Below are 72,089 nucleotides of genomic sequence, written 5' to 3'. Positions count from 1 at the left end.
TAAGTGCCACAATTTCTTTTTCTTGCTATTTTCCCTTCTGATCCTCTGTCTCCTTTGCCCATACAGACTGCCTGGAATATAGTAACTGCTCAATAAATGGTCACTATTACTACTTCCCAGGTTCTGGGGCTCCTCTCTGAAGGGATTTTTAATAATAACAATAAAAAGCACAGCTAATACTTGTTGCACACTATGTGCCAGGATCTCTTCCAAGTACGTTAATTGTATGTGCTCTGTTATTATATATTTTTATCAAGCCAGGGAAAGGTGACATTAACTCAGAAATCAATGGCATTTTTATGCACCAATAATGATCTCTCAGACAGAGAAACTAAAACAATACCATTTACCATTGCAACCAAAAATTAAGATACTTAGGAATAAACTTGACCAAGGAGGTACAAGAACTGTACCCAGAAAGCTACAGGACATTGAAAAAAGAGATAGAAAAAGACATAAACAAGAGGAAGAATATACCATGTTCATGGATTCATAGAATCAACACCATTAAAATGTCCATACTACCCAAAGCAATCTATAGATTCAATGTAATCCCTATTAAAATACCTATGGTATATTTCACAAATCTAGAACAAACATTCCAAAAATCTGTATGAAATAAAAAAGACCTTGAATAGCCACAGCAATTTAGAGAAAGAAGAACAAAGTTGAAGGAATCACAGTACCAGATATCAAGTTATACTACAAAACCACTGTGCTCAAAACAGCCTGTTACTGGCACAACAACAGGCATATAGATCATTGGAACAAAAAGAGAACCCAGAAATTGACCCCAAGCCATTATGCTCAATTAATATTTGACAATGGAGGCAAGAAGATACAAGGGAATAAAGACAGTCTCTTCAATAAATGGTGTTAGAAAAATTGGACAGGTACATGCAGAAAAATGAAACTAGACCACCAATTTACACCATGCAAAAGAATAAACTCAAAGTGGATAAAAGACTTAATGTAAGTCATGAAACCGTAAATATCCTAGAAGAAACCATAGGCCGCAAAATATCAGATATCTCGCATAGCAGAATTTTCACAGATACTAGTATGTCACCTAGGACAAGAGAAACAAAGGAAAAAATAAACAAGTGGGACTACATCTAACTTAAAAGCTTCTGCACAGCAAAGGAAACCTGCATCAAAATGAAAAGGAAATGCACTGTATGGGTGAACACATTTGCCAATGATACATCTAATAAGAGGTTCATTTCCAAATATATAAAGTACTCATACAACTCAACAAAAGGAATACAAACAATCCAATTTAAAAATGGACAGAAGAGATGGAGAAACCAAGATGGCGGCATAGGTAAGCACCTAAACTGCTGCCTCGCACAACAATTTCAAAACTACAAATAAAAGACAGAACGTCTATCACCCAGAACCATGGGAAAGCTGGCTGAGTGGAAGTTCTACAACTAGAAGGAAAGAGCAAACAGCATTGAGGGGTGCACAAGCACTGAAAAGCTGAGGTACGGAGACACGCGAATCGGGCTGTCGACGGGTGACTGAAAGCGCTGCTGTTTTCAACCCAAAGGGAGATAAGCTCCCGATTACTCCGCACTCGTTTCTGGGGAGACACGGGGGACCCAAACTCCTACGGGGAGAAGCTGGACTGTCTGCCGTGGGGTCGGAAAGTGAGGGAGGCTTGCTTGCAGGGCTGCGTGCAGGAACAATTGTTTATTGTGCTGGGGCGCGGGACGCGGGGACATGGTCGGAGACACAGAGGCGCAGAGCCAGCTCACTGGCAGCCATTGCTGTTTGCCACGCCCTAGCCTAGTCACGCCCTGAGACCCCGCCCTGCACAATCTATGAACCCACCCAAGCTCTAAGCAGAGGCTTTAGCATATGAATGGTCTGCCCTATTGCAGCTTAACCTAGCAAACTTGCAGCACGGGTCAGACAGCTCCAAAACCTCCAAACCCCAAGCAAAGAGGAGAAAACTGTATTTCTTGCTGTAGCTCCTGCTGGGTGGCCTCAGACAGTAGCTGACCTGCACCCCATTGGAGATCCAGAAACCAGTGTACCTAGTGGTCAGTGTGAGACACCAGATTTCAACTCCTCACATCCATAAGTGATACATTCAAGAGGCAGACTCAGTGAGCACCAAAGCCCCACTGAAACAAGTCCTGCACCATAAGCGTGTCTCCAGCGCAGCAGTTCTTCCATTATAGACACAGCGGGTCCTCACAGCAAATTGGCCTGGAGGTCAATTCCTCCCAGTGTACCAACAGCAATCAAGGTCTAACTACACCAAGACTTTGCACTCAGCTCACAAAGGGGTGCACCAAAGGCGTCCACATCAGGTGATTGGGGAGGCTGAGCTACTGGCCCCTATAGGTCACCTACCACACAAAGCCACTCCATCAACATAAGGAAGCAACAAAATGCGGAGACAAAGAAACATGTCACAAATGAGAGAAATGGAGGAAAGCAAACTAATGGACGACATAGAGTTCAGAACCACATTTATAAGGTTACTCAAGAATCTTCTAAAAACCACCGAGAAACTTGATGAGACCTCCGAGGAGCTTAGTGAGACCTTCAAGGACCTTAATGAGAATGCCAAAAAAATGGAAAAGGACCAGTCAGAAATTAAGCATACACTGTCTGAAATAAAGAATATACAGAAACTCAACTGTAGATCAACGTACCCCAAGAATCAAACCAAAGATCTGAAATATGAGGAAACAAAAAACACCCAACCAGAAAAACAAAAAGAAAAAATCCAAAAATATGAAGATAGTGTAAGGAGCCTCTGGGACAACTTTAAGCATACCAACATCCGAATTTTTGGGGTGCCAGAAGAAGAGAAAGAGCAAAATATTGAAAACCTATTAGAAGAAATAATGACAGAAAACTTTCCCTACCTGGTGAAAGAAATAGACTTACAAGTTCAGGAAGCACACAGAACCCCATACAAGAGGAATCCAAAGAGGACCACACCAAGACACATCATAATTAAAATGCCAAGGGCAAAAGACAAAGAGAGAATCTTGAAAGCAGCAAGAGAAAAACGGTTAGTTACCTACAAGGGAGCACCCATACGACTGTCAGCTGATTTCTTGGCAGAAACTATGCAGGCCAGAAGGGAGTGGCAAGAAATATTCAAAGTGATGAACAGCAAGAACCTACAACCAAGATTACTCTACCCAGCAAAGCTATCATTCAGAGTTGAAGGTCAGATAAAGAGCTTCACAGACAAGAAAAAGCTAAAGGAGTTCATCACCACGAAACCAGGATTACATGAAATGCTGAAGGGTGTTCTTTAAGAAGAGGAAGAAGAAGAAAAAGGTAAAGATAAAAATTATGAACAACAAAATGACATCAAATACATACCTACCAACAAGTGAATCTAAAAATCAAGTGAATAAAAAATCTGAAGAACAGAATGGACTGGTGAATATAATAGAATCAGGGACATAGAAAGGGAGTGGACTGACAATTCTCAGGGGGGAGGGGGTGTGAGGAGTGCGGGAAGAGACTGGACAAAAAGCTTACACCTATGGATGAAGACAGTGGCAGGGGGTAAGGGCATGGGGTGGGGTGGGAATCAGGTGGAGGGGAACTAGGGGGAAAAAAAGAGGAACACCTGTAGTAATCTGAACAATAAAGATTTATTTAAAAAAAAAAGTGGACAGAAGACCTGAAAAGTTACTTCTCCAACGAGGACATACAAATGGCCAAGAGACATATGAAAACATGCTCAATGTCACAGGTCATCAGAGAGATGCAAATTAAAGTGACAATTAGGTACCTCACACTTGCCAGAATGGCTATCATCAATAAATCAACAAATAACAAATGCTGGCGAGAATGTGGAGAAAAAGGAACCCTAGTACACTGTTGGTAGGAATGCAGACTGGTACAAGAACTATGGAAAACAATGTGGAGTTTCCTCAAAAAATTAAAAATGGAACTGCCATTTGACCCAGTGATCCCATTTCTAGGAATATATCCTAAGAAGCCTGAAACAACAATCAGAAAGAGTATATGCACCCTTATGTTCATAGCAGCATCATTTACAACTAGAGGCCCGGTGTACTAAAAATTAGAAATTGCATATATATAATTTCATTACCCACCCTTTTCTTTCTTCCTCCCTCTCTTCCTCTCCTTACCTTCCCCCCTCCTTCTTCCCCTCCTTTTTTCACTACCTAAAGTAAATAGCACCTTGTCTAGTGTCTGAAAAAAAACAAACACCACACAAGTTCATTTTTAAGAAGGGAAGTTGAACCTTTCTGGACTCTAAACACATATTTATGATATTTATTCCCAGGTAAGACAGCTTGGAAAACAAAAAACATTACTTATATGAGCTAGGGCTAGGGCTCATATAAGTAACTTTTGATAGAAAGTCCTCACCCAACACTAAAATGATGAATGGCTAACTTTAGTTATCCTTTGGCCATCATGCAGAAATGTTTTCTTCTGTCAACAAATGATCTACAAACATTTGCAATAGTGATTAGAATGAGGCTCTAGACCCAGATTGCCTGGATTTGAATTTCTGACCCCACTTAAAGTTGTGTGCCTTTGGGAAAGTTCTATACCTCAGTTTCCTCATGTATAAAATAGAGAAATAATTCTTTATACCTCACATGTTGTTGGAATTAAATCATCTGATTGGATTAACCATTATATGTAAAAGCACTTAGAATACTGCCTGCCACATAGCAAATGTTTAATAAATATGAGTTATCATTATTAGTAGGTGTCATCTAGGCTTCCACAAAATTCTTTGATGCTGGCTAATAGAGGGGGTTCAGCAGTATCCTAATTCTAACCTGCTCCTCCTCTACGTGATTCTCCAAAGTCTCCTCTCCTGTGTCTTACCCACAGTCCTCCTCTCAGGCTTCAGTCCTTTTTTTACTTCCTCAGGAAGATGGAGAAACTCAGGCTCATCATACACTTACTGCCCAGGTACATCTTTCTGACATCAGTTGAAAGACATAAATTTCTGACATAAACTCTGTATCTTCACTCTTTCCCTTTTTACTCTTTACTAGCATTTTATTTATGCTATAAAATTTTTATTTCTCAAGACAACCTGGATGCTGTGATCAAGAAAAATATTTCATACAAGGATATTGGATGGGGGAAAGCACAAAGATCAGTATTTTAAGATATTTTCTTCCTATTCTTAAGCATCAATACTAAGATCCCCATCTTCTTTGACGTTCCTGCTCTGAATCCCATCTCTTCTCACTCTCTCAAGAATTTAGTTCCTTCAGTAATCCCTTCTTTCTTCTGATCAATCAACTTCTCCTCCCTGCATGATTCCTCCATGCAAAAACCTGCTATTACTATTCAACTGTAAAAACAAAACCAAATAAAACACCCCTCACCCAAGAATCCCCTCCAACAATTACACCAATATTATTTTCTCCTTCACAGCAAAACAGATTATAAATACTTTCTACACATATCATTTCTACTTCTTCACCTTTTATTACCTTCTCAATCTACTTTAGTCTCAACAATAGCCTCAAACTTTCATGCTAAAATCACCAGTACATCCACTTCTTCAACATCTTTTTTTTTAAGTAAATCTTTATTCAGATTATTACAATTATTTCTCCTTTTTCCCCCCATAGCTCCCCTCCACCCCTTTCCCACCCCACCTTCTGCCCTTACCTCCCCCACACTGTCCTCATCCATAGGTGTATGATTTTTGTCCATTCTCTTCATGAACCCCCCATACTCCTTTCCCCCTGAGAATTATCAGTCCACTCCCTTTCTATGCCCCTGATTCTATTATATTCACCAGATTATTCTGCTCCTCAGGTTTTTAATTCACTTGATTTTTAGGTTCGCTTGTTGATAGATATGTATTTGTTGTTCATAATTTTTCTCTTTACTTTTTTCTTCTTCCTCTTCTTTAAGAATACCTTTCAGCATTTCATATAATACTGGTTTGGTGGTGATGAACTCCTTCAGCTTTTTCTTATCTGTGAAGCTCTTTATCTTCCCTTCAATTCTGAATGATAGCTTTGCTGGGTAGAGTAATCTTGGTTGTACATTCTTGCTATTCATCACATTGAAAATTTCTTGCCACTCCCGTCTGGCCTGCATAGTTTCTGTTGAGAAGTCAGCTGACAGTCGTATGGGTGCTCCCTTGTAGGTAATTAACTGTTTTTCTCTTGCTGCTTTTAATATTCTCTTTGTCTTTTGCTCTTGGCATTTTAATTATGATGTGTCTTGGTGTGGTCCTCTTTGGATTCCTTTTGTTTGGGGTTCTGTGGGCTTCCTGGACTTGTAAGTCTATTTCTTTCACCAGGTGGGGGAAGTTTTCGGTCATTATTTCTTCAAATAGGTTTTCAGTATCTTGCTCTCTCTCTTCTTCTGGCACCCCCATAATTCTGATGTTGGTACGCTTGAAGTTGTCCCAGAGTCTTCTTACATTATCTTCAACTTTTTGGATTTTTTTTTTTTTTTGCTTTTTGCTTTTTCGGTTGAGTGTTTTTTGCTTCTTTGTATTTCAATTCTTTGACTTGATTCTTGTGTTCCTCTATTCTGTTTCTGGGTCTCTGTATAATATTTTTTATTTCAGTCAGTGTATGTTTAATTTCTAGTTGGTCCTTTTTCATATCTTCGAGGGTCTCGTTATATTTATCGGCCTTTTCTAGGATATTCTTAAAAAGTCTTATAACGGTGGTTTTTAATTCTATATCCAGTCGTTTGTTTTCCTCCATTTCTTTCGTTTGTGATCTGATTCTTTGACCCCGCATTTTCACTGATTCCCTGAGTTGGTAAGGTAGATATTTGTGCTAGGTTTCCAATATGGCCCAGTGGGTCTGCTTCCCCAGTTAACCTGAGGTGGACACTCTTGATGCACCCCTTTGTGGACTGTGTGTACAGCCTTGTTGTAATTAAGTCTTTATTGTTGTTGGTATCACTGGGAAGAATTGACCTCCGGGTCAGCTGGCTGTAAGGATCAGCTGTGTCTATGCTGGGAGAAGCCCGGTGCTGGAGACAGCCCTATAGGATTAGACTTGCCAAATTGCAATAGCCTCTTTGCTCAGCTTGGATGGGGTGGAGCCTCAGTCTTGGCTTCCTGTCAGCCCCGCCCCTGCGCGCATGTGCGCTTTCAGTCCTCCGCCTTCCCCAGCTCAAGTCTCCGCCTGAGAGTCCAGACTCCCCCCACAAGAGCGTGGGTCCCCAGGGGCTCTCCTGGAACCGGGGTTCACTGCAGTCAGATCTGGGGCACAGTGCCGTCAGGAGCCTCTGACTACCCTCCACCAGGGAAAGCCTGTGGCAACCTCCGCAGCCCTTGTGCGCACCGGCGCGGGTGCGCTTTCAGTCCTCTGTTTTCCCCGGCTCCCGAGTCTCTGCCCGAGAGTCCAGACTCCCCCCACAAGAGCGTGGGTCCCCAGGGGCTCGCCTGGAACTGGGGTTCACTGCAGTCAGAACTGGGGCTCAGTGCAGTCAGAATCCTCTGACTCCCCTCCACTAGGGAAAGCCTGTGGCAACCCCCGCAGCCTTTGTGCGCACCGGCGCTCGCGCGCGTGTGCACTTTCAGTCCTCCGCCTTCTCCGGCTCCCGAGTCTCCGCCCGAGAGTCCAGACTCCCCCCACAAGAGCGTGGGTCCCCAGGGGTTCGCCCGGAACTGGGGTTCAGTGCAGTCAGAACTGGGGTTCAGTGCGGTCGGAGGCTTCCTTCCCCCTTCTGCCAGAGGAAGTCAGCCAGGCTCTCAGCCGCCCTTCCTCTCTGCGCGCACAAAGCCCCTTTGCCGTACCTCCAATTCTCTGTAAGCTTTTCTCCTTCCTTCTAGTTGTAGAATTTTCACTCAGCCAGCTTTCCTGTGGTTCTGGATGGTGTCCGTTCTGTCTTTTAGTTGTAGTTTTGAAATTGTTGTGCGAGGCAGCAGTTTAGATGTTTACCTATGCCGCCATCTTGGTTTCTCCCACTTCTTCAACATCTTACTCGACCACTCAGAAGCACTGAAAAACTGTATACTGTCTCATTCCTGAATTACTCTCCTCTTAGCTTCCCTGACATTATCTGACCCCAGTCTGGCCCCTCCATTTCAGTCTCCTTTGTCTGCTTCTCATCTGAATGTTAATAATTCACCTGGATCTCTTTTCCTCTCTCAACACATTTTCTTTTGGTGATCTCATCTATTTATGTAGCTTTTAAAACCATCTATTTGCTGACAACTCCCAAATTTATGCAACTATTTCACCCTCTAAGCCTCCACAGTTGTATATCCAACTACCTATTTGATATCTCTTAGCAGTTCTACATGCATCTCAACATTCCAAAATAAAACTCCAGATTTTTTCCAGGGCTTGGTAATTGAATGAGAAAACTAAACTAATGGATAAAGCACCAACAAATCAGGAGAACCGCCCCCTCACCAAAAAAAAAACACATTTTTAAGGAAAGAATTTAATATTTTAAAATAAAACTATAAGTAGTCATCAGGATTAGGACTTGATTAGACATCTTTTCATTTGTTCTTAGTGTTGTTTTTATTTTCTATTATGTTTAGAGAGAGAAAGCAATGCAATATATTTTTTTTAAAATGTATTTTATTGATATTTTACAGAGAGGAAGGGAGAGGGATAGAGAGCTAGAAACATCAATGAGAGAGAAACATCGATCAGCTGCCTCCTGCACACCCCCCACTGGGGATGTCCCCGCAACCAAGGTACATGCCCTTGACCGGAATCGAACCCGGGACCCTTCAGTCCACAGGCCGACGCTCTATCCACTGAGCCAAACCGGTTTCGGCGCAATGCAATATTTTTATTGTATCAGACCTCTAAAGACTTTAATCAGCCCGTCTTCCCTAATTTTCTAGTAAATGCATCAGCATTGTCATCCATTTATTTTCAAAGCCAGAAACCTGGATATCAACCTTGATAACCTCCCTCATTTCCCACAATCAATCCAGAAGCAAGTCCTCATGTATGGCTCCCAAAAATATCTCAACCTATGCACTGTTCTTCACCACTGCCATTGTCCGTTCACTTCAATCTCTCACCTGGACTATTGCATAGAACCTCCTCACTGCATCTTGTACTCCTATTCATTCTCCACTCAACAGGCAGGGTGTCCTTTTAAAAATACAAAGTGTGTCTCCCATTACTAAGCACCTCCTGGTGGTTTCTCATTGGTCTCCAAATGTAATTTTGACTCCATGGCTTGGATTTCTAGGCCCTGCCTGCCCTGGTCAGTATACTTTTCTTTGCCACAGCCTGGACAGCAGATCACATGCTAGTCCTGGTTTGATACTTCTCATCATTTGGACTCAGCTTTCTTCAATGACATCTCAGGGAAACCATCTAATTAGAGACTGCTCTCTAGTTTTCAATCATGTCATCTTGTTTATTTTCACAAATTGTAATTTTTCATTTGTCTTTTTGCTTCTTTTGACTCTCTCTTCAATTCAACTATAAGCTGAATTGAGGGCAGAGGCCTGACATTTTTTTTTGTGTGTGTGTGTGTGTGTGTTTTGTTGTTGTTTTTGTTTTACCCTGTATTCTCCTATTCCTGACACATAGTAGGGGCTCAAAAAATTAATGGTGAATTGTGGCTTCTACCCCTAAATAGAATTGGGCTATATCCAATCCAATGACAACATATTCATGCTGCTTCTACTCCCTCCCCAACTAAAGGAAATAATTCTTAAATTCTGGACACTAGGCTGAGCCATGACTTATTTGCTTTTTATCACAGGAGCTAATAGATAATCAAGCCTGTAGATAGTTTATCGTGACTGACAAAGGAATGGATGAATAAATGAATCATTTGCTCTGATCTTCTGTTTCCTCATTAATAAAATGAGGACAATATTATTTAAGTTCCTTCCTACTATAAGTTTCAAGACCCCTGAAAATCTCATCAGACAAATATTTTCATTAAATTTATTGGAGAGACATTGGTTAATAAAATTATGTAGGTTTCCAGTGTACAATTCTATAATATATTATCTGTGTATTGCATGGTGCGCCTACGACCCAAAGTCAATCTTTTTCCAACACCATATATTTGACCCCCTCTACTGTGCCCCACTCCCCTTTCCTCTGGTAAGCATACTCTTGTCTGTGTCTATGACTTTTTGTTTGTCTTGTTTGCTCATTTGTTGCTTTCAGTTTTATATCCCACAAAGTAATATGGTTCTTAACTTTTTCTATCTGACTTATTTTGCTTTGCATGATATGTCACAAACGGCAGTATTTCATCTCATGGCTTCATCAAACAAATACTTAAATGAGAGACAGGAGGTTTAGCCACACACACATCTGGACTCGGCTTCTGGAAGTTTTCTGGCAAGTTTAGCCCATGAAGTGCTGTAGAGGAATTATCAGGAATTCATCATAACAATGTCAACTTCTTGTAACTATCCTGTTTGAAAACTAATATTTCATTGCTTATTTTTATATGAAAATATAAAAATTATATGAGATTCACCAGAACTCTATAATCTATAAGCACTGATGAGATTAAGAGGTGCTTATAGTTTGCAATATTATCCACATGAACTCTTAGTAAGGTGTCTACTGCAAAGTAAGTTTTCAATAAATGGTAATATACATAATTTTTCTATATTATTGATATGTACAACAAATTCAGCTGTTCTAAGACACGGGAGATATATTCAACATGGAAATAGGAAAAGCTGGTGTTTTAAATATTCTATCCCAATTCTGTCTGAAGAAGAAACATCACAGAAAACTTGGAAAATAATTTAGCAGCACAGACTTGGCTGTCAGCTATGCATGTTTTCTGTTTTTCTAACTCTGAATATGGCATATTAAGGAAGGTGGGCAAGTTGTCAAAATTCAATAAGACATTTAACAGTTTTTTATTCATTCCAACCCAGGTTTCTCAGCATTAATATTCTAATATCCATGGAATATTTTATTAGGCTTTAGAAAATCTATTTGATATGTTAAAATTCAATGACACACTAAATGCATAGCATTTAGACTGTTAATTTCACCTATTTTTAAATGATGAATATTTACTCTAAATGACCTATCACATTGAATAAAGATTATTGTCTAAGACCTTTTTTAAAGCTTCTCACCAGTGTCTACTGAATTAGTGATCAAATATTAAACCATAAAAACTGTCCATTAGAAGCTGGGAAACATACAACCTAAGATGGAGTAAACTTGGTAATCATTTTGACAAGGGCGAAATTGAAGTAAAGGACCTTGCTTAATCCACTGAACAAATGTGAGGAAGTGTGATCAAGACCCAGCCCTTCAGCACTATAATCCACCAGATACTGGTGTCTGGGGTTGAGGAAATGGAGCCACAAGAAGCAATCTCACTCCACGGGGGTGGGTGGGTCTATATTCTGCTGAGCTTTGACAAGCTGGCACCCAGTCGCTACTTGGGCACAGGCACACAATCAAAAATCTGCTCTTAGGCACAGATGCATTGGCATGAAATCTGTCCTTCGGCCCAGAACCTGGGAATTTTGGCTATATTTAGTTAATATGCCATTTCAACAAAGTGATTGAAACTGCAGGGGTGGGCACATTTGATAAGATGCAGAAGGCACAGCAGGAAGAATTCAGACATTGCTGGCAATAGACTCAGAGTTTTAAGAAGAAAAAAATACTTTGTGTAGATAAATTCTGGAAGAATGTATGCCAAAATGTTCATAATGGTTATCTCTTAGAGAAGAAATTATAGAAGTTTTCCCTTTGAAATTGTATATTTCTATAATTTTGAATTTTTTTAAAAGCATGTATTATATTATAAGAAAAATACAAATAATTGGAAAGCAAGGAAAATCCTGTAATCATTTCACCAGCAATCAATCCTCAGATCTTTACTTTTTAAATCATTGGAAGGAAAATTTGTATTTTATCACTTGTATCTTTCAAGGAACTATCATATCCTTCACAGATATTCAAAGATTCTTTTTTTCCTTTATGGATGGAGTAAGCACCCCACAAAGGAGATTTGCTTGGGATTTAACATAAGGTTGAATTGTGTGTATAAAATACTTTTAGTTCATCTTCAATAAAACAGAATATTCTTTTTTTAAAATATATTTTTATTGTTTTCAGATGGGAAGGGAGAGGGAGATAGAGAGATAGAAACATCGATATGAGAATCACTGATCGGCTGCCTCCTGCACGCCCCCCACTGGGGACCAACCCTGCAACCCGGGCATGTGTCCTTGGCCAGAATCAAACCCAAGACCCTTCTTTCAGTGCACAGGCCAACGCTCTATCCACTGAGCCAAATCAGATAAGGAAGAATATTCTTAAACCAACAGTGCTAGGAGGAAAAATGATTTCATTAACAGAAATGTTTAACCAAGTTACTGGATGGTGCTTTTCACCTGTCATGGCAATTAAAATGTCTCTAATAAAATGCCATTGAGATAAAATATAGTCCTTAATTCAGAGTTCATCAGAGAAGATCTAATTTATAGCATTGACTATAACTTATTTAAAAGTCTCTATTTGAAAGCTAATTCCATGATAAATTTTAATCATGTGCATAGGACTAGCTTCAAAGCTACATTAATTATGTATTTAAACTCTGCATACAAGCTCATACATTACAGTACAAACACAACATGTAAAATATAGTCTGAACCAAATTAAAATACACCATTTTCCACAGCAGTTATTTGCTTTTGATATACTGTAGTTATTTCAGTCCATGCTTTACAAACATTAAATTACTGCTGTGCTTTCTTAGCCATTTTGCTCCCTTATGAGAATGGCAGGCTCTGGTTAACTTTGTGACATGAGTTTCTCCTTCAGATTACAAAGTAGACATCTGAAATGCATTTTCCCATCCAAGATAAAGACTTTAATAAAAGGGGTGAAGGTGTCTATCAAGTTTCACCTCCTTATCCCAAAGTCTAACCCATCATTATAATTCTGGTCTGGTCTTGCCCTCCTATTACACTCTAGGTTTTCTTTTTTTTTTTTTCTTAATCAATATTTATTGTTCAGGTTATTACAATTTTTCCTCTTTTTTCCCCTTATCTCCCCTCCACTTGAATCCCCACGCCACCCCATGCCCTTACCCCCGCCACTGTCTTCATCCATAGGTGTAAGCTTTTTGTTCAGTCTCTTCCCGCACCACTCACACCCTCTCCCCCCTGAGAATTGTCAGTCCACTCCCTTTCTGTGTCCCTGATTCTATTATATTCACCAGTCCATTCTGTTCTTCAGATTTTTTATTCACTTGATTTTTAGATTCACTTGTTGGTAGGTATGTATTTGATGTCATTTTATTGTTCATAATTTTTATCTTTACCTTTTTCTTCTTCTTCCTCTTCTTAAAGAACACCCTTCAGCATTTCATGTAATCCTGGTTTGATGGTGATGAACTCCTTTAGCTTTTTCTTGTCTGTGAAGCTCTTTATCTGACCTTCAACTCTGAATGATAGCTTTGCTGGGTAGAGTAATCTTGGTTGTAGGTTCTTGCTGTTCATCACTTTGAATATTTCTTGCCACTCCCTTCTGGCCTGCATAGTTTCTGCCAAGAAATCAGCTGACAGTCGTATAGGTGCTCCCTTGTAGGTAACTAACCGTTTTTCTCTTGCTGCTTTCAAGATTCTCTCTTTGTCTTTTGCCCTTGGCATTTTAATTATGATGTGTCTTGGTGTGGTCCTCTTTGGATTCCTCTTGTATGGGGTTCTGTGTGCTTCCTGAACTTGTAAGTCTATTTCTTTCACCAGGTAGGGAAAGTTTTCTGTCATTATTTCTTCTAATAGGTTTTCAATATTTTGCTCTTTCTCTTCTTCTGGCACCCCAAAAATTCAGATGTTGGTACGCTTAAAGTTGTCCCAGAGGCTCCTTACACTATCTTCATATTTTTGGATTTTTTCTTTTTGTTTTTCTGGTTGGGTGTTTTTTGTTTCCTCATATTTCAGATCTTTGGTTTGATTCTTGGGGTACATTGATCTACAGTTGAGTTTCTGTATATTCTTTATTTCAGACAGTGTATGCTTAATTTCTGACTGGTCCTTTTCCATTTTTTTGGCATTCTCATTAAGGTCCTTGAAGGTCTCACTAAGCTCCTCGGAGGTCTCATCAAGTTTCTCGGTGGTTTTTAGAAGATTCTTGAGTAACCTTATAAATGTGGTTCTGAACTCTATGTCGTCCATTAGTTTGCTTTCCTCCATTTCTCTCATTTGTGGCATGTTTCTTTGTCTCCGCATTTTGCTGCTTCCTTATGTTGATGGAGTGGCTTTGTGTGGTAGGTGACCTATAGGGGCCAGTAGCTCAGCCTCCCCAATCACCTGAGGTGGATGCCTTTGGTACACCCCTTTGTGGGCTGAGTGCAAAGTCTTGGTGTAGTTAAGCCTTGATTGCTGTTGGTACACTGGGAGGAATTGACCTCCAGGCCAATTGGCTATGAGGACCCGCTGTGTCTATAATGGAAGAACTGCTGCACTGGAGACACGCTTATGGTGCAGGACTTGTTTCAGTGGGGCTTTGGTGCTCACTGATTCTGCCTCTTGAATGTATCACTTATGGATGTGAGGAGTTGAAATCTGGTGTCTCACACTGACCACTAGGTACACTGGTTTCTGGATCTCCAATGGGGTGCAGGTCAGCTACTGTCTGAGGCCACCCAGCAGGAGCTACAGCAAGAACTACAGTTTTCTCCTCTTTGCTTGGGGTTTGGAGGTTTTGGAGCTGTCTGACCTGGGCTGCAAGTTTGCTAGGTTAAGCTGCTATAGGGCAGGCCATTCATATGCTAAAGCCGCTGTTTAGAGCTTGGGTGGGTTCATAGATTGTGCAGGGTGGGGTCTCAGGGCGTGACTAGGCTAGGGCGTGGCAAACAGCGATGGCTGCCAGTAAGCCGGCTCTGCGCCTCTGTGTCTCCGACCGTGTCCCCGCGTCCCGCGCCCCAGCACAATAAACAATTGTTCCTGCGCGCAGCCCTGCAAGCAAGCCTCCCTCACTTTCCGACCCCACGGCAGACAGTCCAGCTTCTCCCCGTAGGAGTTTGGGTCCCCCGTGTCTCCCCAGAAACGAGTGCGGAGTAATCGGGAGCTTATCTCCCTTTGGGTTGAAAACAGCAGCGCTCCCAGTCACCCGTCACCAGCCTGATTTGCGCGTCTCTGTACCTCAGCTTTTCAGCGCTTGTGCACCCCTCAATGCTGTTTGCTCTTTCCTTCTAGTTGTAGAACTTTCACTCAGCCAGCTTTCCCGTGGTTCTGGGTGATAGACGTTCTATCTTTTAGTTGTAGTTTTGAAATTGTTGTGCGAGGCAGCAGTTTAGGTGTTTACCTACGCCGCCATCATGGATCTCTCTCTGGATTCTCTTTTCTTTTTGCTTTCCCGGTTGGGTGTTTTTTGCTTCTTTGTATTTCAAATCTTTGACTTGATTCTTGCGATCCTCTAGTCTGTTGTTGATTCTCTGTATATTATTTTTTATTTCAGTCAGTGTATGCTTAATTTCTAGTTGGTCCTTTTTCGTATCTTCGAGGGTCTCGATATATTTATCGGCCTTTTCTAGAAAATTCTTGAAAAACCTTATTACTGTGGTTTTGAACCCTATATCCAGTCGTTTGCTTTTCTCCATTTCTTTCATTTGTGACCTGTTTCTTTGTCTTCGCATTTTGGCTGCTTCCCTGAGTTGATAGAGTGGCTTTGTGTGCTAGGTGTCCTATAAGGCCCAGTGGCTCAGCCTCCCCAGTTACCTGAGGTGAACACTCTTGGTGCACCCCTTTGTGGGCTGTGTGCACAGTCTTGTTGTAGTTAAGGCTTGATTGTTGTTGGTATCAGTGGGAAGAATTGACCTCCAGGCCAATTGGCTGTGAGGATCAGCTGTGTCTATGCTGGGAGAACTTCTGTGCTGGAGACACCCTTATGAGACAAGACTTGCAAAAGCCTCTGCACTCAGCTTAGATGGGGCAGAGTCTCAGAGTGGAGCAGACAGCAATGGCTTTCCTTTAGCCCTGCTGTATGAGGCCCCTCTGTCTCAGTGTCCTGCAGTAATCACTGCAAGCACCTCTGAGAGAAAGCCACCCTTGAGTTTCGCCCGCTTCCAGACAGTCCAGTTTTTCCCCTAATGAGTCTGGGTCTCCAGAGTATCACCCGGAACTGGAGCCTTTGTCTCCCTCCCAGTTGAGAAAACCAGCCGTGTACTCAGTTGCCAGCCCTCTCCGTGCATGCGCCTCAGTACATCTGCCTTCCGCAGCTCCTCTGAGTCTCAGTGTGCTTTTCTCTTTCCTTCTAGTTGTAGAATTTTTACTCAGCCAGCCTTCCTGTGGTTCTGGAAGATGTCTGTTTTGTCTTTTAGTTGTAGTTTTGAAATTGTTGTGTGAGGGAGCAGTTTACGCGTTTACCTATGCCGCCATGTTGGTTTCTCCTACAATCTAGGTTTTCATCCTTGGCACAACAACTACAATCTATGTCACCAGCAACCCAGTAAGTACAAACATACATTCCCTGTTTCAGAAACAGTCTAGACCAGCATCCAGTCAGGAAACACACCAATCTTTGACAAGATGTTCCATCCTCCATTGAGAAAGTCTTGGTACAAAAGTCAACTGAATTGAATAGCATGCCTAGTAGTTGAATATTACATCACACAGTAAAAAATCCAAATGAAAATCCATATGTTAAATTTAGCCTACTCACCATGGCCAGTGTGGCTCAGTTGGTTGAGCATTGTCCCAGTCACAGGTTTGATTCCCTGTCATGGCACATGCCTTGGTTCTGGGCTTAATTCCCAATAAGGGGTGGGCAGGAGGCAGCCAATTGATGTTTCTCTCTCACATCAATGTTTCACTATTTTCCTCTCTCTCCTTTCCTCTCTAAAAAAATCTGTAAAAACATATGTTTTAAAATTTAGCCTACTTCACCTCTCCCTTTCTTTAGTTTCCCAGTTTCATTCCCTAGAGATAACTTCATCAGTTTACATATATTCAATGCACAGAAAAGCATATGTGCGTAAAACAAAACAACAAAAAAAAAACAATCACATACTCTATATATGATATTCTTCACTTTATATTTTACTCTCTTACCATTATACACCTACTTTTCCCACCCCTGTATATTGGAAATTGTTCAAAATCAATTCATACAGAACAATTTCTTTCATTATAAAGGATGTATAGTATCCCATGTCATACATATACATAAATTATGTAATCTGTCCCCTATATAGTTATGTTGTCTCTAATCTTTCTGCTATTTCGAACAATGCTATGATGAATATCCCTACATGTTTGTCATTTAAGACATGATAAGAATATCTGCGGATAAATTCTTACAGTAGAACTGCAAAATTAAAGATGTACATTTTTAACTTGTGATAAGGTATTGTTAAATAGCCTTTTACAAAATTTATACCAACTTATATTCCTAAAAGCAGTTGGGTTCCTATTTTCTCACACTCCTGGTTTGTCATTTGTTTATGGTATTTTAGTGCCATGAAAATTTTATTTTAATTTAATATGATCAAATTAATCTATATTTTCATTTATGATTTCTTAGTATTGGGTTAACCTAAGAAATGTCTTCTCAAGTTCAAAGTTATTTACACACACACACACATACACACACACACACAAACATACACATCTGTGTGCATACATATTTAATATATTTTTAGTATACTTATATTTTAAATGTTCTATAGAAATCCTTAAAACACCTGGAACTTTGGTATAAGTAATGAGGTAAGGATCCAAAATATATTTTTTTTAATTTTCCAGATGACTATCTAGTTGTCCCAATACATTTATTAAATAATTCATCACTTACCCACTGATTTCCTATGCCATTATTGCCATACACTAATATTCAGCATATGCTATTTGGGTCTACTTATAGATTTTCCTGCCTAGTCCATTTACCTGCATATCTATTCATGAATTAGTATTACATTACAGTAATTACTACAACTCTGTATATTAAGGATATCTAAGATCTTGCAACTTATTACTGTTTTTAATCCCAGAATTTTCTTGAATATTTTTCTATTTTCTATGTGAATCAATCTTTCTGGTTCAAAAAAACAACAACACACAAATGAACAAATTAATAATATTTAATTGTATTTATTATTATAGAATTAAGTATATTGTTTAGTTTATGAAGAGCTGACATCTACATAGTATTTAATTTTCCTATATAAGAAAATGTATGGAGAAACCAAGATGGCGGCATAGGTAAACGCGTAAACTGCTCCCTCGCACAACAATTTCAAAACTACAACTAAAAGACAAAATGGACATCATCCAGAACCACAGGAAGGATGGCTGAGTAAACATTCTACAACTAGAAGGAAAGAGAAAAGCACACTGAGACTCAGAGGAGCTGCGGAAGGCAGAGGTATGAAGGTGCACATGCGGAGAGGGTTGGCAACTGAGTACGCAGCTGGCTTTCTCAATCGGAAGGGAGACAAAAGCTCCCAACTGCTCTGAACTCCAGTTCTGGGCAAGACTCTGGGGACCCAGACTCATTAGGGAAAAAACTGGACTGTTTGGCAGTGGGCGAAACTCAAGGGCAGCTTTCTCTCAGAGGTGCTTGCAGTGATTACCGGAGGACACTGAGACAGAGGGGCCTCATAGGGCAGGACTAAAGGGAAGACATTGCTGTCTGCTCCGCCCTGAGACTCTGCCCCATCCAAGCTGAGTGTAGAGGCTTTTGCAAGTCTTGCCTCATAAGGGTGTCTCCAGCACAGAAATTCTCCCAGCATAGACACAGCTGATCCTCACAGCCAATTGGCCTGGAGGTCAATTCTTCCCAGTGATACCAACAACAATCAAGCCTTAACTACAACAAGACTGTGCACACAGCCCACAAAGGGGTGCACCAAGAGTGTCCACCTCAGGTAACTGGGGAGGCTGAGCCACTGGGCCATGTAGGACACCTAGCACACAAAGCCACTCTATCAACTCAGGGAAGCAGCCAAAATGCGAAGACAAAGAAACAGGTCACAAATGAAAGAAATGGAGGAAAGCAAACGACTGGATATAGGGTTCAAAACCACAGTTATAAGGTTTTTCAAGAATTTTCTAGAAAAGGCTGATAAATTTAGCGAGACCCTCAAGGATATGAAAAAGGACCAACTAGAAATTAAGCATACACTGACTGAAATAAAAAATAATATACAAAGATCCAACAACAGACTAGAGGATCGCAAGAATCAAGTCAAAGATTTGAAATACAAAGAAGCAAAAAACACCCAACCGGGAAAGCAAAAAGAAAAGAGAATCCAAAAATATGAAGATAGTGTAAGGACCCTCTGGGACAACTTCAAGCGTACCAACATCCCAATTATGAGGGTGCAAAACAAAGAAGAGAGAGAGCAAGATACTGAAAACCTATTTGAAGAATTAATGACCGAAAACTTCCCACACCTGGTGAAAGAAATAGACTTACAAGTCCAGGAAGTGCAGAGAACCCCAATCAAGAGGAATCCAAAGAGGACCACACCAAGACACATCATAATTAAAATGCCAAGAACAAAAGACAAAGAGAGAATATTAAAAGCAGCAAGAGAAAACCAGTTAGTTACCTACAAGGGAGCACCCATACGACTGTCAGCTGATTTCTCAACAGAAGCTATGCAGGCCAGATGGGAGTGGCAAGAAATATTTAAAGTGATGAATAGCAAGAACCTACAACCAAGATTACTCTACCCAGCAAAGCTATCATTCAGAATTGAAGGTCAGATATAGAGCTTCACAGATAAGAAAAAGCTAAAGGAATTCATCACCACCAAACCAGTATTATATGAAATGCCAAAATGTATTCTTTAAGAAGAGGAAGAAGAAGAAAAAGGTAAAGATAAAAATTATGAACAACAAATACATATCTATCAACAAGTGAATCTAAAAATCAAGTGAATAAAAAATCTGATGAAAAGAATAAACTGGTGAATATAATAGAATCAGGGGCATATAAAGGGAGTGGACTGACAATTCTCAGGGGGGAAGGGATGTGTGGGGTGCGGGAAGAGACTGGACAAAAATTGTACACCTATGGATGAGGACAGTGGGGGGCGGGTAAGGGCAGAGGGTGGGATGGGAACTGGGTGGAGGGGAGCTATGGGGGGAAAATAGAGGAACAGTTGCAATAATCTGAACAATAAAGATTGATTAAAAAAAAGAAAATGTATGTTTTCTTTTTACCGATATTGTATATATCTTTTATTTTTATAATTTTTTTGTTATGGTTAATATTATATTTTCTTCCATTATAGCTTTCAATTGGTTATTGCCTATACTTATGGTTGCTGTTGAGTGCTATTTATGATTGTACTCAGCCATTTTTAAGTTCCCCTGTTTCTTATAATTTTTAATTGATTCTTTTGTATTTTCATGTAAGCAAGTATAACATTTGCAAATAATAACTATTTTATGTTCTTTTTCCACTATATATGCTTCATTTTTCTTCTTGCTAATTGCGTGGGCAAATATCTTCAGAACCATGTTTAAAAAGTAGTAGTGACAGTGGATACTATGGCTTCGTTCCTGACACTAATATAGATTTTCACAGTGTGTTTTTATTAAAAATGGTGCTGGCTTTTACATAGTAGCTATTAGCTTAAAACATGACCACACAGATCCCAGTTTATTGAGTTTTTTGAAGAAAAAAATATGCACTACTATCTGTGTCCATGGGTTATACATATAGGCATATAAGAAAAAAAAACTTGTTTATTTTTCAGATGCTAGACAAGGTGATATTTACTTTAGGTAAGGAAGGAAAGAAGGAGAGGGAGAGGGAGGGAGAGGAAGAGAGGGAGTAAGAAAGAAAAGGGTGGGTAATGAAATTATATATATATATAATTTCTAATTTTCAGTGTGGCTTTATTTTCTGATTTCAAATACTGTGATTTCCACAAAAGTTAGTTTCACAAAAGTAACTTAATAATGCTCAAGCCAAATGGAAATGACTTTTGATTATCCACATTCTTGCTCATCTCTGAGAGCAACAATGATCAGAAGGTACATAATGAAAGCAGGCTCAGTTCAGCTTCTCCAGCTTAGGAAGTAAGACCGAGGAAAATACAGCACATCAATTAAGGTTTCATTGGTAAATCAGCACTAAAGCTAGGAGGTAGGAATAAAATGTTCACATTCTAACTTCAGGGTTACAGTCACTAACTTATACTATTCTGCTTCTAATGAGCATTGACTAGTTTAAAATATAGAAGTTCTGTTCTTTCACAATGCTAAGCACACTGTTGGCTACATTGTATTCATGGTATCCTTGGCAGTAGAAATAAAAAAGTCTGATTAGATCATCTTGCCCACTTCCTGGTGACATGACTATGTCTATTCAGCAGCAATGGCTCAGCTGATGAAAATTTCAGTGTGGGTTGAGAAGTAATTGCAGAACTCAGCCTGCAGTAGGAATCAGGCAACATGAGATGATGAAATGGGTTTATTAAAAAAAAAAAACAAAGAAAAAACAAAAGCAGAAGCAGATTGAAAAAACACCAGAAGGGTAGATCACTTTGCAAGGTCACAACACTGAGTGACTGTTAGAGGTCATATTTCATCTGTGAGTAAGGCTATTGAGTATATTCTAACAGAATATCCTATATAATAAAAGGCTAATATGCAAATGGTCATGACACCCTCATGCCATAACAAACGATCAGCAGGAGGCTGCGTGTGCAGCAGGCATGGGTGGGCAGGGCTGCATGCGTGGTGAGGCATGCACAGGTGGGCAGGGACTGCCTGGTGCTGGCCAGGGACGAGAGGCTGCGTCCCTGCCCGATGCCGGCCAGGGACATGATGCTGTTATTGATTATTTATTAATAAATTTATATATTAATTTCATATACATTTACCAATTTTCTTTCATCTCTGAAACTTCTATTATAGAGAAAGGGCAAATAGCATTATTAAAATATTTCCTCTAATTAATTCCCTTTTTTTTAAATTTTCAATTTATTTTTTATTTATTTTATTTTTTTTAAATAAATCTTTATTCAGATTATTACAATTGTTTCTCCTTTTTCCCCCCATAGCTCCCCTCCACCTGGTTCCCACCCCACCTTCTGCCCTTACCTCCCCCACCACTGTCCTCATCCATAGGTGTATGATTTTTGTCCAGTCTCTTCCTGAACCCCCCATACCCCTTTTCCCCTGAGAATTATCAGTCCACTCCCTTTCTATGCCCCTGATTCTATTATATTCACCAGATTATTCTGTTCCTCAGGTTTTTAATTCACTTGATTTTTAGGTTCACTTGTTGATAGATATGTAGTTGTTCATAATTTTTCTCTTTACTTTTTTCTTCTTCCTCTTCTTTAAGAATACCTTTCAGCATTTCATATAATACTGGTTTGGTGGTGATGAACTCCTTTAGCTTTTTCTTATCTGTGAAGCTCTTTATCTGCCCTTCAATTCTGAATGATAGCTTTGCTGGGTAGAGTAATCTTGGTTGTAGGTTCTTGCTATTCATCACATTGAAAATTTCTTGCCACTCCCGTCTGGCCTGCATAGTTTCTGTTGAGAAATCAGCTGACAGTCGTATGGGTGCTCCCTTGTAGGTAATTAACTGTTTTTCTCTTGCTGCTTTTAAGATTCTCTCTTTGTCTTTTCCTCTTGGCATTTTAATTATGATGTGTCTTGGTGTGGTCCTCTTTGGATTCCTTTTGTTTGGGGTTCTGTGAGCTTCCTGGACTTGTAAGTCTATTTCTTTCACCAGGTGCGGAAGTTTTCGGTCATTATTACTTCAAATAGGTTTTCAGTATCTTGCTCTCTCTCTTCTTCTGGCACCCCCATAATTGGGATGTTGGTACGCTTGAAGTTGTCCCAGAGTCTTCTTACACTATCTTCAACTTTTTGGATTTTTTTTTTTCTTTTTGCTTTTTCGGTTGAGTGTTTTTTGCTTCTTTGTATTTCAATTCTTTGACTTGATTTTTGTGTTCCTCTAGTCTGTTTTTGGGTCTCTGTATAATATTTTTTATTTCAGTCAGTGTATGTTTAATTTCTAGTTGGTCCTTTTTCATATCTTCGAGGGTCTCGTTATATTTATCGGCCTTTTCTAGTATATTCTTGAAAAGCCTTATAACGGTGGTTTTGAATTCTATATCCAGTCGTTTGTTTTCCACCATTTCTTTCGTTTGTGATCTGTTTCTTTGTCTTCGCATTTTCATTGCTTCCCTGAGTTGGTAAGGTAGATTTGTGTGCTAGGTTTCCAATATGGCCCAGTGGGTCTGCCTCCCCAGTTAACCTGAGGTGGACACTCTTGGTGTACCCCTTTGTGGACTGTGTGTACAGCCTTGTTGTAATGAAGTCTTGATTGTTGTTGGTATCACTGGGAGGAATTGACCTCCAGGCCAGTTGGCTGTAAGGATCAGCTGTGTCTATGCTGGGAGGAGTTCGGTGCTGGAGACAGCCTTATAGTATTAGACTTGCCAAACTGCAATAGCATCTGTGCTCAGCTTGGATGGGGTGGAGTCTCAGGGCTGAGCAGACAGTCTTGGCTTCCCGTCAGCCTTGCCCTTGCACGCACTCGTAGACCTCTGCCTTCCCCAGCTCCTGAGTCTCCGCCCGAGAGTCCAGACGCCCCCCACAAGAGCGCGGGTCCCCAGGGGCTCGCCGGGAACTGGGGTTCAGTGCAGTCAGAACTGGGGCTCAGTGCAGTCAGGAGCCTCTGACTCCCTTCCACTAGGGAAAGCCTGTGGCAACCTCCGCTGCCTTTGTGCGCACTGGCACACGCGCGCCTTCAGACCTCTGCCTTCCCTGGCTCCCAAGTCTCCGCCCCAGAGTCCAGACTCCCCCTGTAAGAGCGTGGGTCCCCAGAGGCTCACCCGGAACTGGGGTTCAGTGCAGTCAGAACTGAGGTTCAGTGCGGTCGGGGTCTTCCTTCCCCCTTCCTCCAGAGAAAGTCAGCCAGGCTCTCAGCCGCCCTTTCTTTCTGAGCACACAAAGACACTTTGCCGTACCTCCAATTCTCTGTGAGCTTTTCTCTTTCCTTCTAGTTGTAGAATTTTCACTCAGCCAGCTCTCCTGTGGTTCTGGATGGTGTCCGTTCTGTCTTTTAGTTGTAGTTTTGAAATTGTTGTGCGAGGCAGCAGTTTAGGTGCTTACCTATGCCACCATCTTGGTTTCTCCTAATTAATTCCCTTTTAATGTGCACGAATTTTGTGCATTGGGCCACTAGTATGTATATAACAGAGCTGAGTTCCTGGCATTCCAGATGTCAGTTCTCTTGTTTTATTCTCATAGTTAAATTTGAAATCAGGATGGCAATAAAAAGGCCTAGTAGAATATGAATTTTATCTTAACCCATAGGAAATTTAGCTCCCTGATGTTTGTGCAGCTATCCATGACCTCATCTTGATACCTGCCTTCTGCTTTTGTAACCTGGTAGTCCATTAGAAAAGAAACATTTATTGGTTTCCCTAACAATCTGAAGGAACAACTCAGGCTTAACTTCTCAGCTTCACCTCATGACAGTCCCCATTTTGACTTTATTACAACTCCCCTTTTCCCACTGTATCCCAACTGTGTTGGCCTCCTCACTGTTTCTTAAACATGTCAGGGACTCTTCCACCCCAGTATTTGTCATTCCCTCTGCCTAGATTGCTCTCCCTCCCTCCCTTCCAACTCAAAGTAAATTTGTCCCTCTAACTTTCCAAACAAGCTTTCTAGATTTCACCTTATCTAGAGGCTGGAGAATAAAAAAGTTCATTTTTAACAAGAGAAGTTGAATCCTCCTAGATTGTAAACACTCATATTTATGATATTCATTTCTTCAGTTCACTTCTTTCAAGTTTTTACTCATTTTCTCAGTGAGACCTTTCTGAGCCACCCTATGTTATATATATATGTATTTTTTTCACTTGATGAAGAGCCTGTTAATTCTATTTTTATTATTGTTTGTTTATTTATTTATTTATTTATTTATTTATTTATTTATTTTATTGTCTAAATTTTTACACATGTCTCCTTTTCCCCCAATTGACCCCCTCTTCCACCCCTTCCCAGCTTGGGCATGCCCCAACTGCCCCAGTGTCTGTGTCCACTGGTTGTGCTAATATGAATGCATATATGTCCTTTGGTTGCTCTCCAACCCCCCCCCTCCCCTACCATTTGTCTCTAGATCGATCTATTCTTGTTCATCAAATTATGTTGATCATTATATCCCACATATGAGTGATATCATGTGATATTTATCTTTCTCCAACTGGCTTATTTTGCTTAGCATAATGCTCTCCAGTTCCATCCATGCTATTGCAAATGGTAAAAGTTCCTTCTTTTTAATAGCAGCATAGTATTCCATTGTGTAGATGTACCACAGTTTTTAAATCCACTCATCTGCTAATGGGCACTTAGGCTGTTTCCAAATCTTAGCTATTGTAAACTGTGCTGCTATGAACATAGGGGTACATACACTGAGTGGCCAGATTATTATGATCTCTGAACGCATAATAATCTGGCCACTCAGTGTGTGTGTGTGTGTGTGTGTGTGTGTGTGTGTGTGTGTGTGTATACACTAGAGGCCTGGTGCATGAATTCATGCATGGGTGGGATCTGGCCAGCCTGGCCAGGGGGAGGGGACATGGGCAGTTGGCCAGCCTGCCTGCTGGTCAAACTCCTGGTCCAGGGGACAATTTGCATATTAGCCTTTTATTATATAGGATATACACTGACTGGCCAGATTATTATGTGTTCAGAGATCATAATAATCCGGCCACTCAGTGTATATCGTTTCTGCTTGGTGTTTCTGTTTTATTGGGATATAGTCCTAGAAGTGGGATTACTGGGTCAAATAGGAGTTCCATTTTTAACTTTTTTAGGAAACTCCATACTGTTCTCCACAGTGGTTGCACCAGTCTGCATTCCCACCAGCAGTGCATGAGGGTTCCTTTTTCTCCACATCCTCGCCAGCACTTGTTGTTTGTTGATTTATTGATGATAGCCATTCTGACAGGTGTGAGATGGTATCTCATTGTTGTTTTGATTTGCATCTCTCAGATGATTAGTGACTTTGAGCATGTTTTCATATGTCTCTGGGCCTTCTGTATGTCCTCTTTCGAAAAGTGTCTATTTAGGTCTTTTGACCATTTTTTGATTGGATTGTTTATCTTCCTTTTGTTAAGTTGTATGGGTTCTTTGTAAATTTTGGAGATTAAACCCTTATCGGAACTATCTTTGGCAAATATGTTCTCCCATGCAGTGGGCTTTTTTGTTGTTTTGTTGATGGTTTCTTTGGCTGTGCAGAAGTTTTTTATTTTGATGTAGTCCCACTTGTTTATTTTCTCCTTAGTCTCCATTGACCTAGGGCAGTGGTTACCAAACCGCGGCTCATGAGCCACATGCAGCTCATGAGCCGTGGTTTGCCGCTCTGTTGACTAATGAGTTTGCTGACCACTGGACTAGACTAAATGTTACTGTGTAGTTGGAAGCTGTGAGGATTAGGCAATCGTGGCATATTGTGTGCAAAGAGGTAAAGGGTAATATACGACAGTGATCGGCAAACTCATTAGTCAACATAGTGTCAAACCGCGGCTCATGAGCCACACGTGGCTTGCGAGCCGCGGTTTGCCGACCACTGACCTAGGGACTGTGTCTGTAAAGATGTTGCTACAACATACATATGTCTGCTATTTTGCTGCCTATGGAGTCTTGTAGGATTTTTATGGTTTTCCGTCTAACATTCAAGTCCTTTCACCATTTTGAGTTTGTTTTTGTGTATGGTATAAGTTGGTGATCTAGATTCATTTTTTTTAAATGTATCTGTCCAAATTTCCCAGCACCATTTATTAAAGAGACTGTTTTGACTCCATTGTATGCTCTTGTCTCCTTTGCCAAATATCAATTGAGCATAATGGCTTGGGTTTATTTCTGGGTTCTCTGTTCTGTTCCATTGGTTTATACTGTATGTCTGTTCTTGTGCCAGTACCAGGCAGTTTTGAGATCCGTGCCTTGGTACTATAGCTTGATATCTGGTAATGTGATCCCCCCAGCTTTGTTCTTCTTTCTTGGGATTGCTGTGGCTATTCAGGGTCTTTTTTTTATTTCAGATGAATTGTTGGAGAGTTTGTTCTAGATCTTTGAAATATGCTGTTGGTATTTTAATGGGGGATTGCATTGAATCTATAGATTGCTTTAGGTAGTACAGACATTTTAATGATGTTGATTCTACTAATCCATGAACATGGTATGTTCTTCCATTTGTTTATGTCTTCCTCTATCTCTTTTTTCAATGTCCTGAAGTTTTCCGAGTACAGGTCTTTTACGTCCTTAGTTAAGTTTATTTCTAGGTATCTTAATTTTTTTGGTACAATGGTAAATGGGGTTGTTTTTTTTTTTTTTAATTTAATAAATCTTTATTGTTCAGATTATTAGAATTTTTCCTCTTCCCCCCCCCCACCAGCTTCCCTCCACCCAGTTCCCACCCAACCCTCTGCCCTTACCTCCCCCCTACTGTCCTCATCCATAGATGTATGCTTTTTGTCCAGTCTCTTCCCGCACCTCCCACACCCCTTCGCCCCCAAGAATTGTCAGTCCACTCCCTTTCTATGACCCTGATTCTATTATATTCACCAGTTTATCCTGTTCATCAGATTTTTAATTCACTTGATTTTTAGATTCACTTGTTGATAGACATGTATTAGTTGTTCAAATTTTTATCTTTACCTGTGGGAACCCCTTTTCACGTCCCGCTTGGTTCAGGGTTCCGGTTCTGGGTTCGGGTTCTGGAGAAGGCCACACACAAATGAAAAGAGACTTGGAAAAGTATTAATTTGGAAATAATGGGGGCCAGGCGGGGGCCCAACTCTAGTGGAAGGACTACCCGTTGCTCTGGCCTTGCAATCCCTTTTATTGAGACTATGGGATATGCCCATAACCTTTAGGCAGGAAATTCCAATAACAGAAATTTACATGAAACAAACAGGTGGAGGCTGCTTCAGCTAACAATGTTTCAACTAAACAGTGAGTGATCAAAACAATTAAGGTTGTTGACCAGCCTTCCCAGTTTCCTGGCCACATCTTTCTATTAGTGGTAGAATGATTGGTTTCCGGCATTTACCTTTTTCTTCTTCTTCCTCTTCTTAACGAATACCTTTCAGCATTTCATATAATACTGGTTTGGTGGTAATGAACTCCTTTAGCTTTTTCTTATCTGTGAAGCTCTTTATCTGACCTTCAATTCTGAATGATAGCTTTGCTGGGTAGAGTAATCTTTTTTTTTTTTTTTTCATTTCTCTTTCTGTGAATTTATTATTGGTGTACAAAAATGCCATAGATTTCTGGGTGTTAATTTTGTATCCTGGTACATTGCCAAATTCATTTGTTAGGTCTAGTAGTTTTTTGATGGAGTCTTTGGGGTTTTCTATATATAGTATCATGTCATCTGCAAATAAGGACAGTTTTACTTCTTTCTTTCCAATTTGGATGCCTTTTATATCTTCTTCCTGTCTGATCACAATGGCTAGCACTTTCAGTACTATATTGAACAGGAGTGGTGAAAGTGGGGATCCCTGCCTTGTTCCTGTTCTTAGGGGAAATGAGTTTAGTTTTTGGCCATTGAGTATGATGTTGGCTGTAGGTTTGTCATATAAGGCTTTTATTATGTTGAGGTATGATCCTTCTATTCCCACTTTCCTGAGAGTTTTTTTTTTTTTTATCAAGAAAAGGTGTTGGATTTTGTCAAATACTTTTTCTGCATCAATTGATATGATTATGTGATTTTTGTCTCTCAGTTTGTTTATGTGATGTATCACATTAATTGATTTGGGGATATTGTACCATCCTAGCATCCCCCGAATAAATCCCATTTGGTCATAGTGTATGATTTTTCTAATGTAATGCTGAATCCGATTTGCTCAAATTTTATTGAGAATTTTAGTATCTATGTTCATCAAGGATATTGGCATGTAGTTCTCTTTTTCTGTGGTGTCTTTATCTGGTTTTGGGATTAGGGTAATGCTGGCTTCATAGAAAGAGCTTGGAACTGTGTCTTCCTCTTGAATTTTTTGGAATAGTCTGAGAAGGATAGGTTTTAGTTCTTCTTTGAATGCTTAGTAGAACTCCCATGTAAAGCCATCCAGACCAGCGCTTTTGTTTGCTGGAAGATTTTTGATCGCTGCTTCAATTTCTTCGGTAGTTATAGGCCTATTCAGGTTTTTTTTATTATTCTTGATTGAGTTTTGGGAGCATGTATTTTTCCAAGAATATGACCATTTCATCTAGGTTGTCCATTTTGTTGGAATAGAGTTGTTTATAGTATTTTTTCATAATCGTTTGCATTCCTGTGGGATCGGTTGTTACTTCACCTCTTTCATTTCTGATTTTGTTTATTTGGGTCCTCTCTCTTTGCTTCTTGGTGAGCCTGGCTAGAGGTTCATCAATCTTGTTTATCCTTTCAAAGAACCAGCTCTTGGTTTTGTTGATCTTTTGTATTGTTTTTTGGTCTCTATGTTGTTTATCTCCTCTCTGGTCTTTATTATTTCCTTCCTTCTGCTTACACTGGGCTTTTCTTGTTGCTCTTTTTCTAACTCTTTGAGTTGTAGGGTTAGGTAATTTATTACCATTGTTTCTTGGTGGGTTTTTTTGGTGGGTTTTTTGTTTTGTTTTGTTTTGTTTTGGTTTGGTTTCTTTTGCAGTAGGCTTGTAGAGCTATGAACTTCCCTCTCAAGACTGCTTTCACTGTGTCCCGTAGATTTTGGATTGTTGTGTTTTCATTGTCATTTGTTGCCATAATGCTTTTAATTTCTTCTTTGATTTCTTTGGTAACCCAATCATTGTTTAATAGCATGCTATTTAGCCTCCAGGTGTTTAATTTTTTATTGTGGTTGATTTCTAGTTTTATGCCATTGTGATCTGAGAAGATACTTGATATGATTTCTATGTTCTTGAATTTGAAGAGACTTTGCCTGTGTCCCAATATATGGTCTATCTTTGAGAATGACCCATGTGCACTTGAGAAGAATGTATATTCTGTGGCTTTGGGGTGAAATGTTCTGAAGTTGTCAATTAATTCCACCTGATCTAGTGAGTCATTTAGGTTTGCTGTTTCTTTGCTGATTATTTGTTTAGAGGATTTGTCCAATGGTATTAGTGGGGTATAAAAGTCCCCTACTATGACTTTATTGCTGTCAATCTCTACCTTGATATCTTCCAGAATGTTCTGGGTTTTCTTTTCTGTATTTGGGTGCTCCTGTATTGGGTGCATATATGTTTACCAGAGTTATGTCATCTTGTTGAATTGCTCCCTTTAATATTAAGAAGTGGCCTTCCTTATCTCTTGTTATGGCCTTCACTTTGAGGTCTAGTTTGTCAGATATAAGTATTATTACCCCAGCTTTTCTTTCCTTTCCATTCACTGAAAAAAACTTTTTTTATCCCTTCACCATCAGTCTGATGAGTCCTTTGTTCTGAGGTGGGTTTCCTGTAGACAGCAGATATATGGGTCATGTTTTCTTATCCATTCAGATACCCTATGGCTTTTGATTGGGGCATTTAATCCACTTACATTTAAAATTATTATTGATAGGTACTTGTTTGTTGCCATTTTTATTTTTTATGCCTGTGTTCCTTCTTTACTTCCTATTTCTTCTTTTTACAGCAGACCCTTTAACATTTCTTGCATTGCTGGTTTGGTGGTAATAAACTCCCTTAGTCCTTTTTTGTCTGTGTAGCTCCTTATTTCACCCTCAATTTTGATTGATAGCCTTGCTGGGTACAGTAATCTTGGATTCAGACCCTTCCTTTGCATGACTTTGTATATTTCATTCCATTCCCTTCTGGCCTGATGAGTTTCTGTTGAGAAATCAGTTGATAATCTGTTGGGGATCCTCTGTAGGTAACTGTCTCTCTCTGGCAGCCTTTAAGATTCTTATTTTGTCATTGGTGTTTCCCAATTTAATTACAATGTACCTTGGCATCGGTCTTTTGGGATTAATCTTGTTTGGGACCCTGTGAGGTTCTTGGACTTGTTTGAGTTTTTTTCTTCCCTATACCAGGGAAGTTTTCTGTCATTATTTCTTCAAACAGGTTTTCTATTCCTTCCTTACCTTCCTCTCCTTCGGGCACCCCTATTATGCGGATGCTGTTTCATTTCATGTTGTCCCAAAGTTTCCTTAGGCTCTCCTGTTTTTTAAGTTTTTTTTTTTCTAGATGCTGCTCTGCTTGGGTATTTTTTCCTACCTTCTCTTCTAGCTCACTGATGTGGTCCTCCACTTCTTCTAGTCTGCTATTGATGCTTTCTATAGAGTTCTTTATTGCAGTGATGTCATTTTTCATTTCTTCTTGGTTCTTCTTCATTTCCTCTTGGTTCTTACACATATTATTGAATTTGTCTTCCATCCTTTTCAGTGACCTTATGACCATTTCTCTGAATTCTTTCTCTGACATTTTGTTTGCTTCCTTTTCATTTACTTCCTTTTCTGGTGATGCTTCCTTTTCTTTTGTATTCAGGCTGTTTTTTGTCTCTCTGTGATCACTCCTCTCTGGATGTCTGGTTATGTAGCTCTCTCTCCTGTATTGACTTAAAGGCACAAAATACACCACAACAAGACACAACGCACCAAATACAAATGTATTACAATATCAATAACCCCAAATAAAGGTGACCACCAGAAAAAAGAGAGTTAGGGGATAGAAAAGAGTGCAAAAAATGATATTGAGAAAAGGAAAAAATTTAAGAGCTAAAAGAAAAAGAAGAAAAAAGAAGGGGGAAAATATATGCATATGGGGAGAAAGCTCCAATAAAACAACAAATAATCCAAAAAATGCAAACAATAAATACCCAGAGATAAATGCAAACTACAAATAACAACTAATTTAAAATATGTAAACTACAAACCCTCAAACAACAAACATGCAGATGAATCTGATGAAGCAGAGCTTATTTCCAGAAAGTATGGTCAAGGAATTGAATGAATGGGAAAATAGACACAATTCAGTATAGAGGAAGTAGGAAGCAAATGAGTATATCAGAAGAAAAGTAAAAAACAAAACAAAAAAAACCCTAAATACAAAAAAAGAGAAATATACACTGAGTGGCCAGATTATTATGATCTCTGAACGCATAATAATCTGGCCACTCAGTGTGTGTGTGTGTGTGTGTGTGTGTGTGTGTGTGTGTATTAGAGGCCCGGTGCATGAATTCGTGCATGGGTGGGGTCCAGCCAGCCTGGCCAGGGGGAGGGGACATGGGCAGTTGGCCAGCCTGCCTGCTGGTAGAACTCCTGGTCGAGGGGACAATTTGCATATTAGCCTTTTATTATATAGGATATGCATTGAGTGGCCAGATTATTATGCATTCAGAGATCATAATAATCTGGCCATTCAGTATATATATATATATATGAAATATATATATATATATAACTTTTCCCCTTATTTAATCTATCTATCTATGTATTTGTTTACTATTGGAAAAGGAGAATAGAGAGTAGCTAAGCCTGAGTTTGTGATTTTAATTAGTTAAGCTATTAGTAGAAGAAGAGAGCCAGTGGGGAAAGGAATAAGAGAAGCAAAAAAACAGCAACAACAACAAAACAAACAAACAACAAAAGACAAAAAAAATACAAACAAGAAATAAAAACCAAACTAATCAACAATCAAACATTAACAAGACAGAAAAAAGAAAAAGGTAAATAATTTTTAAAAAAGGAAAAGAAAACAACACAAAACAAAACAAAAGGGAAGTAAAAGAAAATCTGGATAGTGAAGAAAGGGAAGAGAAAAGTGTGCATGGGCTTGGAGCAGGGAAGAGGAAATTAGATATATGAGTAAGATCAATTTTGAACAGGGAGTAAAAAGAAAGGATAGAGAAAAACCAAAAGCAGGAATAGGGTAAGAGAAACAGGGAAAAAGGGGGAATATGAGGAAGTGAGTGTTGTTATAAAAGAAAAATTGAGATAGAGTAAAATAATGCTACAGAAAAAATAAAAATAGAATGTAGAAGACTAATCCCAAAATAAAATAAAATAAAATAAAGAAAAAATAAAATAAAACTTTTTAAAAAGGTAAAAAAACAATAGTAATTAAAATTAAAAATATAATAAAAAAGGTAAAATCAGGTGAGAAAGAAAAAAATTAGTTTCTCAAGTAAAAGATAAAAAATAAAAATGTGAAGTAGAGAAGGTCATTCACTTCCTCTACTGTTCTGTTTGGCAGGTCTGTTTTCTGTCAGGTAGACAGCCCAGTATTGTAGTTCTCTGCACTCCACAGCTTCTCTGCGTCATAAGCCACAATCCTTTTTTCAAGCAGTTGGGAGCTCTTTGTTTCTTAGCCTGCCTTTAATTTTTTTTAAATAAATCTTTATTGTTCAGATTATTACAATTTTTCCTCCTTTTCCCCCCTATAGCTACCCTCCATCCGGTTCCCACCCCACCCTCTGCCCTTACCACCCCCCACTGTCCTCATCCATTAGGTGTATGATTTTTGTCCAGTCTCTACCCACACCGCCCACAACCCTTAACCCCCAAGAATTGTCAGTCCACTCCCTTTATATGCCCCTGATTCTATTATATTCACCAGTTTATTCTGTTCATCAGATTTTTATTCACTTGATTTTTAGATTCACTTGTTGATAGATATGTATTTGTTGTTCATAATTTTTATCTTTACCTTTTTCTTCTTCTTCCTCTTCTTAAAGAATACATTTCAGCATTTCATATAATACTGGTTTGGCTGTGATGAACTCCTTTAGCTTTTTCTTATCTGTGAAGCTCTTTATCTGACCTTCAATTCTGAATGATAGCTTTGCTGGGTAGAGTAATATTGGTTGTAGGTTCTTGCTATCACTTTGAATATTTCTTGCCACTCCCATCTGGCCTGCATAGTTTCTGTTGAGAAATCCACTGACAGTCGTATGGGTGCTCCCTTGTAGGTAACTAACTGTTTTTCTCTTGCTGCTTTTAATATTCTCTCTTTGTCTTTTGCTCTTGGCATTTTAATTATGATGTGTCTTGGTGTGGTCCTCTTTGAATTCCTTCTGTTTGGGGTTCTCTGCGCTTCCTAGACTTGTAAGTCTATTTCTTTCACCAGGTGTGGGAAGTTTTCGGTCATTAATTCTTCAAATAGGTTTTCAGTATCTTGCTCTCTCTTCTCTGGCACCCCCATAATTCGGATGTTGGTATGCTTGAAGTTTTCCCAGAGGGTCTTTACACTATCTTCATATTTTTGGATTCTCTTTTCTTTTTGCTTTTACGGTTGGGTGTTTTTGGCTTCTTTGTATTTCAAATCTTTGACTTGATTCTTGCGATCCTCTAGTCCAGGGGTGGGCAAACTTTTTGACTCAAGGGTCACAATGGGTTCTTAAACTGGACCGGAGGGCCGGAACAAAAGCATGGATGGAGTGTTTGTGTTAACTAATATAAATTCAAAGTAAACATCATTACATAAGAGGGTACGGTCTTTTTTTTTTATTTCAATAGTTTTATTCATTTCAAACATTTTAACAAGAAGAATGTAAACACTAATTATTATAATTTGAAACTTCAAAAAATAGAGGAATCATAGCACAATAACATACCTTATATTGAAGATGGCAAAGGCAAAATAAAATTGCCTAACAAAGGAAAGGTACAAAAGCCTTTCAAATTAAACTTAAACATAATAAAATAATTTAAAACTAAAACAAATAGAAAAGAACAAAGTGTGTAAACAGTAAATTAAACATTTTCTTTAGTGCAACTTCCAAATTATGCCTGGGACATAGATATAGATGGCAATGTAGACTGGGTTGAAAGGTTTTTGGTCTTTAAAACATCAGCTTCAGTGGGAACAGTGTTGTTGGTCTCCTTTTTTAGCTAATGCATCAAAGTCTGGAGTTAGTTTTGTTGTGGCTATTCTCAGGATAGATCTGAGGAGTTCATCAGTTAAGCTGGATCTGTGAGGGGCTTTGTTGATGTTAATGACGCTAAATGTCTGCTCACAAACATAGGTTGACCCAAACAGCACCAGTATCTTCTGTGCCATCCTCCGGATGTTTGGAAAAGTGGCTTCATTAAGTGAAGCATAAAAGTCTCTTAGTTCAAGAGAGCTGAATTTCTCCTTTAGGACAAAGTCAGACTGAAGATCGATGAGTTCCAGTTACACCTCTTCTGGTGCTGTTTCAGGGTTTTGGGACAAAGGACAGGCCACCAGTTGAAGTGACTGGTTAATTTTTTCAACATCAGAAAACCAATGACAGAATTCTGCATGCAGGTCATCCAGTGATTTGCTGTATTTCTTCACATTTTGGATGGTCTCCTTCTGTGTGGCTAGTGTGGCAAAATGAGTGAAGACTTTGTCTGAAATTTGTCTGGAAAAGAAAATCAGCTTCGATTTAAAGGCTTTCACATTAGTGTACATGTCATGTACATACTGATCTTTTCCCTGTAGCTTCACATTTAGTTCATTCAAATGTGAAAATATATCTACAGCAAATGCAAAGTCACACAGCCAATTCTTGTCACTTAGCTCAGTAAATTCGTCAGACTTCCCCTTTAATTTCAAAAATGCACCAATCTCTTCTTTGAGCTCCCACACTCGTTGGAAAACTTTGCCCAAACTCAACCAGCGGACACGAGAGTGGTAAAGTAAGTTGTGGTGATCTGCATCAGTTTCCTCCAGAAATTTAATAAACTGATGGTGCTGAAGTCCCCTTGCTCGAATGAAATTAACAAGCTTTACGACTGGATTAACAACATGATTAAGTTGTAATATAGACTTTCACAATGATTCCTGGTGAATAATACAGTGAAGAAAAATAACATCTTGGTTAGGGTTCTCCTCTTTCACTTTATCCTGAATTCTTTTTAGCAGTCCAACATTTTTTCCAGTTAAATTTGGAGATCCATCTGTCGTGACATTAGCAAGTTTACTCCATGGTAGCTTCATTTTCTCAATGACAGTAGACACCCGGTCATACAAGTCCTCTCCTCGTGTTTTTCCTTTCAGTGGCTCCATGGCTAAAAACTCCTCCGTAATTTCAAAATTGTCACTAATCCCTCGGATAAAAATTAAGAGCTGAGCAGTGTCCTTTACATCATTACTTTCATCCAATGCTAGTGAATAAAACTTAAAGAACTCTGCCTTACTATTTAACTTGCTGGCCAAGTCTTCATCAATCAGTTCCACTCAACGAGTCACTGTCCTGCGCGATAAGCTGAGTTTTTCAAACTTGCCTTTGCTCTCTGGACACAAGAGACCTGCTGTCTCTATCATACGTTCTTTGAAAAACTCGCCTTCAGAGAGAGGTTTGCTAGCTCTTGCTAATTTGAATGATAGCATAAAACTTGCTTTGGTAGTTGTCTCTTGAATTGCAGTTTGTCTGTGAAAGACATTTTGCTGAGCCTGTAATTTATCCATCAACCTCTGTGCAGTAGCCTCCCGTTCTTGAGGTGACTGCTTGCTAGCATAGTTGCCATGCTTTGTGGCAAAGTGATGGCTGAGATTGTACTCTTTGAAGACTGCAAGTGTTTCCTGGATATCAGACATACTGGCATTGATCGGACTTTGGTGAAAAAATATTTTGTTGTCCACTCCCTCTTAAACACTCGGCATTCACTGTCCACTTTTCTTTTCTTTGGTCCACTCATGTTTAATATTGGGCTAAAACCAACAGTACCGTTCTCTTATTAAATTCTTTACTAAAATAAGACAGGAAAGTATAAAAACAAGTGATTAAATTTGCTCTACTATAACATTTTTTGTCTTCTAAAAAATATATATATAACAAAATCATCTGAAAAAGTTCAGACATGGGACAGAGGAAGACCCTGACCATAGAGAACAACCCCTTTCCTCCATAGGAAACCTGTGTATCTTTCACACAGGCCCTTTGTTTATGGTAACACACATAGCTGCACATTGCTGTGTCTTCCAGACACACTTGTATGGGAGGTGCTAGGGCAGTGCAAAACATGGGTAACCAGTAGTTACCACTAGCACTTCTGTTACTGGCAAAAAACAGCCGCAGTGCACATAGTGTGAAAGAGCCTATTATCAATGTCAGATTGCATCCACTGGACTCTATAAAAACAACCAAGTGCCACTTTTAAATGCCCATTGCAACAGCTTTTCTTATTAAAAGCTGGAAATGGCAGGATATTTATATATACCCCTACTGTGACAGCCTGGCAGAGCATTACAAAGGAGAAAACCCAGCCTCTGGTGATGTCCATAAGTACAAGACTTCAGGCTGTCATTACCAGGAATGGGTTTCATCCAAGTATTAGAAATGAACATTTGATTTTCAGTTTTTCATTTGTCCAATTACTTCTGAAACCCTGAAATTAAGCGATTTTGTAATAAAATCTTTAGTTCATCACATTTCTATACAATCTTTTTGTTCAACCCACTGAATTAGGGTTTGTTCACACTAGCCGTGCTGCCATTGCAGTGTGGTGCAGTACTGCAATGCAGCGCAGCTAGGGTTAATGCAGGGTACACAGGTTTCTATCATGTTTGCGTTGATGCTAATGTGCAGTGGTGCATGTTAACACAAATGCCTTGTAGCACGCATTTTTACAGGCGCAGGGGGAGAAGCAAACGCAGCGCAAAATGCATTTGTTTTGCCGCTAACACATGCGGTTAGTGGCCACGGTAGTGTTACTGATACCGCATCCGTATCAGCAAAAAAATGCAGCCGCAGCATGGCTAGTGTGACATGTCCTCTGTGTGTCTTTTTCCCTGCTGCGCGCATCCGCAGTGGGAAAAAACAACTGCAGTGGATACAAGCCCTAAAAGCTGAAAGTCTTTGTTGTTTTATTAACAACTCATTGTGATGTACAGAATGTGGGGACAAGAAAAAATTGTGTTTGAGTAGAGCTCTTAATCTTACCTCAGAAAGGCTCTGATACTGTGCTCTCCAGGGGCGTGTCTCCCTACATCACCACGATAACGTGTCTACGCATTCCCAGGGTGATGTCGGGAGACGCGTCTGCGGGCATTACAAGGAGCATCTGGTAGACTGAGAGGTTGTTCCTTCTACAGAAGGAGCTGTGGCCGTGTTTCCCAACGTTGCCATGTTAACACTGCTGCTGGTGAAGGAGTGGAGGGGAGAGCAAGAGAACCCTCCGCTCTTTCGGCTCCGCGGGCCGGATAGAACAGCCGCGGGCCGTAGTTTGCCCATGGCTGCTCTAGTCTGCTGTTGGATCTCTGTATATTATTTTTTATTTCAGTCAGTGTATGCTTAATTTCTAGTTGGTCCTTTTTCATATCCTCGAGGGTCTCGCTAAATTTATCAGCCTTTTCTAGAAAATTCTTGAAAAACCTTATAACCATGATTTTGAACTCTATATCCAGTCATTTGCTTTCCTCCATTTCTTTCATTTGTGACCTGTTTCTTTGTCTCCGCATTTTTGCTGCTTCCCTGAGTTGATAGAGTGGCTTTGTGTGCTAGGTGTCCTATAGGGCCCAGTGGCTCAGCCTCCCCAGTTACCTGAGGTGAACACTCTTGGTGCACCCCTTTGTGGGCTGTGTGCACAGTCTTGTTGTAGTTAAGTCTTGATTGTTGTTGGTATCACTGGGAGGAATTGACCTCCAGGCCAATTGGCTGTGAGGATCAGCTTTGTCTATGCCAGGAGAACTTCTGTGCTGGAGACACCCTTATGAGACAAGACTTGCTTCATTGGGGCTTTGGTGCTCACTGAGTCTGCCCCCTGAGTGTGTCCCTTATGGATCTGAGGAGTTGTAATCTGGATGGTCCCACTCTGACCCCTTGGTACACTGGCTCTTGGATCTCCCAGGAGGTGCTAATTTAGCCTCTTCCTGAGGACACCCAACAGGAGCTATGGAGAGATCTGCAGATTCCTCTTCTTTCTTTGGGTTTTGGAGGTGCCCAGATGAGGCCCAGCTGTGAAGCAATGCAAGCTGCTGAGGAGCCTTGGGCCTTGTTTTGGAAGTTCTGTGTCTCACTGACTCAGCTGCAATTTGTTAGGTAAGTTCAAAATTCAAAGGACCAGGTCATTTATATGCAAAAGCCTCTACACTCAGCTTGGATGGGGTGGAGTCTCAGGGCACAGCAATCATCAAATTCTTCGTGCGGCGGGATCTCAGGGCAGAGCAAACAGCAATGGCTTCTCGTCAGCCTTGCCCTAAGAGGCCCCTCGTTCTCAGTGTCCCACAGTAATCACTGCAAGCACCTCTGAGAGAAAACCACCCTCGTGTTTTGCCCGCTGCCAGACAGTCCTGTTTCTCCCCGTATGAGTCTGGGTCCCCAGAGTCTCACCCGGAACTGGAGTTCAGAGCAGTCGGGAGCTTTTGTCTCCCTCCCGATTGAGAAAGACAACCGCGTCCTCAGTTCCCAGCCCTCTTCATGCACCTCCGTACCTCTGCCTTCCGCAGCTCCTGTGAGTCTTAGTGTGCTTTTCTCTTTCCTTCTAGTTGTAGAATTTCCACTCAGCCATCCTTCCTGTGGTTCTGAATGATGTCCATTTTGTCTTTTAGTTGTAGTTTTGAAATTGTTGTGCGAGGCTGCAGTTTAGGTGTTTACCAATGCTGCCATCTTGTTTTCTCCTCTTAGCCTGCCTTTAGTTGCATTCACACAAGAGTTAATCTCTGATACAAACCCTGGATGGAAGTGTTTCTGTATTGTTATCCGGGGCTAAAAGGCTCCTCCCCTACCCAGTGTTTAGATGGCTTTCCCCGCCACACTTAATGCTGGGTTAGAGGGATGGATTGCCCTAGAACTGGCTTTCTGTTCATTTCTCCGCACTCTGTTCTCCAGGTTCCACAAAAACAGCTTTCTTCTGCAGTCTCAGCAAGCGTTTTTTAATTGGAAAATCCTATGTACTGGGCTTAGTAATCAGAAGCAAGGATTTAAAAAAGAAAAAGAAAAGAAAAGAAAAAAAGCCATAGGATGCATGCAGACTCGCATCTTCTGCTGGCAATCAGCAGCTTGTGCACTGGCAGAACTCCAGACTGCCATCTTGTGCCCAGCCCTGCCGTGGGTTAATTTCTATAGTCTTCTTCTGCCCACAGCCCTGTGGACCCTGTTCCACATTAGAGGGCTACACTTACCCCAACAGCGCGTATTTTGTGGGGCGCAATCTTCCTTTGAGGCTCTAGTTCTTGCTGCGTGCGTTTCACGCACTTTTCGCACGCATATCTCCATTCAGCCTGGACCCCAGATTTCACCTCTCCCTAGGCTAGTGGTCGGCAAACTCATTAGTCAACAGAGCCAAATATCAACAGTACAACGATTGAAATTTCTTTGGAGAGCCAAAATTTTTAAAATTAAACTTCTTCTAATGCCACTTCTTCAAAATAGACTCACCCAGGCCGTGGTATTTTGTGGAAGAGCCACACTCAAGGGACCAAAGAGCTGCATGTGGCTCACGAGCTGCATTTTGCCGACCACTGCCCTAGGCGATAGCTGACCTTTCCATCCATGGATTTCCTCACCACCCACGGATTTCTCACCAGCTGTGTTTAATTCGCCAATTCCAGGTAGATATTAATCGATTCAGCTGTTCCTTCTCTCTGCTCTGTGAGAAGGCACAGGGGTTGTCCAAGTACTCACACTGCTTTGTCTCCTCCTGGACAGACTTTCTAGGCACCCTTAGTTGGAGAGGCTGGAGTCTTGGTATTCCTGGGTTCTCAGCTGAGGTAGCGGGTCCCTGGAGGTTGTGGTTGTAGGGTCCCAGGAAGTATCCGAGGGTCTCCCTGGTTGAAGTTAAGTATGGGCTTCAGATCACCACCACTCTCCCCTTCAAGATGGCGCAGTCTCTACACAGAGCCAGCCACTCTGGGAGAGATTTCAGCAGCAGTAGAGGCTGCCTGGCCAGGGGGCCCAGTCCGGCAGTCCCCAACAATTCCTTGGAATATAGCTGTCCCTCACTCACAAACACATACACTCCCCACACATCCACTCACTCTCCTTTTGCTTTCTTACACACTATCTTGCAGCCTGCCATCCTATGTAATGTTTTAATCTTCTTTCATAATACCTATAATCCCTGTTCCCTGTGTTAATATTTTTCTCTTTAGCACTTATCACTATCAAATACAAAATACATAATTTACTTATTTGCATTATTATCCACTTCCTCTCTTCCCACTAGAATATAAAGTTCATGAATGTAGAAATTTTTTATCTTTTTATTTTCTTGCACTTCCCAGAACCTAGAAGAGTGGTTGGCACATGAAAGGCATTTAATACATATATATAGAATGAATTAATTGAATGAATGAGTGAGTGAATGGAGTTAGCTTTTGAGACTGGGTCTTTATTACAACTCCCATAGCTGGAAGGACCTTCTAACATCAACTCTATGAATTTCCACACTTCACCCTCACCACTCACATGCTAGAATTAATGAGATCAGAAAAGCTTTTGCATAGAAATTCAATTGGAAATATCAAGGAAAAAAAATGCATCTAAAGAAACAAGAGCTGATAGAGAATAGTAGAGTCTGGCTTTAGGGGCATGAATTTGACAGAGACTTTAACTCCCAAAATTTGGTCAAAAGAAAGAATAGAAGATTTCAAGATGGCTGTGGAGTGGGTGGAAGCTACACTCACCTCCATCCCAGTGCCAAACTGGATTTACAGGGAAATTAAAGAGCAAACAACCTGAATGACCAACTGAAAAACAGCTGAACAGGAGTATTATAACCAAGGATTTACAGAAGAAGCAACATAGAGACTAGTAAGAAGGGCAGAGTCATGGAGAGGGTTGGCCCTGCACCCCCATGTGGTAGTTGAGAAGCCAGAGGAATATCTTGGCTGCAAAAGTCCCCTCTGAAGGGTGTGGGATCTCAGTCTTATGTTGGGATCCCCAGTAAAGAGCACCAGGGTTGGGAAGAGGGGCCTACATAGCATCTGGCAGTAAAAATCAGCCATATGTTAACAGATAGATCTCCTAGGGCAAGGGACACTAAGGAAACAATAAACAAATGGGATTACATCAAACTAAAGAGTTTTTGCACAGCAAAGGAAACCATCAACAAAATGAAAAGAGAACCAATTGAATGGAAGATACATCTGATAAGGGGTTCATTTCCAAAATTTATAAAGAACTTATACAACTCAACACCAAGAAAACAAATAATCCAATAAAAAAGTGGGCAAAGGACTTGAATAGACATTTCTTCAAAGAGGGCATAAGGATTTCCAATAGACATATGAAAAGATGCTCAACATCACTAATCATCAGAGATGCAAATTAAAAACACAGTAAGGTAATCATCTCACACCTGTCAGAATGGCTACCAGCAATAAGTCAACAAATAACTTGTGCTGGTGAGGATGTGGAGAAAAGGGAACCCTAGTACACTGCTGATGGGAATAAAGACTGGTGTAGCCACTGTGGAAAACAGTATGGAGTTTCCTCAAAAAATTAAAAATGGAACTGCTTTATTATCCAGCAATCCCAAAGAATCCCGAAACAACAATTAGAAAGAATATATGCATCCCTGTGTTCATAGCAGCATTATTTACAATAACTAAGATCTGGAAACAGCCCAAGTGTCTATCACCAGATGAGTGGATAAAAATGCTGTGGTACAACCCTCGCCAGTGTGGCTCAATTGGTTGGGCATTGTCCTGTGCACCAAAAGATTGCTGTTCAATTCCGGATCAGGACACATGCCCAAGTTGGGGATGACTGCTCCCCAATTGATCTTTCTCTCTCTCTCCCTCTCTTTTTCTCTCTCTAAAAATCAGGAAGCCCTAGCTGTTTTTGGCTGAGTGGATAGAGCGTTGGCCTGCAGACTGAAGGGTCCTGGGTTCAATTCCGGTCAAAGGCACATGCCTGGGTTTTGGGCTCAATCCCCAGTTGGGGGTGTGCAGGAGGCAGCCAATCAATGATTCTCTCTCATCCTTGATGTTTCTATCTCTCCTCTCCCTCTCCCTTCCTCTCTGAAATAAATAAAAATATATTTTAAAAAATAAAATAAAAAAATAAAAATCAGTAAAAACAATATCTTAAAAAAATGTTGTGGTACATTTACACAATGGAATACTACTAGGTCATAGAAAGGAAGGAAATCTTACCTTTTGTGATAGCATGGCTGGAACTGGAGAGTATTGTGCCAAGTGAAATAAGCAAGTCAGAGAAAGACAAATATCACATGATCTCACTTATAAGTGGAATCTACTGAAGATAATAAACTGACAAACAAAATAGGTCCAGAGACATGGAAGCATGGAACCGATTGAGATATCTCAGAGGGGAGGCAGGGGAAGATGGAAAGAGATTAACCAAAGAACATGTATACATATATACATAACCAATGGACACAGATAATAGTGTGGTGAAGACCTGGGATAGGGCAGAAGCTGAGAGGAAGAGGGTAAAGGTGGGGAAAGATAAGGGATATCTGTAATACTGTCAACAATAAAATACAAAATAATAAAAATAAAAATGATGTAGCACTAGTTGGTTTGGCTCAGTGGATAAAGCATTGGCCTGTGGACTGAAGAGTCCTGGCTTCAATTCTGGTCAAGAGCAAGTACCTTGGTTGCAGGCTCCTTCCTGGCCTGGGCCCTGGTCAAGGCTCGTACAGGAGGCAACCAATCGATGTGTTTCTCTCATATCGATATTTCTCTCTGTCTTTCCCTCTTTCTAAAAATCTATGGGAAAATACCCTCGGGTGAGGATTAAAAAATAAAAAAGAAAAGGAAAGAAAGAAAAAGAAACCAGTCAGAGAAAGACAAGTACCATATGATTTCACTTATATATGGAATCTAATGAACAAAATAAACAAACAAAATAGAAACAGACTTATAGATACAGAGAATGGACTGAGAGCTGTCAGAGGAGAGGAGCATTGGGGGACTGAGGGAAAAAGTGAAGGGATTAAGCAAAAGAACAATTAAAAAGAGAAAGAGAGAGAGAGAAAGAAAGAGAGAGAGAGAGAGAGAGAGAGAGAGAGAGAGAGAGAGAGAGAGAATAGACACAGACAACAGTATGGTGATTGCCTGCCAGAGGGAAAGCTGGGTGGTGGGAGGTGGAAGATGGCAAAGGGGAAAAGAGGGTGGTAGAAAGAGAGTTGACTTTGGGTGGTGAGCGTAAAATGCAGTATTCAGGTGATGAGTTATAGAATTGTTCACTTGAAACTGGTTGTTTTATTAACCAACTAGTGACCTGGTGCATGAAATTTGTGCACATTAAAAGGGAATTAATTAGAGGAAATAATTTAATATTGCTATTTGCCTTTTCTCTATAATAGAAGTGTCAGAGATGAAAGAAAATTAGTAAAATGTATATGAAAACCTTCCTCCTGTCAGAGTCTGGGGCACACCATGGGACCCAGAGTCAAGTCCCCGCCCACCCACATGCACCTCAAAATCCTGTGAGACTCAGACCCGGCTGCCCCCTCCCCCCAATTGGGCTAGATCCAGACCTGGCCAGTCCCACCCTTGAAAAGCCCTGCCGGGCAGGGGCATAGCCTCAGGTTCCCAGGCCCAGCACCAGGATGGGGGGCATGGCCTGAGGTCCTCCAGCCCAGACCAGGGTGGGGGACATGCCTTGAGGTCCCCCGTCAAGCCCTGCTAGGCAGGGGGGTGCAGCCTCAGGTCCCCTGGCCCAGCACCAGGAGGGGGGCGCAGCCTCAGGTCCCCCGTCAAGCCCCACTGGGCGGGGCCGCGGCCTGAATTCCCCCAACCCAGCACTGGGGGTGCACCTTGAGGTCCCCTGTCAAGCTCTGCTGGGTGGGGGGCATGGCCTGAGGTCCCCTGTGAAGGCTCACCAGGCAGGGGATGCAGTCTGAGGTCCCCCAGCCTGGTGCTGGGGTGGAGGGCGTGGCCTGAGGTCCCCTGTCAAGCCCCACCTGGTGGGGGGCACAGCCTGAGGTCCCCCAGCCCAGCACCAGGACAGGAAGTGCACCTTGAGGTCCCCTGTCAAGCCCCACAGGGGTGGGGTAGGGCGTAGTCTCAGGTCCCTGCTAATTGCTCGTTAAGTCTCCTTATGGGAACTTGGCCTCAGCTGTGGGTGCAGCCATCTTTGTGATGGAGTGATGGTCAATTTGCATATTACTCTTTTATTAGATAGGATGTCACCCCTATAAATTCAATAGAAAAGAGTAATCTGCAAAATCTGAATTTTTATAACTAGAGACCCCATGTTAGATTTTGTTTCAGACCCTTTCTAATAATGAACAGAATGGTGTGAGGATAATCTATTTATCTCCCTGACATCTATTTGTTTAATGTATTTTACAGCCAGTCATAAAGAGTGAGGTAAATTATGTTTTTTCTTAAGAGTTTCAACTTCTGAAAAATTGACAAAATTTACCTGTCAGTTTGGTTGTCCTACAATTGTATGAAATTATTTTTTACTAAAAAGAAAACAAAATGGTAACAAACAATTTTAATCAAAGGAAAGGATCAACTAAAGTTGGCTGGATAGTCTTCAGGTGTCTTGTGTGAGAGCTTGCATCCTCGTACATTGAGATAAATCAAGAGCTTCTGTCCTTTTCCTTTGAGATGTTGCCTAATGTAGCACCATGGGAATTTGACCATTTTGTGAAACAGTGAACTAATCCTATATAATAAAAGCCTAATATGCTAAGTGTCCGGTTGTCTGTTCAACCAATCAAAACATAATATGCTAATGATATGCTAAAGCTGCTCAACCGCTCGCTATGACATGCAATGACCACCAGGGGGCAGACACTCCGACCAGTAGGTTAGCTTGCTGCTGGGGTCCATCTGATCAGGACTGAGCAAGATGGGCTGGACATACCCTGGACCCCTTTCATGGTCCCTTCCTGGCTGGCCAACCTCCTGCGTCCCTCCTGGGCCCCGATCGTGCACTGGTGGGGTCCCTTGCTCTGGCCTACGCCCTCTCGCAATCCGGGACCCCTCAGGGGATATTGGAGAGCCGGTTTCAGCTCGTAACCCCACTGGTGCACAAATTTGTGCACCAGGCCTCTAATTTCCTTTTAAAAGAGGCAGGGGCATCTAAAGTTACCTATTCCAACCTACTCCTTTTACAGGTGAGCCCCATGGAAGTTAAGTGACTTGCCTAATGTCACAAGACATATAGTAAACTAGAGGCCCGGTGCACGAAATTCGTGCACGGGGGAGGGGGGGTGTCCCTCAGCCCAGCCTGCACCCTCTCCAATCTGGGACCCCTCGAGGGATGTCTGACTGCCCGTTTAAGCCTGATCCCACCGGGCATAAATGGGCTTAAATGGGCAGTCAGACATCCCTCTTACAATTCGGGACTGCTGGCTCCCAACTGCTCGCCTGCCTGCCTTCCTGATTGCCCCTAACCACTTCTGCCTGGCCACCTGATCACCCCCTAACCACTCCCCTGCCAGCCTGATTGATGCCTAACTGCTCCCCTGCCAGCCTGTTTGCCCCTAACTGCCCTCCCCTGCAGGCCTGGTCACCCCTAACTGCCCTCCCCTGCAGGCCTGGTCACCCCTAACTGCCTTCCCTGCAGGCCTTGTCCCCCCCAACTGCTCTCCCCTGCAAGCCTGGGTCCCTCCTAACTGCCTTTCCCTGCAGGCCTGGTCCCTCCCAACTGCCCTCCCCTGCTGGCCATCTTGTGGTGGCCATCTTGTGTCCACATGGGGGCAGGCTCTTTGACTACATGGGGGCAACCATCTTGTGTGTTGGAGTGATGGTCAATCTGCATATTACTCTTTTATTAGATAGGATAGAGGCCTGGTGCATGGGTGGGGGCCAGCTGGTTTGCCCTGAAGGGTGTCCCGGATCAGGGTGGGGGTTCCCTTGGGGCGTGGGGTGGCCTGGGTGAGGGGCCTGTGGTGGTTTGCAGGCCGGCCACGCCCCCTGGTGACCCAAGCAGAGGCCCTGGGATCTAGGATTTATTTATCTTCTACAATTGAAACTTTGTAGCCTGGAGCGGAGCCAAGCCTTCTGCTTGCTCCATGGCAGCAGCCATTTCTATTGGGACGTATGTATCTTCTATAATTGAAACTTTGTAGCCTTAAGCGAGGCCTGGGCCAGCCAGAGTGTGCGGAAAGCTTGGGGAAACCCAAGCCGGGGAAACCCAAGCCTCTCTCCTGCTCTCTGTGGCCGTAGCCATCTTGGTTGGGTTTATTTGCATATTCGCTCCTAATTGGCTGGTGGGCGTGGCTGGTGGGCATGGCTTGTGGGTGTAGCGGAGTGATGGTTAATTTGCATATTACTCTTTTATTAGATAGGATAGCAGAGTTTGCCTAAAGCCTGCCTCTTAATCTATTTCTCCTACTATATCTCTGTTTTTAATAATGCTATGACCATTCACCAAGACGGAATTATGAACGCCATCCTCTGTATTCATTGAGAGGTCAAGTCTATTAATTCTACCTCATAACCATCTTCTGAACTGGCCACATCTTTTCTATTTTTATTGCTTCCACCTTTTCCCAACCCTTTGTCATCTCTTGCTGAATTCTAGCTCAGCTTTCTAAATGATTTCCTTGCCACATATTTCTCCCCTCTCTAATCCACCCTCCCATCATGCAGTTTCCAAAGAAACAATTATGATCAAGTTCCTTTTGTAAGTGAAGACAGCCAAACCCCTTATTATGACTTCCCAAATCCAATCAGTCTGCTTCTTTTTCTTTTTACCATACTTTTTATTCACCCTTCTGTAACTGTTATGAACATTATGTCATTTTCCAAATACACCATGCCCTTCTAAGACTCAATGTCATTAGGATTAAATTTGGGTTTATAGGAAAGGGGAAAAATGTTTCAAGTGGCTCTCACAAGATATAAGTTTAATCTCTCTCAGATAAAAGAAGCAGAGAGATGGGCAGCCCTGGGAGGGTGTGGCAGCTCTACAGCTCTCTCAGCCCCAGACTCCTGTCTTTCCATTGACCATCATCAAAGCATGGCTTCTATACTTTTAAAGTTCACCTCCGAACCCAAGTGGCTTCTAGGGTCCCAGCCATCACATTTGTGTTCCAGACTGACATCTAGGGGAAAATAGTAATTCCTTGTTCTTCAAGGGAACTCCTTGGAAGTCTCACACCATCTACTCACATCTCATTGTGTAGAACTTGGTCACTTCGCCATGCAGAGCTGCTTGTGAAGTTGCATAATAAATTTGGGGCTGGGTATATTACCAACCCCCCATAAATATAGAAAGTTTCTGGTAAAAAGGAAAATTATAACTCCCAGCTTTAAAAGCCAGGTAAAAATGCCTTTTCCCCTCTAACTTCCCCATGCAGAGGAGGTTTTTTTCCTACCATTACCAAACATTGGGTATATATTTCATATATGTGATATCTCTCTCTCTCCACATACATTTTAAACTTCTGTTTCTGTTATCATAAGGGAGTTTTTATTTTTCCCTTTTTATTGAACTTATTGGGGGTGGCACTGGTTAACAAAATTCTACAGGTTTCAGATACACAATTCTACAATACATCATCTGTACATTGTATTGTGTGTTCATCATCCCAAGTCACTGAGGCCTTTTTAAGTAGAGATCTTGGCTCACTTAAATTTTCTCTTGGCACCGAGCACAGAGTAAGCCTCCGAGAAATGTTTGTTGACTAAGGCCATGTATGCACACATAAATAAGCCATAGTTTTGAGGTCCTTGAGTGAATGACATTTTGTGATGATCAAGTGTGGGCCCTGTTTTTGTGTTGCTAATCAAGACCTAAGCTCACTAAACCCCACAGTTAGCTAACCCCCTACAGGAGGTGGTGCTCCCTTCCCCCAGGTCAGGTCCCTGGAAGGGATGGCATCAGCCTGGAGAGGGCACTTTTCTTATCTGCCCAGAATCAGTATGTGAGCTTGCACTGGAATGCCATGGAGGTGTTTAAGAGGATCTGGAGGCCTTTAATGAGGCCCAGGGGCCCACCTGACCCTTCTGCGGGCTACAGAGCTGCAGGAAAGCACAGGGAAGGAACAGCATTCTGCCCTTCAGAAGCAGGAGAATGAATATCACATCTCCCCTCTTTCTCCTTTTCTCTTGGCCTCACTTAAGCACCCCTTTATTTACATTTCAACTTCCAGAACACAGGTACCTCCACCCCTAAAGCACTGGGGATTATAACCTCCTTTTGGGGTGGCAGGAATTTAAGTCAAAAGGGAAAGCACCTGAAGACACATGGAGTAACTGGACCAAGGCTGCAATGGCTCCTGTGGAACTGACTCTTTACTCAGGGGCATGAAGGGCAGCTGGAGAACATGGAACTGGGAGGGAAGTGTCAAGGGAGGCAGGACCCACACAGAGGACACGTTGTCCAGGCTGTCTTCTCTGGAGAAGAAGGGCTTCCTGCAGTCTTTGTATTTGTTTCTCTGGCACTCTCAACCACTGTGAGTCAAAATTGTGTTAGTGGGGTTGTGGAGTCCCGGGGCTCTGGCCTCCGGAAAGCTGTCCCTCCAGTAAGGTTTCCGTATATATCCTATGAGCTTGGGATTGTTTTGCCATCAACACCTGAAGCAGGTGTCCTGGGTTCCTCTCTGGACACTGCACATTGTAAAATATGAAGATTAGAGTTATTTATTTACCAACACCTTCCTCTCCAGGTGGCGGACCTATTTCCATTTCTCCAGATGGCTCTCATGGGCCAGCCAAAGAAGGCACTGCTGGCCATCTGCTTCCTGTTGCCTTTTCAAGCTGGCTAGCCACTCGGCAAGGCTGGCACAACCAATATACCAGCTGTAGGTGTAGGCTCCCCCTGCAGGCCTCGCGCCTTGCCACACAAGGAATGATAGGGCAGGGGCCATGCTGAAATCAGTGTTTTACATTCACGAGGTGGGCAAGCTGCCTCCAAACCTATGCCAGCTAGCTTCCCTGATGGCAAACATAAAAAAGATGCCTGCCCTGGGACTTCCTCTGACAGTGGGACCACCACTGACTTCATATGGGACTAAGGGGGATGACTGTGGGCAGGGATAAGGCAATGTTTGTGATCAACAGACAGGACAGAATTTTGAATCCCATATAAGTAAAACAATTCAATCATAATTTCCAATTTACCCTCCCATTTTTGTTTTGTTGTCTATTCTTTCTAATTAGCTGTTTATTTATTTACAATGACAAAATAAACATCTACTCATGCAGAAAGTCTGTAGAGTATAGCTAGAGATTTAAGAAAGCACATATAATTGCACAAACCATAGAGATAATACTATTTTTTAAAAAAATAACAGTTGTATTTTTATCCTCAGCAAACTTGGGTTAACAATCAATATACAATTATTTTTTTTTTAAATTTTGGATTTGTGGGTTAACATCCTATATAATAAAAAGGTAATATGCAAATTGATCACCACTCTAACACACAAGATGGCCACCCCCATGTGGTCAAAGATGGCTGCCCCCATTGGACACAAGATGGCTGCCACTAGATGGCCAGCAGGGGAGGGCAGTTGGGGGTGACCAGGCCTGCAGGGGAGGGCAGTTGGGGGTGACCAGGCCTGCAGGGGAGGGCAGTTAGGGGTGACTGGGTCAGCAGGGGAGGGCAGTTAGGGGCAACCAGGCCTTCAGGGGAGGGCAGTTAGGGGTGACCACGCCAGCAGGAGAGGGCAGTTGGGAGGGACCAGGCCTGCAAAGGAGGGCAGTTGGAGGCGATTAGGCCTTCAGAGGAGGGCAGTTGGGGGAGACCAGGCCTGCAGAGGAGGACAGTTAGGGGCGACCAGGTCAGCAGGGGAGGGCAGTTAGGGGTGACCAGGTCAGCAGGGGAGGGCAGTTAGGGGCAATCAGGCTGGCAGGGGAGCAGTTAGGCATCAATCAGGCTGGCAGGGGAGTGGTTAGGGGGTGATCGGGCTGGCAGGCAGAAGCGGTTAGGGGCAATCAGGCAGGCAGGCAGGTGAGCAGTTGGGATCCAACAGTCCTGGATTTTGAGAGGGATGTCGGACATTCCTCGAGGGGTCCCAGATTGGAGAGGGTGCAGGCTGGCCTGAGGGACACCCCCCCCCCCCCCCCGCTGTGTATAAATTTTGTGCACCGGGCCTCTAGTTACAATATAAAAATTTTACATTCTCAAAATAAAAAAAATATTTTTTTATAAAAATATTTTGATTACTAATATTATGACGCATGGTAATACCTTAATTCACTTAACCATTCCCAAATTGCTGGAATTAAAATTTTTCCAACTTTTTACTATTTTAAATATTTATATAACAAACATCTTTGTGCATAAAACTTATTTCTGTATTTTAGATCATGTCCTTAAGATTATTTCCTTGAGATAGAATGATTGTGCCAATTTTAAGGAATATTTACTACATTGCCAAGTTGCTTAAAAACATATACCAAGAGTGCTGGTTTCAGAGTTCCTTCAACAATAGGTATATTCTTTCTTTTTGAAATGTCAGCTGATTTGGTACATTTCCCCATCTCAAAACCATAAGTATAAGAGGATAAGTATGGGTGAGGGCACTAAACCCATTACCCTGCACCAGACCTTCGCTTTGCCCAGTTCCAAGCAGTGAATCTAGGCGTGTAATGTGAGCACTGATTCAGAAGCAGGGATGCATTGCCAATCACTGTGCCCGGAAGGCTTCTGCTGTTCTGAGTCCCAGATCAGTGCTTTTCTGTGAACAATGCTTTTTCATTGGCTCACCTCCCTTAGCTGACTCTGTGGCAGTTATTGATAACCCTGGGTCTGTAATGGCTTCTTCCCGAGGCCAGGTGGCCTCACCTACAGGGAACAGCACGAGTGCTGTGCAAAGTGGTGAGATTGTTAGCGCCAGGTTGGGCATGGTGGTTGGCTCTCAGAATAGAGGTTCAGCAGGAGAAATGGAGTCCTGCTAGGATGCCAGGCTTCAGAGGCACTGGGGTGACAGGCCAGCACACCTGGCCTTCTCTAGACTTCAGTCCATGGTCTGAAGTGCCCAGTGGGTGGTGATGTATAATAATGTTAACTTACTGTTATATCATCCATCACAGCCCCATCTTCTATCTTTGCTGAGCCTTTTAGGTCTCCCATTAATTAGTACAGCTCCCACCTCTGCCCCTATTGAAACTTGTGCCTTCTTTCCTCCTTTCTGATAAACTAAATCTTACCTATCTTCCCAGACCACAACCAAGCTCATTCCCTTAAGTAATGTATCCCAGTAATTCTGGACTGTATTTGTGTTTCCCTTCTCTATATCTCTGTAGTTTTAAAAAATTATTATTGATGCCAAACATTTTGTCATTTGATGAGACCTGACATCTTGTATTTTCTTCTAATTTGTTTATAAAGGCAAGTCTTGTGGCCTCAACAATATCACAAGATTTGTGTTTTTTTAATTTTTAAAATATATTTTATTGATTTTTACAGAGAGGAAGGGAGAGGGATAGAGAGTTAGAAACATTGTTCAGCTGCCTCCTGCACACCCCCTACTGTGGATGTGCCCGCAACCAAGGTACATGCCCTTGACCGGAATCAAACCTGGGACCCTTGAGTCCGCAGGCTGACGCTCTATCCACTGAGCCAAACCAGTTAGGCCAGTTTTTTGTTTTTTAGAAGAGAGATTTGAGTCTTTGTTTCATATCTCTAGTTATCTATACCTCTGCATTGAACCCCACTGCAAATCTAACTGATCTACTTACATAGCAGCCTAGATATTTTTTTAATTGCACATCACTCCTTTATTATACTGATCTGAAAAAGATTTAGTAGTTATGTTCACAATGCTTACTGGGTCCAAGTGGCAGGACCAAGCAACTGGAACATGGTTCAGAACTCACACAGTGAAAAACACACCTGGACATGATCAAGAGACATTTCACTGCCATGAGACAATAAGCTTATTTTGTGGTGACCACATGGGGGAATAGTTCATCCACCACTAAAAACCCCAGAAGGGTTTTTGTTTTGTATTATTTTATATATATATATTAGAGGCCTGGTGCATAAAATTCGTGCATGGGGGTGTGTGTTCCTCAGCCCACCCTGCACCCTCTCCAATCTGGGACCCCTCGAGGGATGTCCAGCTGCCCCTTTAGGGATCAGGCCTAAACGGACAGTCAGACATCCCTCACACAATCCAGGACTGGTGGCTCCCAACCACTTGCCTGCCTGCCTTCCAGCCTGATCACCCCCTAACCACTCCCCTGCCAGCCTGATCGACGCCTAACTGCTCCCCTGCCAGCCCGATTGACCCTAACTGCCCTCCCCTACAGGCCTGGTTGCCCCCAACTGCCCTCTCCTGCTGAACATCTTATGGCAGCCATCTTGTGTCCACATGGGGGCGGCTATCTTTGACCACATGGGGGCGGCCATCTTGTGTGTTGGAGTGATGGTCAATTTGCATATTACCTCTTTATTATATAGGATATATACATATATATATTTTGTAAAAGTAAATGCAACAGCTAAACATTCAGGATTGATCCCAATCTTCTGGAGTCAGCTTTTCTGGGGTCAAGGAGGAAATGTTTGTTTGAATCACCATGCATTCATCTTCCACTGGAATGACTAGAGCCCCCCAGTCAGTTCACCTGACTAAAGAATAGCACAGGACTGCTGGCAGAACACAAATACGCTCTCTTGCCTCTCCTAATTGGTCACGCCTTAACATGGCTCCTCCCTACCCCCCTACTCTCAATCAGGTCCTTAGCAATAAGCAAAACATTAGCAAATAACCAGAGTTTTTTTAGATAAGAGTCTCCCTCAGCTTGGACTGAGGACCCATGATCCACAGGTGCCATTCTGACTAGATTGCGTGAAGGGAGTGGGTGTAGGAAACAAAATGGCTAAAAGAAAATTGGGAGCCACAGTCCCCATCTGCAGCTACAGCCTAAGATGCCTACAGATGTGGTCAGTGTGACATGTGCACAGAAGAGATGCAGGAGAATGGAATGGGAGGAAGGGTGTCCTTGAGAAAGTCCTGTGCCTACTCACCTTCACTTCTTGGCCTTGCCCTGGGCAGCCATAGCCTCCATGGCTTTAGTGTGGTCTCTTCATCCCCCAGGGCTTCAAGTTCTTGTCCAATTCATAGACAATGAATACCAGTTGGCAGTTTCAGCTCCATGATAGCCTCTTCAGAAAGACCCTCCAGATGTTTGACAATACCCCGAAGGCTGTTGCCATGGGCTGCAGTCAGTACCCATTTCCCCTGCTTGATCTGGGGCACTATTTCTTCATTCCAAAAGGGCAGAGCTCTGGCAATAGTGTCCTTCAGACTCTCACAGGAGGGTAGCTGATCTTCATTGAGGTCTGCATACCTGCGATCCTTACTGATGTTGCTGTAGAAGGGATGGTCAGGCTCTATCGGTGGTGTTAAGATATCATAAGAGCACCTCCAGATCTTTACCTGGGCCTTGCCATGCTTGGCAGCAGTTTCTGCTTTGTTAAGACCAATCAGACCCCCACAGTGCTGCTCCTTGAGATGCCAAGTCCTCACTACAGGCAGTCACATTTGGTCAATGGCATCCAGCACTGACCAGACATCTGCACTGAGGTGAAGCAGATGTCAAACTCATAGCCGGCATCTTGCAGTGCCTGCCCGCCATGCTTCGCCTCCTCATGCCCAGCCGGGCTCAGGTCCGCGTCATACCAGCCGCTGAAGCGGTTCTCCAGGTTATCCGTGCTCTTGCCATGCTGGATCAGCACCTGCTTGTAGGCGGCCATGGTGGCGGTTCCAAGTGCAGGGCAGACTGAGGCTCACTGATTCTGGCATAGCAGCCTAGATCTTATCCAGTCCTTCTTCCATACCACAATATACAACATAAGTGATCTTTGCAAAACTTAAATTTGATTTTTAGACTCCTATTTTAAGCCTGTTAATGGCTTCCCTTTCTTTTTCCTTTTTTGAAATTTCTCATATGGTAAAAATATATGTAACAAAATTTGCCATTTTAACCATTTTTAAGTGTACAATTTGGTGAAATTAAGTGCATTTATGATGTGCAGTCATATATTTCTAAAACTTTTTTTTAAAAATATATTTTATTGATTTTTTACAGAGAGGAAGGAAGAGGGATAGAGAGTTAGACACATTGATGAGAGAGAAACATCGATCAGCTGCCTCCTGCACACCTCCCACTGGGGATGTGCCCGCAACCAAGTTACGTGCCCTTGACCGGAATCGAACCTGGGACCTTTCAGTCCACAGGCTGACGCTCTATCCACTGAGCCAAACCGGTTTTGGCTCTAAAACTTTTTTGTCATTCCAAACTAAAACTTTATTTCCAGTAAGCAATAACTTCATTTCCCCCACCCCAGGCCCTGGTAATGTCTAATGTCGTCTCTACTTTTTTCTCTGTGAATTTGCCTATTCTAGATGTTTCACATGAGTGGAATCATACAATGTTTGTCCTTTGTGTCTGGCTTCTTTCACTTATTATATTGTTTCCAAGGTTCACCCATGTTGTAGTATGTACCAGAATTTTATTCTTTTTTATGGCTGAATAATATTCCATTGTATGAACATGCCACATATTATTGATGCACTCACCTATTGATGGACACTTGGTTTGTTTCCACATTTTGACTATCCTATGTAATAAAAGCCTAATATGCTAAGTGTCTGATCAGCTGTTCAACCAATCAAAGTGTAATAAGCTAATGCTATGCTAAGCCCGCTCAACCACTCGCTATGACATGCACTGACCACCAGGGGGCAGATGCTCTGACCGGTAAGTTAGCTTGCTGCTGGGGTCTGGCCGATAGGGACTGAGTGAGACAGGCTGGACATGCCCTGGAGCCCTCCTGAGGTCCCTCTCCAACTGGCCAACTCCCATCTCCCTCCCCAGCCCCAATTGTGCACCGGTCCAGTCCCTCAGCCTGGCCTGCACCCTCAGGGGATGTCAGAGAGCTGGTTTCAGCCTGACAGTGGAACGACCGGTCACTATGATGTGCACTGACTGTCAGGGGGCAGATACTCAATGCAGGAGCTGCCCCCTGGAGGTCAGTGTGCTCCCACAGGAGGAGCGCTACTCAGCCAGAAACCGGGCTCATGGCTGGAGAGCACAAGAGCTTCTCTCACCTCCGTGGTAGTGCTATGGATTTCAGGGAGCAGGCCTAAGCTGGCAGTCAGACATCCCCTGAGGGCTCCTGGACTATGAGAGGGCACAGGCCGGGCTGAGGGATGCCTGCCCCCTCCGAGTGCACAAATTTCTTGCACTGGGCCTCTAGTTGTATATAATGCTGCAATGAATATTGTCATACAACTGTCTGTCTGAGTTCCAGTTTTTAATTCTTTTGCCTTCCCTTTTACTTAATATTTAAAAATGAATGTCTTAACCTTTCTACAATTTAGCTTGTTGGTGGCCAGTTTCTCTCCCCACCTCCTTTAGCAGAAAATTATCCCTTTTTCTTATTTTAATCTTGAAATAGATTTTTTCTGGTGCTGCAGCTCACAGTTATTAAGGCCTAGACTCTGGAGGAAATTTTTTTTGGACTAAGTGTTTAAAATTCAGAATGTATCTTCAGAACATTTTAATTTGGACTAGCCACATTTTAGATAATCAACAGCCATGTGTTTCTAGTACCATATTTATTAATCAGCACAGATCTAGACTATAAGTCCCATGAAGACAGAGACTTTATCTGTTTTGTTCACTGCTTTGCACAGAGCCTGGCACATAGTATGTATTCAAAATATATATATTGAACAGTCTAAGAATGTGCACAGCTTAGCACCATACTCAACAGTGCAAATCTAAAAGTTTTTTTTTTCTAAGGTAAAGAATAATCTTGCCAGTTCTAAACAACAAAGTACTGGAATTCCTAGCCAGTGCAATTAGGCAGGAGAAAGAAATACAAAACATTCAAATCAGAAAGGAAGAAGTAAAATTTTCCCTGTTTGCAGATGACATTATCTGATATATAGAAAACATTAAGTACTTCCCCCCAAAACTCTTAGAACTAATAAACAAATTCAAAAAAGTTATTTCCGTTTCTGTATAACAACAAACAACCTAAAAATTAGTAATAATAGCATTTATAATAGCAACTAATAATTAGGAATAATATAATTTATAATAGCATCCAAAAGAATAAAGTAATTTTTAAAAATGAACTAAGAGGTGGAAGAATTGTACACTGAAAACTACAAAATAGTAATGAAAGATATAAAAGAAGATATAAACAAATGGAAAGACATCAATGTTTATGGACCAGACAATTTTATATGTTTAAATGACTTAGATATTTTTTGTTTACTTACATTTTCTTTTCTTTTTTGTTAATCCTTACCTGAGTATACTTTTCCAGTGATTTTTTTTTAATTTTAGAGAGAATGGAAGGGAGGGGTAGAGACAGAGAGAGAGAGTGGGAAACATCAATGTGAGAAAGACAAATCAATTGGTTACCTCCTGCACATGCCCCCCTGACCAGGGCCGGAGATAGAGCCTACAACCCATGTACATGCTCTTGACTGGAATCAAGACAGTCTCTTCAATAAATGGTGTTGGAAAAATTGGACAGATATATGCAAAAAATGAAACTAGACCACCAACTTACACCATACATAAGAATAAACTCAAAATGGATAAAAGACTTAAATGTAAATCGTGAAACCATACAAATCCTAGAAGAAACCATAAGGCAGCCAAATATCAGATATCTCACTTGGCTGGATTTTCACTGATATAATACCTAGGGCAAAAGAAACAAAGGAAAAAATAAACAAATGGGACTATATCAAACTGAAAAGCTTCTGCACAGCAAAAGAAACCAGCTTGAAAATGAAAAGGGAACCCACTGTATGGGAGAGCATATTTGCCAATGATACATCTGATAAGGGGTTAATTTCCAAAATATATAAAGTACTCCTACAACTCAACAAAAGGAAGACAAACAATCCAATTAAAAAATGGGCAGAACGGGCCACCTACGGGAGGCGGGCGTCAGGGCCGTGCTGATGGTGGACGCTGAGGAGCCCGACCTCCAGGTGGAGGGCCTGCGGCGGCTCTTCGTGCCCGCAGGGCATGAGCCCAAGACCGACCTGCTGAGCCACCTGGGCCACTGCGTGGCCTTCCTGGGCCGGGCCCACGCTGGGGCCCGCGCTGAAGGCCGCGCGGCTCTGGTGCACTGTCATGCAGGAGTCAGCCGCAGTGTGGCTGTAATGACTGCTTTTCTGATGAAGACTGACCAACTTACCTTTGAAAAAGCCTATGAAAACCTCCAGACCATCAAACCAGAGGCCAAGATGAATGAGGGTTTTGAGTGGCAACTGAAATTATACCAGCTCATGGGATGCGAAGTTGATACCTGTAGTGCAATTTATAAGCAATATCGTTTGCAAAAGGTTACAGAGAAGTATCCAGAACTGCAGAGCTTACCTCAAGAACTCTTTGCTGTTGACCCAACCATAGTTTCACAAGGATCGAAAGAGGAGGTTCTCTACAAATGTAGAAAGTGCAGGAGGTCTTTATTTCGAAGTTCGAGCATTTTGGATCATAATGAAGGAAGTGGTCCCATGGCCTTTGCCCACAAGAGACTGGCACCATCTCTCGTGCCTGTCAAGGGGAGTCGGGCTCAGTGCACATCCTATTTCATTGAACCTGTGCAGTGGATGAAACCTGCCCTGCTGGGAGTGCTGGATGGGCAGCTACTGTGTCCCAAATGCAATGCCAAGTTAGGTTCTTTCAGTTGGTGTGGTGAACAGCGCTCCTGTGATAGATGGATAGCCCCTGCTTTTCAAATCCATAAGAATAGAGTGGATGAAATGAAAACGCTGCTGGTTCTGGGATCACAAACAAGAAAAAATGTGAACTTGTGACATTTGATATCTGAAAAAGAAACTTGCCAGATGGTACCTGCTACTTGCTTCTTGTCATTCACACGGAGTGCCTGGTGTTTAGACTGTCAGCATTTCATTTGAAATGTGAGAAGATGAAATCACTTGATGTGCCTCGGACACTGTTTAAGTAGACTACTTCATAGGGAAATAAAACCTTTTATTCCCTTTTAAATCCTTACCCAAGGATATGTTTTTTTATTGATTTGAGAGAGAGGGGGGGAGGGAGATGGAGAGAAACATTGATGTGAGAGAGGAACATGAATTGGTTGTCTCCATACGAGCCCTGACTGGGGATCAAACCTGAAACCTAGATATGTGCCCTGACCGGGAATCAAACCCTCCACCCTTCAGTGCCCAGAACAATGCTCCAACCAGTTGAGCCAGGGCTCAAAACCTCTTAATCATGTAAATTATACTTTATTTGATAATAAAATCTATAACCCCACCCCCCCAAAAAATGGGCAGAAGATCTGAATAAACATTTCTCTAAAGAGGACATACAAATGGCCCAAAAATATATGAAATAATGCTCAATGTCAATAATCATTAAAGAGATGCAAATTAAAATGAGTTACCACCTTACACCTGTTGGAATGGGTACCATCAATAAATCAACAAACAACACATGCTGGCAAGGATGTGGAGAAAAGGGAGGTTTTAAATGCTTGTCTAGAAGAGTGAGAGAAGGAAGGGACTAGGGAAATGTAGTTGACTTTCTAGGCAGTGCCAAGAGCTTATATGAGAAACTACATGTCACAAATTTAAAGTGAGATCTCCTTTCTGGCTCTGAGCAGCACCTAGGTGGTTGGCAATAGTAAGTGCCTTATGAAAGGCAGCAAAAAGGGGGCCAAGAAGAAAGTAGTTGATCCATTTTCTAAGAAAGATTGGCAAGATGTGGAAGCACCAGCTATGTTCAATATACAAAATATTGGAAAAACGCTAGTCATGAGGACTCCAGGAGGCAAAATCATATCTGATGATTTTGCTCATATTTTTGCAGTGAGCTTAGCTGATCTGCAGAATGATGAAGTTGCATTTAGAAAATTTAAGCTAATTGCTGAGGATATTCAGGCCAAAAACTGCCTGACTAATTTCTATGTCATGAATCTTATCTGTGACAAAATGTGCTCCACGGTTAAAAAAAAAAAAAAAAAAAGGCAGACCATGACTGAAGCTCAAGTTGATGTCAAGACTACCAATGCTTACTTGCTTCATCTATTCTGTGTTGATTTCACTAAAATATCTCAACAATCAAGATTCAGAAAACCTCTTATATTCAGCATCAACAGGTTCACCAAATCTGGAAGAAGGTAATGGAAATCATGACCTGAGAAGTGAAGACAAATGACTTGAAAGAAGTGATCAATAGGTTGATTCCAGGTAGCATTGGAAAACATATTTACAAAGTTTGTCCATCTATTTATCTGCTCCATGCTGTCTTTGTTAGAGAAGTCAAAGTGCTGAAGAAGCCCAAGTTTGAGTTGGGAAAACTCATGGAGCTTCATAGTGAAAGTAGCAGTTCTGGAAAAGCAACTGGGGATGAGACAGGTGCTAAAGTTGAATGAGCTGATGGACATGAGCCCCCAGTCCATGAATCTGTTTAAAATTCAGACTTTTAATGGTGACAAGTAAAGAATCCTGTTTGTGAAAAATAAATAAACAAACAAAAAAACAAACAAATAAAGTGAGATCTATCAACACAGTTGTGTGTGTGTGTGTGTGTTTCCCAACCATCATGGAGGTACAAGTGTGGAGTAAGCAGAAAGTTGGATTGATCAGAATTAGAGATTTTTCTCAGATGAGTAGACTGGGCAAGCATGTGAGGAGGAACCAAGGAAGGGTTACAGTGATGGATCATGACCTTTAAGCTCAATAAATAGGGAAGGAAGTACCTGAGTGGAGGGAAGGACAGTGTATAAGGGTAGGCATACCAACTCTGTTTGATCCTTAGTCATCTAAATCCAGCAACACAAAATGCACAAGCAAACCCCACAAGGCTCATTGAAATATCCTTCACATGAACTTACGTGATGGTATTAAAAGTTATGAATAGAAATACCTTTATACATTCTTTCTTATAGAAGACAATTGAATGTGTTTTGCTCAGAGGCAAAAAAAAAAAAAAAAAAAAAAAAAAAAAAAGAGCAGTAGTCTTTTCATGACTAAATGTTTCAATGCTTAAAAATAACCCACAGTCAATATTTAATCAAGTTGCCTTGCTCATTTGACAGATGGTGTGATATAAGAGTATCATCTATAGAATGAAGAATTTATGAACCCCTGTCAAGGAAACATGAGAATTTGAAAATTATCTATCTATCTATCTATCTATCCCCTCTGATAATAAAAATCATAAACAAAAGATTAAATATATTGAGGATAAGTCACTAGAAATATCCTTGTGTTAGAAAGGAGCTTACACAGAATGCAGAAGACTTCTGTGTCTGAAATCTTGAATGCAATAAAAATGTTTCATGCACAGTAGACATAAAGTATTTTTTCAATGAATTAAATGAATAAATAAATAAATGATGATTAGTAACCTCTCCAAAATGACATTTGTATGTCATACTAAAATCTTTCCCATTTCACCTTCCCCTGTAGGTTCAATTTCTGCATGGTAATTGACGATGGTAGAATGGCTGTTCATGTACCACAATTACCCAGCCAGGCAATGCTTGCAATCCACTAGACTGACAATCTTCTTTCACACCATGTGCTTTTGCAAATACGATTCTTTCAGTTTGAAAATTGTTTGGAACTAACCTCCTATTGTCATCCCCATGACCTCTCACCCACAGCCTTCTATCCACCTGGAAATTCCTTTCTTTCCAGTGGCAATTCAAGCATCATCTCTTTTGGGAAGCCTTTTCAACTCTGCCTTAGTCTGCTTTAGCCTCAATTTTTGCAACTCTTCAGATTTACTGGGACTCTTCTACTTGGCAGGCCTCAGCCACTTGCCCTTCCTCAGTGGAGAGCCCTTCCTCTACTATTGCCACAACTTCTAACCCCGCCACCTTTTCCCATCTTGCCCAGCTGAGGGGTGGGCCTTGGCATGCTTCTGGTTCACCTACCTGTAAAAACCCTGGTGCCCAGGCCTGACCCACTGTGCCCATGAGTTTCAGCTGCCCTGTCCACTCTCAGAGTCAGATAAGCACCATGCAGTGAGGTCTGGGTTCTGACACCCCAAGTCTTGTGGCCAGGTCATATAATCTAGAAATTTAAGAAAGGGGATTTTTTTATTATTTATTTTAATTTATTTATAGTATATTTTCTTTTAAAATATTTTTTAAAAATTAAAGCATTTTAAAATTTAATTTTAATTTTAATATATTTTTATTGATTTTTAGAGAGAGAGGAAGGAAGAGGGAGAGGGAGAAACATTGATACAAGAGAGAAGCATCAATCAGTTGCCCCCCCATACTGGGAATTGAACCCACAACCTGGGCATGTGACATGATTAGGAAACGAACTGTTGACCTTTCAATGCACAGGAAGATGCTCAACCAACTGAGCCACATCAGCCAGTTCATACTCCTTTTACAATATGAACTTTGACCAGTGACAGACAGGAAGACTTCCATCTCTTCCTCCTGGTGCCCCAACCTCATTTAGACAGTTCTAAAGCACAGAGGAGGCTTCCATACAGCTATCTGTAGATGTCTTGCATGACCAAAACATCATCTGTGTTTTATTATGAACTCATCACTTTTGTTTTCCCTTTTTCTCTTCTGGATGCTCAATAACGTGTCAACACAGGACGATTGGCCCAGGTTCTGATTTTTATGACAGTGTTTGTCCTCCGAAGTGTCATAGCAAACAAGGCATATCCTAACTTCCAATAACCTGTGTTGTGATGGTGGTTTACTTTTAGAGAAATTCTTAAAAGCAGAGACTTTCTTTCCCTAAATAGTCTCATTACCTAGCACCATTTTTGGATTATGATAGGTGATTTAGTCAATAAGTGTTAATTAATTAGTGGCTTTAATATCAAACCAAGTATAACATTTAAAAGAAGAAATTTCTGTAGACATTTTTGTTTTAACTCCTTACTATATAGAGGAACAAACCTGAGGCCAAGAGAAATCAAGAGACTTTTTCAAGGTCATGTAGTTGAGTAGCATGACTAGAACCCACACATTGGTTTCTTGATCATGCAGCACTATTCTCTTATTTGAAATTGATTACTTTCATTTATGTAAGAGCAAAACTATACCAGGACCAATCTGAGAATCCTATGTTTCTCCAAACCGTTTTAAGCACCTAGATTAAAATATTAAATTGGTTAACATTAACAATCATTGCTTCTGTCCCCACTCTCCTATAAAGTTTCTGTTGCATTTTTTCCTGGATGTCTCCAGATGGCATCTCACATATATTTGCAAACTCAATCCCACCAGCTCCCATGAGGCACCTGTCATTTCATTCCTTTTCTTTTTCAGTTTTTAGCGTGATGTCCACAGCAAGGCTTAGCATGCCTGCAGAGAGCTTCAAGTGGCTCCTCCTGCTGCTGCATATGCCACCAGCACTGACAGCTAATGCCCGCCGAGGGCCCTGATTTCTTCCTCAGGATACCTGTACTCCAGACAACAGATTTCTCAAGAGCCAATGTGTGGAGTCATGCTCTTATTAGTAACTTGATTTGGGAAAAGTCTCCTGCACCTCCTCAACTGTAACACCATATTCTGGATATTGGAGAACAGAGCATTGCTGTATTGGAGTGAAGCAAAATCACCTGTTTATTCATTCTTTTTAAAAACATACATATTTTTATTGATGTCAGAGAGGAAGCGAGTGGGAGGAAGAAATAGAAACATCAATGATGAAAGAATTATGGATCGGCTGCCTCTTGCATGGCCCCTACTGGGGATCAAGCCCACAACCCGGGCATGTGCCCTGACCAGGAATTGAACCTCCTATTTCATAAGTGAATGCTCAACCTCTGAAAAACACTGTTCAGGATGTTTATTCATTCTTAATCACAGCTTGAAGTCTCAGATATGAGTTTCCAGCATTGGTTCAACGCAACTGGACAACCTGACCAAGAGTCATCACTGTGAACTAGGGAGGAGATAAGGTGGAAGGGAGGCATACCCAGCCCCTAATCCCACCACAACGTGTTCTCCTAAATACCCAATGTCCTAGTACAAGGGTCAGCACATGGCATGTTTTTCTTTGACCAGTGAGCAAAGAATGATTTTTACACTTTTAAAAGGTTGAAAACACACACACACACACACACACACACACACACACACATAAACACACACACACAACTCAAAGAAGAGTATGCTACAGAGACCCATGTGACACACAAAGCCTAAAATATTTATTCTTTGTCCCTTTACAGAAAGAGTGTGTACTCTTGTCCTACTGGGAAAACAAAATGCAAAATTAGAAATGGGAAATACAGCAATGCACAATATGAACTATGTAATTGTAAACTATAAATCAGTCCCATTTGTTCCACAACTATATTAAAATCCTGCATTTTTCATCCTGATGGGAACCAAAAGCATAGAATAATGAGTCTCATCTGATGATGGTTTGTCCCTGACCCACCAGATGATGGCTCTGCCTCCAGGTGTTATGACCTTGTGCAGCTTGTGCTCTTAGTGCCCGACCTGGCATTTGAGGGAGACTCCATTTGTGAAGGCTGTCCTATTGTTCTTGAACCAAAGCTAGCACTTTATGTAGGTCTTCCCTTAGGATGAGGAACCCCCTCCTCCCAGAAGAGAGGTCCTCAAGCTTTTCTGCAGATATAATTTGGGGGATCTTGGGCCACAGGTTCTTCAGCTCTGCCAAGAGAGGAATGAATCTAAAGTCAAACACAGTTAAGACTCAAACTGCGTCCCTGGCTCTTGATTTGGTTTAGACTACTAGACCAAAAGTATAAATATTTGCTTCCACTTAGCTACAAATTTCCTTCCAAGCCTGACCTAAATGTAAAATTTAATAAAAACTTATTGGAAATAGAGGATGGTTATATTTCATTTATATTTCCTTTGCCTTTGAAATTTAAATTTTCTGCCCTTTTTGGCTGATTGTTTGCTAGCTCATCATTAATAGATAAAGGTTCCATATGCCAAGAAATATTCTAGGGTGCCAGAAATAAGAAAAATAAAAACCTGGCCATGTGTTATTGGTTTATTTGCTCATTTGAGCTTACCACTCCATGTCTGTTTTCCAAGTGTCAATTAAAAACAGCAACAAAGTAATATCTTGTTTTAGGCTTAGGAGAAGAAATGGTTTCAACATTAATATAATGAACACCTCTTAGCTTATTAATGTTAGATGACAACAATGCCACAAGTGGGCTTAATTTTACCCATGTGTTTATTTTTTCCTTTTGCTTTTTATAAGTGGATGGAGATGAAGAGTTTCCATAAAAAGTGGCACCAGACTGTTGCTAGAAAACTCCTTTCCCCTCTTTGGTGTGATATCTACTGGTAATTAGCCAATTTCTTCTCTGAGCCTCAGTTTCTTTTCTAGCAAAACACAGCACCAATTTGTCACTTTATCCCTTTTGGAAGACATTTGAGTAGAACATGAGATCATGTCTACACTTTAGTGTTTCTTGGAAGAGAGGTTCTTTGTAGAATTTTTAGAACTTTTTTTTTTTCTTTTTTTTTTTCTGGAAGAACAGGTGGATTCACATGAGATGGTACTGGAGCTGCCACTGAGAATGCAGACTAGGAAGGTAGACCTGCCTGGGTGGTTGGTTGATGATCACACACAGCCCAAAGCTGTGGATTCTTTGCTTTTAGGCTCAGACATCTCTTTAGTTCTTTAACCATGATCCCATCTTAAATCCTAGGTGAACGAGGAGGTTGGATTTGATAGAACTTTAATACTGTATATTTGGAATAAATACATCTCACAACAGTACCTGTATCTTTCTTTCAACTTTCTGGAGACCTACTTCTTACTCTTCTCCATCTTGTCCTCTTGTGGAGCTATTCTTACTTAAGTACAATAGGACCTAAATAAATCAAACAAAAAGGAATCAAATTGATAGGATGTTTTAAAAAATAAGCAAGCAAACAAAAACAATAGTAGACATTTTCTTAGATTAATCAATGTTTATGTTTATTGTGTAACCCATCTCACCTAATGCCCATGGCCTAGAGAGTAATCACTGTTCTCCACTATCCTGCTATACTCGCTCCAGTTGAATTGTATGTTCACCAAGATTGTGTTGTGTTTACCCTCAGCCTGGATTAAGCTGGTTGTATTTGTTATTGCAATGATCAAACTTCATCAGTTTTTTTTTTAATTTTTAATTTTTTTATTTTTATTTTAATAAATCTTTATTCAGATTATTACAATTGTTTCTCTTTTTTCCCCCCATAGCTCCCCTCCACCCAGTTCCCACCCCACCTTCTGCCCTTACCTCCCCCCCACTGTCCTCACCCATAGGTGTATGATTTTTGTCCAGTCTCTTCCTGAACCCCCCATACCCCTTTCCCCCTGAGAATTATCAGTCCACTCCCTTTCTATGCCCCTGATTCTATTATATTCACCAGATTATTCTGTTCCTCAGGTTTTTAATTCACTTGTTGATAGATATGTATTTGTTGTTCATAATTTTTCTCTTTACTTTTTTCTTCTTCCTCTTCTTTAAGAATACCTTTCAGCATTTCATATAATACTGGTTTGGTGGTGATGAACTCCTTCAGCTTTTTCTTATCTGTGAAGCTCTTTATCTGCCCTTCAATTCTGAATGATAGCTTTGCTGGGTAGAGTAACCTTGGTTGTAGGTTCTTGCTATTCATCACACTGAAAATTTCTTGCCACTCCCATCTGGCCTGCATAGTTTCTGTTGAGAAATCAGCTGACAGTCGTATGGGTGCTCCCTTGTAGGTAACTAACTGTTTTTCTCTTGCTGTTTTTAATATTCTCTGTTTGTCTTTTGCTCTTGGCATTTTAATTATGATGTGTCTTGGTGTGGTCCTCTTTGGATTCCTTTTGTTTGGGGTTCTGTGGGCTTCCTGGACTTGTAAGTCTATTTCTTTCACCAGGTGGGGGAAGTTTTCTGTCATTATTTCTTCAAATAGGTTTTCAGTAGCTTGCTCTCTCTCTTCTTCTGGCACCCCCATAATTCTGATGTTGGTACGCTTGAAGTTGTCCCAGAGGCTTCTTACACTATCTTCAACTTTTTGGATTTTATTTTTTGCTTTTTGCTTTTTCGGTTGAGTGTTTTTTGCTTCTTTGTATTTCAATTCTTTGACTTGATTTTTGTGTTCCTCTAGTCTGTTTTTGGGTCTCTGTATAATATTTTTTATTTCAGTCAGTGTATGTTTAATTTCTAGTTGGTCCTTTTTCATATCTTCGAGGGTCTCATTATATTTATCGGCATTTTCTAGGATATTCTTGAAAAGCCTTATAACCGTGGTTTTGAATTCTATATCCAGTCGTTTGTTTTCCTCCATTTCTTTCGTTTGTGATCTGTTTCTTTGACGCTGCATTTTCACTGCTTCCCTGAGTTGGTAGGGTAAATTTGTGTGCTAGGTTTCCTATATGGCCCAGTGGGTCGGCCTCCCCAGTTAACCTGAGGTGGACACTCTTGGTGCACCCCTTTGTGGACTGTGTGTACAGCCTTGTTGTAGTTAAGTCTTGATTGTTGTTGGTATCACTGGGAGGAATTGACCTCCAGGCCAGTTGGCTGTAAGGATCAGCTGCGTCTATGCTGGGAGAAGTTCGGTGCTGGAGACAGCCTTATAGGATTAGACTTGCCAAATTGCAATAGCCTCTGTGCTCAGCTTGGATGGGGTGGAGTCTCAGGGCGGAGCAGACAGACTTGGCTTCCCGGCAGCCTTGCCCTTGCGTGCACGCGCAGACCTCTGCCTTCCCCGGTTCCCGAGTCTCCGCCCGAGAGTCCAGACTCCCCCCACAAGAGCGTGGGTCCCCAGGGGCTCGCCTGGAACTGGGGTCCAGTGCAGTCAGAACTGGGGCTCAGTGCAGTCAGGAGCCTCTGACTCCCTTCCACTAGGGAAAGCCTGTGGCAACCTCCGCAGCCTTTGTGCGCACTGGCGCACGCACCTTCAGACTTCTGCCTTCCCCAGCTCCTGAGTTTCCGCCTGAGAGTCCAGACTCCCCCCACAAGAGCGTGGGTTCCCAGGGGCTCGCCCGGAACTGGGGTTCAGTGCGGTCGGGGGCTTCCTTCCCCCTTCCGCCAGAGAAAGTCAGCCAGGCTCTCAGCTGCCCTTCCTCTCTGCGCGCACAAAGACCCTTTGCCATACCTCCAATTTTCTGTGAGCTTTCCTCTTTCCTTCTAGTTGTAGAATTTTCACTCAGCCAGCTTTCCTGTGTTTCTGGATGGTGTCCGTTCTGTCTTTTAGTTGTAGTTTTGAAATTGTTGTGCGAGGCAGCAGTTTAGGTGCTTACCTATGCCGCCATCTTGGTTTCTCTCCAAACTTCATCAGTTTTTGCAAAAACTTATTAAAATATAAGTTTGAGAGAAAATTATTTTTCCTGATAAAATCTATGAATATTCAGGAAAAAATATAAAAATAAACCTCAACAATAATTACTGGTGGATTAGATGTGGGCAAGTAGCTATAAAAGATTGGGCTGAAGTAGTAAAAATCTGAAATAATTTTGTACTCAATTATCTGAAAAAAAAATCATCAAATTCTTGTTCCATTAAAAAACAACACTAAAAGTGAAAACTGCAGATGTGAGCTATATTTACACTGAAAGAATTAAAAATAATACAGAACTCCACTGGACAGAACCATAATGAAAGGAAACACCAGTAAAGAAATAAGAAAAGAAGTAAATCAGTAGGTATAGTTACAATAATGTGGTTGAATCTTAAAAATATGATGCTGAGCTCTGGCTGGTGTGGCTCAGTAGGCTGAGCATTGTCCCAGGTACAGAAAAGTTGCAGGTTTGATTCCTAGTCAAGGCACAGACCCAGGCTGTGGATTCAATCCCCAGTCAATGTGCATATGAGAGGCAACCGATCAATTTTTCTCTCTCACAACAATGTTTCTCTCTCTCTCTCTAAAATTTTTTTAAAAAGTATCTTTAAAAATATGCTGTAGAATGAAAAAAGAAATTGAATAAGAATTATAACATAATAAAATATGTATAGGTTTGAATTCATATGTATAATCCTATATAATAAAGAGGTAATATGCAAATTGACCATCACTCCAACACACAAGATGGCCGCCCCCATGTGGACACAAGATGGCAACCACAAGATGGCCAGCAGGGGAGGGCAGTTGTGGGTGATCAAGGCCTGCAGGGGAGGGCAGTTGGGGACAACCAGGCCTTCAGGGGAGGGCAGTTGGGGGCAACCAGACCTGCAGGGGAGGGCAGTTGGGGGCAACCAGGCCTGCAGGGGAGGTCAGTTGGGGGTGACCAGACCAGCAGGGGAGGGCAGTTAGGGATGACCAGGCCTGCAGGGGAGGGCAGTTGTGGACAACCAGACCTGCAGGAGAGGGCAGTTGGGGGGGACCAGGTCTGCAGGGGAGGGCAGTTAGGGGCAATCGGGCCAGCAGGGAAGCAGTTAGGCATCTATCAGGCTGGCAGGGGAGTGGTTAGGGGGTTATCAGGCTGGCAGGCAGAAGAGGTTAGGGCAGCCGTGGGCAAACTACAGCCTGCAGGCCGGATCTGGCCCATTCGGCTGTTCTATCTGGCCTGCAGAGCCGAAACAGCGGAGGGTTCTCTTGCTCTCCCCTCCACTCCTTTACTTTGAATTTATATTAGTTCACACAAACACTCCATCCATGCTTTTGTTCCGGCCCTCCGGTCCAGTTTAAGAACCCATTGTGGCCCTCAAGTCAAAAAGTTTGCCCACCCCTGGGTTAGGGGCAATCAGGCAGGCAGGCAGGTGAGCAGTTGGGAGCCAGCAGTCCTGGATTGTGAGAGGGCAGTCGGACATCCCTGGAGGGGTCCCAGATTGGAGAGGGTGCATTCTGGACTGAGGGACACCTCCCTCTGTGCACAAATTTTGTGCACCGGGCCTCTAGTTTATATATATATAAAATGAAAATACACGTTTATAAGAACTCAAAAATCTATGCATTAAGCATACAAGGTATCACTACCTTTGGAGAAGGAAAGAGATATGAATGGGAACAGGAAGAAGAGAATATACATATAAAAATAAACAAAAGAGAACTCTTATATTGGAAAATAATGTTGGTGTTCATGAACTGAGGAGTAGGATTAATTCATCCCTCTTTAAAAAAAAAAAAAAAAAAAACCCTCACCCAAGGATATTTTTCCATTGATTTTTAAAGAGAGTGGAAGAGAGAGGGAAAGACAGAGAGAAATATTGATATGAGAGAAACACATCATGTGTCCCTACCAGGGCCCTAGCTGGGGAAGAGCCTGCAATCGAGGTACATGCCCTTGACCGGAATTGAACACAGGACCCTTCGGTCTGCAGGCCAATGCTCTATACACTGAGCCAAACTGGCTAAGGCTAATTCATCTCTCTTTAACAGATGTTCCTCACCCCAAAACCAAGAAAACAGGAGAGGCTAAGATAGCATTCAAGGGAGGACAACAGAATTTTACAATTGGGAAAGCAGGAGGATCGGGTGGTAATTATTTTAACTGATCAGAGAAATTTGAAACATCAGTGCCTGCAATGGGGGAAACTAACAAGAAGCAAGCTGATTTGCTCTATAGAAGCTCAGCAGACTCAGCATGGTGATATCAGGTATGTCTGGAGGCAGGGATGCAGGTACAATTAGAAATGGGATTGACTGCAATTCTATTCAAGAAACAGTAAAACCTTGGGTTCTTTCCTCCAAAGTCCAAACTATGTAATCAGGCAGCTTCCCCCCCATCTCTGTCGGGGAAGCTGAGACTTACTTTCTTGAATGGAGGACCAGATCACAGTTGGTAGCAGAGGGAAAAAGGCCATCTGAAAACTGGTAAATACTAGGTGTACCAGTTAATAATGCGAATTTTGTAATCAAAGAAAACACAATAATTTCAAGAGAAACATCAAAAATGCTTTACTCATAGTAATGTCCATCGCTAGCTACACATCTCCCCATCTTTTAGGTAATTTGTGGATACCATCCCAATAAAACTTTTCTTGTTTTGAGGCAGACCATTCAGAGACTCAATTTTCCATTTCTTCATATGTTTTGAAGTGCTGCTCAGAAAGTGCGTGTGCCATCAATCAGAACAAGTGGTAATCTGAAGGAACAAGGTCTGGTGAATACAGTGGGTGGGTTAATACTTCCCAGGCAAGATCTTCTAACATGTCTTTAACTGGTTTTGAAGTGTGTGATGGTACATCATCATGAAGCAAATTTACTTTGCCGTGTCTTCTGGCCCATTCTGGTCATTTTATGATCAAAGCGTGGTTCAAATTGATTATTTGTTGTCGGCAGTGATCAGTATTAACAGTTTCACCTGGTTTTAGAAGCTCATAATACACCACACCTTCCTGGTCCCACCAAACGCAGAGCATTGTCTTCTTTCTGAAGCAATTTGGCCTTGCAGTGGATGTTGATGGTTGACCTGGATCAACCCATGATTTTGTGCATTTGGGATTCTCAAAATAAATCCACTTTTCATTGCCAGTCACAATTCAATGCAAAAAAGACTTTCTTTCGTGCCATTGAAGCAACATTTTACTGATGGCTTTTTGGTTTTCCATTTGTCTTTCGTTCAGTTGATGTGGCACCCATTTTCCTTCCTTTAAAATCTTTCCCATTGCGACTGCTAGACAGGGTTCCCCTGACCTGGCAGCTCCCACTGCGGCTGGGTCCCCTCCCGGAGCTGCGGGCTTGGATGCGGAGTCGCCGCCATCTGGAACCGAAAGTGGAGCTTATCGGAAGCCTGAGAATCCACAACTGCGGCACCCACGGAACAGCTGCGAGCCCCAGAACAACGCTCCCCAATTGGCGCAAACACACAGGTTCAGAGGAGCTCTACACTCCACCACGGAAAGGTCAGATTTCGCCTAGGATAAGGTGAGGTCTCTGGTCCCAGCGCGAGAGAGGAACGCGCGTTTTGCGGGAGCTGGAGGACCAGGGAAGTCTGTGCCTAGAAAAATCGGTGGCTGCTGGGGCTGGCGTGATCTGTGAATGTGGAAGGGGGTCCTCAGAGCTGCTAACAGAAGGGCTCTCTAAAAAGCAACCCATTTTGATCTGAAGTGCAGGGACACCCTAAGAATTTCAGGGGTGTGCTAGACTTACGCGCAGCCACGGAGTGCGCACACTTGGGCTTTTTCCTCTTGAAATTCTTGCTTCTGATTACTAAGCCCAATTCATAGGTTCACCCAGTTGGGGACACCCTGGGAGACTGCAGGGGAAAGTTGTTTTTCTGGAACCTGGGGATCGGAGCGGGGAGTGACCATCGGAGAGCCAGCTCTGAGGCAGCCCACTCCCACAAACCAGGGAAAGAAGGCTCTAACACTCCCTAGAGAGGCCATAGATAAACCCGGAAGTCAATCCAGAAACACTGCCACCCAGGGGCTGAATCACAAATTGACTCTTGTGTAATAAAAAATAAAGGAATACGAATTAAGACACACCGCCTGCTTAAAATCAGGACTGGCTTACATCACGGAAGAGCAGTGGAACGCAGGGAACTGCAATACTGTCCGGACTGAGAAACAGGCG

At 41.7% G+C, this 72,089-nt stretch overlaps 1 protein-coding gene and 2 pseudogenes across 3 annotated transcripts; 2 read left to right on the top strand and 1 right to left on the bottom strand.

Moving 5' to 3' along the window:
• Positions 1-53,644: 53,644 nt before the first annotated feature.
• LOC308241624 (phosphoglycerate mutase 1-like) lies at positions 53,645-54,371 on the bottom strand (annotated as a pseudogene). Its single transcript has one exon. The product of its transcript is annotated as a phosphoglycerate mutase 1-like (transcript).
• A 3,187-nt stretch (positions 54,372-57,558) lies between these two features.
• LOC308241246 (dual specificity protein phosphatase 12-like) lies at positions 57,559-58,474 on the top strand (the record flags this gene model as incomplete). The annotated part of the gene is given in 2 exon segments (XM_080654679.1): positions 57,559-58,458; positions 58,460-58,474. Coding segments are annotated over 2 exon segments (915 nt in total).
• An 821-nt stretch (positions 58,475-59,295) lies between these two features.
• Positions 59,296-60,092, top strand: LOC308240828 (small ribosomal subunit protein eS1-like; annotated as a pseudogene). The gene has a single exon. The product of its transcript is annotated as a small ribosomal subunit protein eS1-like (transcript).
• Positions 60,093-72,089: the final 11,997 nt, after the last annotated feature.

This window comes from Plecotus auritus, assembly GCF_963455305.1.
Source record: "Plecotus auritus genome assembly, chromosome: 2".
Taxonomy (NCBI): domain Eukaryota; kingdom Metazoa; phylum Chordata; class Mammalia; order Chiroptera; family Vespertilionidae; genus Plecotus; species Plecotus auritus.
Note: the sequence above shows the minus strand (reverse complement) of the source record. Positions and strands in the feature narration are given on the sequence as shown.